Genomic DNA, 72,089 nt, shown 5'->3' with positions numbered 1-72,089 from the left:
GAATACTTTAACATGTTTAATAAAAATGTAAGCAAAATTTATGAAACCAGCTGTGTGTAGTCATTTCATGATGCTGAAGATGTGTATAGATTTTGAAAACATTGGGTCAAGTAATTTCTTTGAATCATACCAGTACCTACATACAACACTTTCACAAACTTCTCTGTTGAAAAAGAACACAATTCTAACAAAATCAGGAGTTAAGTAACTTGTCCTGTGAGGACACCTCAGGCCACCAAAGACATACATGTGTGAAGTTTAAAAGTGTTTTATATCAAGTAGTTTTTGAGAAACCTTCCTACATGCATAACTTTAACCAAAAATTCTGTGTTAGAAAGCAGAATAAAAGTTACATTCAAGTAACTTGTCCTGTGGTCTTATATCATAATGTTAAAGGTATATGTGAAGACATGCCAAGTTTGAAGCCAATACCTTGAATGGTTAATAAGTTAATGCTCATGACACGAAATATGACGGACAGATCTGACATCTGAGCTCAATTCTGCTCAATTGAGCTGCATTCTGTCTTTAAAAATTTAAGTTTAAACCTGTAATTTTAGTTAAATTGTAATTTTAAGAGATTTCAAATATGTAACTTTACAGACAGGAAATTTTTTAAATCTATGGATTGTACATATATTTACCAGGTCCCAGAAAAGGCACAAATTAGCTATATACATGTAGCTATATCTGGCTATATATAGCTAGAAATAGCTATAAAACCTATAAATGTTGTAGAATATCAAATATAAAACTGTTATTATCCCATCCAAATGGTTTATGAAACAAAAAAGAATCACAAAGAACAGAGATCTATGCAGTTTCAATACATGTAGTGAGTTTATGTGATAAGTCGATCATTACTAAATCATTCATAGTAAGTAAGTTATATTAAAGTAAGTAAATTCTTTATTTATAGAGGGTGGCTCATTTAGCTGATGCTAATCTTCCATGAGGCCCTCTTAAGAAGAAAACACATAAATATACAGAATACAAGAGGGCCAAGATGGCCCTAGGTCGCTCACCTAAGAAACACACCATAACAGTGTAAAACATGTTTGACCTAGTGATTTCATGGAAACAAATATTCTGACCAACTTTCATTAAGATTGGACCAAAAAATTGGTCTCTTGAGATTAAACAAGCATTTTCTTAGATATGACCTAGTGACCTAGTTTTTGACCCTAGATGACCCATGTTCAAATTAGATTTTATCAAGGCAATCATTCTGACCAAAATTCATGAAGATCAACTGAAAAATACAGCCTCAGTCACATACACAAGTTTTTTCTTTGATTTGACCAAGTGACCTAGTTTCTGATCCCAGATAACCCATATTCAAAGTCGACCTAGATTTCATTAAGGCAATCATCCTGACCAAATTTCATAAAAATCAACTGAAAAATAGTCTCTATCGCATACACAAGATTTTTCTTTAATTTGACCTAGTGACCTAGTTTTTGACCCTAGATGACCCATGTTCAAACTGGAACTAGATTTTATCAAGGCAATCATTCTGACCAAATTTCATAAAAATCAACTGAAAAACACAGCCTCTATCGCATACACAAGGTTTCTCTTTGATTTGACCTAGTGACCTAGTTTTTGACCCTAGATGACCCATTTTCGAACTCGACCTAGATTTCATCAAGGTAATCACTCTGACCAAAATTCATGAAGATCAATTGAAAAATACAGCCTCTATCGCATACACAAGGTTTTTCCTTGATTTGACCTAGTGACCTAGTTTTTGACCCCAGATGATCCTTTTTCAAACTCGGCCTAGATTTCATTAAGGTTATCATTCTGACCAAAATTCATGAAGATCACTTGAAAAATACAGCCTCTATCGCATACACAAGGTTTTTCCTTGATTTGACCTAGTGACCTAGTTTTTGACCCCAGATGACCCATTTTCGAACTCGCCTAGATTTCATCAAGGTTATCATTCTAACAAAATTTCATGAAGTTCAATTGAAAAATACAGCCTCTATCGCATACACAAGGTTTTTCCTTGATTTGACCTAGTGACCTAGTTTTTGACCCCAGATGACCCATTTTCAAAATCGGCCTACTATTCATCAAGGTAATCATTCTGACCAAATTTCATGAAGATCAGTTGAAAAATACAGCCTCTATCGCATACACAAGCTAAATGTTGACGGACGACAGACGCCGGACATCGAGCGATCAGAAAAACTCACCTGAGCAGTGCTCAGGTGAGCTAATAATGCATAATAAACATGAGTACATTGAAAATGCAAAGGCATGCGCATATAAAATTTAAACAGATACATATCAGAAAGCAAACAAGAGGGCCATGATGGCCCTATATCGCTCACCTGTTATCATTGCACTTGGGGACAAGAAGGCCCTCAGAAAAAATATCTAAGTCAAAAGGACAGGAACAACAAGGGGAAGAAATTTAACCAAAAACAAAGAAAAATTCTTACAAGGTATAGATATGTCAAAATACACCTAAAAATTGGAAGTACCATCCATGTTGTACCACAGAAAAGTGGTCTCGATTTTTCCCTACGTCCAATAATAAAAAAGTTACTAAAAATAAGCTATTTATAGTAAAGTAAAAGGGAAGTAATTAAAAAAAAATATTGTAAGTGAACAAAAGAAGGATCTGCCAAATACATCTGTTGACATAAATGAAATTTCAGATCAGTATCTTCATTAGTTATGGAGATATACCCATTTTAATTTAAAATAAACGGAGGTAATTTGACAAAAAATCAGTCCATAGTTATCTACCCTGATTGTCTCAGTCCAACTAATAAACAATAATGAAATTTCAAATAAGTCCTATAAGTACTTACTGATATAAATCCATTTTGATTACAATCAGGGGAGGTAATCAGATATAAAACAACTCTGGAACCTACGACTGGATCTGATTTGTCATGGAATCCAAGATTTATTGAGGTTGAAGATATTTTGGAAGTTTGTATCAAATAAAACCAAAAATGAAGTCTCTATATGGCTGCAAAAGCCAGAATAGCCAATTTTGGACCTTTATGGGGCCATAACTCTGGAACCCATGAAGGAATCTGGCCAGTTCAAGAAAAGAAGCAAGATCTTGTGGTGATACAAGTTGTGTGCAAGTTTGGTTAAAATCAAATCATAAATGAAGCTTCTATTGTGCAGACAAGGTCAAAATAGCTAATTTTGGCACTTTCAGGGGCCATAACTCTGGAACCCATTATGGGATCTGGCCGGTTCAAGAAAGGAACCAAGATCTTATGGTGACACAAGTTTTGTGTGAGTTTGATTAAATTCAAATCATAAATGAAGCTGCTATTGTGCAGACAAGGTCAAAATAGCTAATTCTGGCCCTTTCAGGGGCCATAACTCTGGAACCCATAATGGAATCCGGACAGTTCAAGAAAGGAACCAAGATCTTATGGTGATACAAGTTGTGTGCAAGTTTGGTAAAATTCAAATTATAAATAAAGCTGCTATTGTGCAGACAAGGTCAAAATAGATAATTTTGGCCCTTTCAGGGGCCATAACTCTGGAACCCATAAAGGAATCTGGCCAGTTCAAGAAAGGAACCAAGATCTTATGGTGATACAAGTTGTGTGCAAGTTTGGTAAAAATCAAATCATAAATAAAGCTGCTATTGTGCAGACAAGGTCAAAATAGCTAATTTTGGCCCTTTCAGGGGCCATAACTCTGGAACCCATAAAGGGATCTAGCCAGTTCAAGAAAGGAACCAAGACCTTATGGTGATACAAGTTGTGTGCAAGTTTGGTTAAAATAAAATCATAAACGAAACCACTATCGTGCAGACACGAAATTGTTGACGCACGGACGGACGCACGGATGGACGGACGGACGCACAGACGACGGACGAAGGGTGATCACAAAAGCTCACCTTGTCACTATGTGACAGGTGAGCTAAAAAGAAATATTTTATGTAATTTTCATCCAGTTTAGACATGATGATTTAAAGCATTGTAATGAACGAGCAGATTTAACTTCTAAAGGTAAACAGTTCCAAATAATCGGACCAGAATATATGCAATGATGATTCTCACAAGTGTCAAATTCTTCAATGACTTATCCCAAAATATTGTTGCATTTATTGAAAATGTGACTGGCATTGCAAAGATCTTAGTTTATTTGATTACTGTCTTTGAATATCTTACTAACCATTAATTGGGACATGATTATGACCATTTTCCATTTGATTTTGACATATTTTGCATTAGGCATAAAAAAAATGTTTATTTCCAATATGATATCCCGACCTATCCTGAATTTTTTGCCTGACACTAAATGTTTTTACGGCTTTGGAGAATATTTTTTCAACTTAAAAGTTGCAAAACCGCACTTATTATGCTTTAAACATGGTCAGTGATCAAGTTACTGATGCTCTCATTTGTATTAATTTTTTAACATAAAAAAAAATCCCCCAAAAAATTTTCTGACCTTATTTTTTTGAGCATGTTACCAGAAACAAAAATTCTTTTACGCCTAATAAGAAAAAATAAATATGTCCCTATATTTTATCAGTTAAAAATATGGGTAGGATCTGAGTTGGGATGTGTAATAATTAAATCACGAGTGCTTTGCAAAAGTGATTTAACAATTTGCATCCAAATGACAGCCCATATTTTAATAATAAACTGATAAAATTATTGGGACATATATATTATTTCGATTCTAACCATGGAAATACTTTGCATTTTATAGCACAATATTTTCACTTTATATGTCATTCAGTGAGTTGTATGCTCTTATAAACATATCCCAACGACTGAAAAGCGTTGCATAGCAGAATTTTCCTATATCCTTTAATTTTTAATTAAAGTATAGAGTAGTAACAACTGTGAAAATGTTCTTTTCAATAACATCTAAGGTCTGATATAAAAGAAATCAGAAGTAAAAACTTTATTCAAAGTTAATGAAGTCTATTCAGTTTCTAAATATAGTACACCTCACTTATGACAGCACTTGAATACACAAAAATGGTGAAATACACACCAGCACATTGCAGCACAGAAACTTCGTAAACATTAGAGTTTGAACGATTGGAAAATGGATTGTAAGTTATTTACTGTCATAGTAGCTGTCATCTGTAGTGCCTGCATTAACTGCACTGGAGAAATTGTAAGATACACGGCCAGAATGAGATACATGACACTGAATATTGAATATACAACTAATTGGTGGGCAGTATAGTATAATAGATATCAGTTAGTAATTTTTTTTCTCAGAAAAATTTAATTTTATGTATTTTACATAAGCTACCATCAAACTAAACCGATGCATACAGTTTGTTTTATATTGTGACAGGTCAATCTGTAACGGTGGGCTGCTGGAAATGTCAGAAATCAAAAAGCAGCCACTCAGCGACAGTAAGCTTGTTCAATTAGCTACTACCATTTAGTGCTGTAAAAATGAGTATATAAATGGCAAACAAATAAAAGCAGAGTAGAATATCTATATATTACCATTATAGGGTGAAATAGAACAGCTATATTTAATCATAGATTCATGTATGCCTGCTTCTCGTCATTTCGAGCTTTCTCACTGATTCGAGCTCTTATGTTTTAGTAAAATTCAACTCATGTAACATCAAGAGAAATCAAATAAGGCATGACAAACAAAAAATACGAAATGCCCAGCACACAAAAAAATCTATACTTTCACAGATGAACTTTTAGAAGTTGTAAATCTGATTAAAATATGAAAGATTAATAAACGTCCAACTATTGCTCCTATCCGATTTCGTTTACAACAAGTTGGTGTTTCATGTATTTATGTCCATTCGTTACCTGGTCGTTGTTTTTCTGTAATTAGACCAAGAGGGGATGGTTTACTTTCATTCTTTCCTCCACTGTCATTACTTTTTGATGAACTCATTATGATAAATGAAAGAAAATGATAAAAACAGGTTGCACGATTTGTTTACAGGTTACCGTGCATTATATATTTAACGAATGGCAGCTCTGCCGTTGCCGTCTCGATGGAGGAAGTGGCCAGAATTCAATGTGTTCTTACTTTTAATCAACATGTAATGCCAAAATTTATAGTAAGAGTAGTGTAATTTCAATAATAAATGATAATGATCATTAAAGGTAAAAAGGCCCCCTCATTGGGCCATCTCAGTTTAACGTAGGCAGACAATTTCTTCAAAAGTAAAACATTTGGGAAAAAAACGCCAAAAATCTAACAATATTTAAACACTTAACTGAAATGAAGCTCAAATTGACAGGCAAATATTTATCAATTTATCATTTTTTTTATAGTGTGTGAAGTTTTAATCCATTTTCACAAGTGGTTACAGAGATACCGTGATACATACTTGTGAAAACTTAAACAAATCGGGACACCGACGCGGCTTCAGATGCCGACATGGGTGAATCCATTCAATAGCTCTACCAAATCTTTCAATAGTTCAGCTAAAAGCAATGCTATTTATGGCTTTTATAACAATGAATAATCAAAAATTTTCAAATACTTACATTTGTAAATGTCTTTTTGCAGCGTCTTCCATTACCCCAAGAAGATGTGCTGTAACACCAAAAAGAAAAAGCTCTCTTCAACAACAGTCAAGAGGAGCAAGGTAATTATATTCATTAAATATCAATAATTTGATTGATTACAGTTAACATGTGAAAGACTTGGAAAACTGGGAAAAGACCTTTTCCTATCAAACTTAGAAAAATACATTGTAATTCAAAACATAATAATTTCACATTTTTGGAAAAAGGCATTTTTACAGAAAAAGGGCCTGTTTGTTGGGTTTACAGCCATTCTTAGTATCTTGATTATAAACATAATAGCGTGTAGATAAATCAGATGACATCTGTTTGTATATCAATGTATAACATTCTCATTGAAATTATTATGATAAAAATTATGCTGAACTATGTTCATAAACTGAAAGTGGGATGAGACTCACTTTGGGCAATGAATTCGTCATATGAGGGAGCCATCCAGCTGACTTACGGAAGGGCGGTGGTTTTACCCAAGTGCTCCCCTGTAATGAAATTAAGCCCTGAGGGGCTCCTGGAGTGTTCCTATTTATAATGACTTTCCAGCTTTTCATGGTGGAGGAAGACCCCTGAGGTGCCACTATTAGGCCATTATGACCCATAATTGTGTCGGTGTGACATGAAACTTAACGATGTGACATGAAACAAAAGCAAATCATAAACTGTCCCTTATGCAGCAATTGGAAGTCATGCTTGACATCATAATGTTTCTCACTATTTTTATTCATTGAATACTCCATATTGAATGGAAATAGCATTTTTATATAGACTATGTCCTGGGTAACTCTTTCTGCGACAAATGAAATTGACGTAGTGCACTGTGTGCAACAAAAACACTCAAAATTAGATAAAAAGTGCTTTCTATTTATTAATTTGCAAGACTCCTAAACAATAATAGACTAATAGTCTTAAATTGGGATAACACCCCACCCCACCCCCCTCACCTGAATAAATAAAGGCAGACAACTGTTGTTTTTTTCCACGCCAGATTACAATATTGGTAACAAAATGTCATTGGGCAAAACAACCCTTAATAATATGTTGGTTTATCTGAATAAAGGGGACAGTAAAAGTATTATTAATGCCCCCTTCCCTACCTAACTGTACTGATTTTGTTAAATTACAAAATGGTAATTATCCATCTATAATCAGAGTAAAGTGAACATTTGGAGCTTGATTAGAGTAATGTATCTAAAGCCATTCCATCTAGCTTACAAACAAAATGTTTAAAAAGTGGAAAAGTGGGAATATATGCCAGACTTTAAAAAAATCTACTTGATGTTACCTCTTGATGCTAAAGATGTGTACAGAATCTGAAAACAAACATAAGTTTGCTCTGTTAGTTCTCAAGAATCTTGCAAGCCTTAAACAAAAACACAAAATTACTATGTTTAAAAGCACCATAATTTTAATGAAGTAAAACTATAACCATAAGTTAACGTGTCTGTGAGGACATTGAGGTCATCTCATGATGCTGAAGATATTTGTAAAGTTTGACAGCAAGCAGACATTTAGTTTGTTGTTTAGTATGTTTTTAAAAGGTAGTGTTCTATGTCCGTGTAGCTTAAGTTTTTCCAGCTCCATTGAGGGTGTAGCTTTGTCATTATATCTTCTGAAAGAGCATGATACCTTTCATAATATTGTATTACTTTTCAAATTGTTTCAGAGTAAAACAGATTCTGTAGAAAAAGATCTTAAAGATTATGTAAATATTAATTAAAAGAATTAGTTCATAAGGTGAAGACAACAAATTATAGCATCCTTTTGCAATAATCATTATACTGGTAGTTTATAATGGTATATAGCCTGATGTAGAAAGCCCATGAAAGGCTTCCTTCAAATGCCTAACATTTATAGTTCTATCAGGCTTGAAATTAAGTTGGTTACTAGAGTCTTGGTCTAGATGTTTGGTTACTAAAATAGAACTCCATAGCTACTCTTTAGCTGCTGCCTTCATCATAGGTTGTAATGTAAGGTTCAATAGTTTAATTGCATGTACTCTACATAAATAGTTTTTGAAATAAGAAGCCTCAACTTTTTGTGCACACTGTGTTCTACAGACATATTCTAGTTAAAAACAGCTTGTGACCCCAACCTCTCACACCAAGTCACAAGATATATTATGACTGAAATATTTACATGCTGTTTCATTCAGATATCTTTCTTTTCAGGTAGCCAGAAATTGGTAACAGCGATGATAGGTGGTGCAACATCTCCCTTTTCACACGCTAGAAGGAAGGGTATTAAGATTTTCACCGAAAGTGAAATAAGACGCGCCAAAGGTTTTGATAAATTTAGGTTACATTTCCTGAATGAGATAAGTGAAAGAATTGCAAAAGATGGCCTGAAGAAAACTGAAATTGTAGGGACAGCAGACTTTGAGTGGCGCTTATGAAAGTGTGAGCTTCTAAGCAACAGCGCTAAAGATGCCAGTAGCCCATCTCTGTTACGTAATCTTAACAGGATGGAAGCAGCCTACAAGAAGGTCAATGCTAGTGCATTGGTTGTGCAAGAAACACTAAGAAGAATATCCTGGCTGACCAAATTGAAAAGGAAGAATTATGTCCGTAAATGACTGAACTTCAGAAAAGCCAGGATGCTGTTGTAAAAGCATTGCAGAGAGTAGAAGCAAAGTTAAAGAAGCAAGAATCATCATCAAGTGAAAGTGATGGTGAATGTGATGTGACTGTAGATGAAATGGAAGAAGCAGAAAGGGCGGAGAAAAGGAAAAGAGACATTTTTGACTTTGACGAGTAAGATCAATAGCAGCAGATATTTATTCAGTGAGGAAGTGGACTAAAGAAAGATGTGACTGATACTAGAAAATTGTCATGAATGTTGTTACTTTAAAGTTTATATAATCAAAATCATACAGTTTTTTTTTACCAGTAACTGTATAATTATTATTATAATAATAAAAGTAGAATATTTCTTAACTGTCAGTTTTTATTAATTGAGATAATAATATCATTTAAGTTGTTGTAATTGTAGTTGCACAAAGTCCACGGGGGTATCTGTCCACATAAAACTTGCTCATACGCTTCGACTGATTAACAGTATCAATGTTGCTAAACAAGCATGAAGATCTTTGATTTTTTTTTCATTTTTCTGACCCAATCCTGCAGCATACGTCCTTCCAATGTGTTGACAAGATTCTGTAAGTAGTATATCAGCTGACTGTGTCTGCCTTTGTCAAATTGAGACTTGAAAGGGTATTTTTAACAGATGTAATTGAATAATAAGTGTCTTTTAAAATACGATCTGAAAAATACCTTTTATAACAATGTTCATAACTTACCTTTTTTGTCTGTTTTAAGCTTGATACTGTTGAAAAACAACCGATACTGAATACAGTGATGATAAACAAATCGTAATCTGGCAACAATTTGTCAGTCTGCCTGTCAAATGTTTTCTTCTTAGAAAACCAGTTTTAGTTGAACTATAACTAAGCTGTAAATACACGGATTTTAAGCAATATATCGGGCATGAAGAATGATAGGATGATATTTCTACATTTAGCATTTATTCCTCATTAAAAACATCTGCACAACTATCTAGGTGCAAATTTTGGTGTTGATCCATTAGGCATGTTGACAGGATAATACTATTTGCATTTTTATTATTCTTGGCAAGCCCTCATTGTATATTGTCGTTTGAGTTAGCAGGTGTATTTCTGCACTTCTTGTAGAGAGGAGCTCATGGAAATAGTCAATAATATCTGTGTGTAAAAAAACCCTTGTCATTCTTATAATTGTTTTATGGTTCGCACAATTTTACTTGCACTATTTTCAAAGTAAACGTTGAGAGGTGATACATGTCAAATACTGTTAAAAACTCTTTGTTATATGTAGATTTCTATATCTGTTTATTCTAATAGTGAATTCATTGTTTATACTATGAAATGACTGAATAAATCTCAAGTCTTCTTATTCTGTAATATACTGAACAGCAAAAGAAACTATCCAGTTTTATAACTGGGGTATTTCTTATTAAAAAACTTTAATTTATAAATCACTTGTGTTTTTCATATCACATTACACTTGAAGAACTTAACGTGTAAATTAAAAAAAAAATCAATCAACCGTGAAGTCAGTAGTCCCACAATAGCCGTTTTGCACGAAATTCACGTGCGCCTGTAATTAACATTTTTTTTTGTGAAATTTTATTGTCATTGGAAATATTGATAATTGACTAACTCGAAAAACAGCATAAAGTTTAAAAAATATTGTTGGTTGCACCGCAATACTGAATCAAATTTAGCACGAGAGCCCAATTGGGATGTTACAATGCAACTGACGCGCAGGACTTCACGGTTGATTGATTTTTAAAAATTTATCACGTAAAGATCTTCAAGTGTAGTTTTGGTATGAAGAAACAATTCAAATTTGAAAAATTATTTTTTTGTTGCAAAATATACCAGTTATACACCTGGATAGTTTCTTTTGCTGTTCAGTATATATTAGTAAGTTTCCTAACCCCAATTATTCAGACCAAACTAGAACAATTAGATTAACAAAAATAGCTCCACTAAAACTGGTAGCAAGTCAATTGTTCAGTTTTGTAACTTGACAAAAGATAAATTATTCAATTTACTGTATTGACTAGCAGTAGGTGATTTCTTATTGTCTGGTTAATTACACATCTTATTGAAGTAAAATTGTGATGTAACATTTTTATTTTAACTTGCAGTTAAAATATATTATGAACACAAAGTTAGTTCTGAAGTCAGTCATATCATGCCAATCATGCAGAAAGAAAAATATGCATTTCAGTTGTTACATCACAGTTCTGATTTACAGTTACTAAGACTTGCCTCCTACATTTACATATATTAATAACACACTGACTAGTTTTCAGAACTCGTTTTTTAACCTCCTTTTTTCAATTGTCAATTTCCCAAAAACAATCCTCTAGGATAAACTGTTTCCAGATCCCTCCCCGCTCCCAACGCTTTCCGGACAAGACTATGTAATGCATTTTTCCAAAAAGTACCCCCGCGGCATCATGACTATTGAAGGCATTTTTGCCTGGAAGCACCCCCCCCCCACCCCGGGACAAGCCGTTTCCAGATCCCCGCCCCCACCTCCCGCATTGGACAGACCCCCTGGAAAAGACGGCATTTTGCCTGAAAAGACCCCTTTGAGAAACTGCCCCCCCCCCCGCCCCCCGCGCCACACTTCGGACAGACCCACCTGGACAACATTATGGCAAGCATTTTTGCCCAAAATGCCCTTGAAAAAACCGTTTCCAGACCGCCCTGGACAAGACTATGGACATCCCCCTTGGAAGACCCTACCCCCAAAAAGACCCCCTTGGACAAACCTTTTACCAGTCACCCTCCCTAGGACAGGTCTCTCACCCCCTTGGACAAACCGTTCCTAGGACCGCTCGGACAGACCCCACTGGACAAGACTATGGAATACATTTTTGCCCCAAAAGACAGATATACCATCAATGATAGGGAGGGACAAACAAATCTCTCTCTCGCTCTCTCTCTCTCTCTCTCTCTCTCTCTCTCCCAGGTCACAGTAGCATAAATTACAAAGGCTTTCAATATCGTTTGAGGTCCTCATTTACGTTGAGCCCTATACACGGATTAGTTTTGAGAAAGCTCAAAGTAATCAGCCGGTACCCAATACGTTTTCATATGCAACGTATAGAAAAACATTTGCTCTGTAAAAATGTGATTTTCTCCGAATTGATACCATCACCCTGCCCTAACCTATGCACCGAATCGACAATGTAACCCCTCAAAATGTAGATCAGAATATTCACTTTACAGATATACCTTCAATGATATGGAGGGACAAATACCTAAGTCACTGTAGCCCAGGATTAAAACAGGCTTGTAATGCGATTTTCCTTCCTGCTTTCAGTCATATACGGATGCGTTTTGTGAAAGCTGAAAAGAAATTAACTAGTGACATATATATAGCTTAGGTCACAGTAGCCTGAATTACAAAGGCTTTTAATATCGTTGGAGGTCCTTATTTACGTTGAGCCCTATACATGGATAAGTTTTATGAAAGCTCAAAGTAATCAGCCGGTGCGTTTTTTAGGGAGGGACAAACACATTAGTCACTGTAGCCTAGGATTAAAACATGCTTGTAATGCGACTTTCCTTCCTGCGTTAAGTCGTCAAAGGATCCGTTTTGCAAAAGCTGAAAAAAATAACTTGTGACATATATCTTAGATCACGTTAACCGGAATAACTGAGGCTTTAAATATCGTGTGAGTTCCTCATTTACGTTGAGCCATATACGGATAAATTTTGTGAAAGCTCATAGTAATCAGCCGGTACCAAATACGTTTTCATATGGAACGTATAGAAAACATTTGCTCTGTAAAATTTTTAATTTTACTCCGAATTGATACCGTCACCCTACCCAAACCAATGCATCGAATCACCAAAGTTACCCCTCCAATTTTAAAGCACAGTATTTACTTTATAGATATACCATCATGATAGAGGGACAAACACATAGGTCCCTTCAGCCCCGGGATTACAGCAGGCTTGTAATTCGATTTTTCCTTTTTACGTTGAGTCTATACGGATGCGTTTTATGGAAGCTGAAAAGAAATTAACTAATGACATATGTATATCTTAGGTCACAGTTGCCTGAATTACTATGCGAATTTCATATACGGGTGCGTTTTTTGAAAGCTGGAAAGAGCATTTAGTGACGTATATCTTATTTCACACTAGCATGAACTAGTAGCGAAAGGGTTTTAATAGGTTCCGAATCAGCAATGTAACCCCTCAAGTTTTACATCACAGCATTTACTTTAAAAATATCACTTCAATGAAACGGAGGGACAAACAAATATTTCAGAATATATCTAAAGATTTAAACAGGCGGCTGATAGTGCGAATTGTGTACCTGCGTTGATTCGTATACGTATGCGTTTTAGGAAAGCTGATAAAAGTTAACTAGTGACTTAAGTCTTATGTCACAAATGCATGAATTATAAAAGTCTTTGCATATCGTGTGAGACCCTAATTCACACTGAGCCCTCTACGGATAAGATTTGTGAAAGCTCAAAGTCACTCGGTACCATGGAACGTATAGAAAACAATTGCCCGTTAAAAATTTGATTGTAAATGCATAATTTTACTCCGAATTGATACCGTCACCCTGTCCTTTCCAATGCACCGAATCGGCAATGTAACCCCTCAAATTGTTGATCATAATCTTTACTTTAAGATATACATTCAATGATAGGGAATAACAAACACATAAGTCACAGTATACCTGGATTAGAAAAGGTTTATTGCGACTTTCGTTCCTGTGTTGAGTCGTTTACTGATGTGCTTTGTGAAAGCTGAAAACAAAATAATGAGTGACATATCTTTGGTCACAGTAGCACTAAGTACTAAGGACTTTAATATCCTTTGAGTTCCTTATTTACGTAAAGCCGTATACGGATAAGTTTTGCAAAAGCTTAAAGTAGTCACCCGGTACCATATATTTTTTAATTTGCAACGCATAGAATACATTTGAGCGAGTGTCTCTCTGTTAACACAAGATTTCTTTTCTATCAATTTACTCCCGAAAAATGACAGGAACAACAGTTTTATGCTAGAAATTTCGTTCATTTGAGGTCACGTCGACATATTATAGGTGCCGAAAAAGGATGCTACTATATACATATGTGTATGATACATTTAATCTATTTCATGTGAAAGACGTGTAACACTTAATTTACACACAATGAATTAATTATTAGGCAGACAGAATAACTCACTAGACATCTACAGTGCACATTCCTAAGTTATTTCGCGAGACGTGTTACTTCCCGTATTTTAATGTTGTTAGCATAGTTAGACGTTAGCGACATCGACCTTCGACGTGATTTGGCGCCGTACCCTGTCTCACATATATCCCCACAATACGAATTGGTTACACGTTGCGTGTATAATTCAATCGGTCTACACTCTCATGAAATTCCTCCGCAGGTGCATATACTTTTCGTATTGTTTCGATATATCAAATAAATATCTCATTTCTTAAAAACAAAATGAAACAAGCTATATATATGTTCAATGCATGCCAAAACCGTTGCGAATTACAGTAGTAACATGGATTCTGTTAATACCCTAGTTAGCCTTCGTTGTTGTGACATGTGTAGTAATAAAAGAAATAATATTTTGTTACTGTTACTGCAATAATAACACCAAACATGCTGTTCGTATTCCAGTGCGATCACGCTGGTCCGTAGCTATTACTTGAATTTAGCTTAAAATTGTCTATAGATGTTACTATTAAAAGCTTTGATATTTTTCAGCTTTGTTGTTCCTACTGACATTTCATTTATTCGCAATGTTTAACCACTGTAACTACTAGCAGCTGTAGCAGTTAACTGCTGTAACTGCTGCAACTGCTAACTGCCAAATTCATACCGGTTTGTAAAACTTGCAATCGACATAAAATAATTATATAAACTAAGTGTTCAAATTATTCCGATTCGTTTACATCATGGACGCCAGAGGAAGTGATCACTTTTCCCTATACATGTATGTATATAGTGGAAATTGAAAATATTTTGGTCAGAAACAGCTGGTCCAATATTAAAGTAATTTTACACAAATGTTTCTTTTACGAAGATTTTTAAGATTTTTTTCTGATTTGTCACTTTTTCCTACAAGTACACAGTGGAAATTTTAAAAATGTCCTTGTTAGAAACTGTTGGCCTGATTTTTAAATAATTTTACATAAACGTAGATCGTACATATTTATCGTATTTGTTAAAAAGCTTGGCCACCAGGTATTATGGTCTCTTTATGAATGTACAATCTAGTCGAGACTTTGAAATCTTCTTGAATGATATTGTCTCTTAGTACTCCATGTAATAATTCCCCCTAAAGTCTTTCCCCAGCACATGCACGCGTGCACACACACACACGCACATGCATTAGTTGAAACTTTTTAAATTTTCTTGTAAGAAAGCCCTGGCACTCTTTCAAAAATAACTTCACAGACAGGTTCCATTAATAACCAAAACTGTTAAAGAGAGCGGTGTAACTCATGCGAGTGATCTAGGACCATCATGACACTCTTGTTAGAAACAGAACATAATGGTTTCTATAGTATTTTTATGAAATCTTACTTTAAAACAGCGAGTTAATATGGTTGAAGAGGATGTCTAAAAATGTAATTTGCTGGTTTAATTAATAATATAAATTATGAATTTAGCAATACGAGGCAAAAATAAAGCTATGTCAACTGGTAATTGAGACTTTGTCAGATTTAGCAAGAAAAGATAATAAAATACAAGAAGGCTATTGTGGCCTCAGGTTGCTTACCTGAGTTACGTTGCTTGCTTGAACGTTTTTTATGGATGGTAATGTACGGGAAATGTCTAATAAAATTATTCTAACATAAATTTGTACTATATAAATATGGACAGGTAATGTGTGTGTATGTGTGTGTGTGTGTGTGTGCGTGCGTGCGTGCGTGTGTGCGTGTGCGTGTGTGTGTGTGTGTTCGTGCGTGCGTGCGTGCGTGTTCGCGTGTGTTGGGGGTGTAAGGGGAGGTAGGTATGGCAGTAGGGGAGAGAACGTTGGAGGAATAATGGCATAAAATACTAACAGTTTCCACTATAAAGAAAACTGCGGCAACACTCCATGGCGGGCCTGTTTTTGACGAAAAATAATTTGTATAATTTTCATAAAGGGTCACCTAAGTACCATTTTTGTAAAAATATTTAAAACTGGGCAAGCAGTTTCATACAAAAAGATTTTTTAAAAGTTTCAACTATAAACATAATAATAATAAAAAGAAAGAAAATGACCACACCCCTGATGACCATGTTTTTTCTACGAATCAGAACAATTGGTGAGGCTTACATATGGACCATTTCTGTGAAATTATCTTAAAATCGGATTTGCGGTTTAGGAGATGTCTTTTCTAGATTTTTGTATTTTTAGCCCTGGAGGCACCAAGCGGAACCATTTGGATAATTTTGGAAGACCACCATCCAAAGAAATATTCAGGCCAAGTTTCAACTTCAGCAACACGGGTTTAGAGATGTAGTTTGGAGAAGTGTGGATGGATGGACGACGACCCCAGACGGAGTAACCTCACCCCGAGCACTTTGTAATCAGGGGAGCTAATGACAAGTAATTTAAATATTTAAGCGTGTTGAATATAACGGTATCACTTTTGGCCAAGATAGGTTTATTTAACACAATTTAATAAAAAAAATATCTTTAATAACACGCCCCCCCCCCCCCCCCCCCCCCCCACCCACACACACCTACACACAATTTAATGAATAAACCTTTAACTGTTTACTGCATTAACTACTCAGATATTTAAAAATATCCGGTTACAGGATATATGGACTGACAACTAATGTTTAAAATATCTCTCAAGAAGGAAGTTATGATAACAATGGACTAGCTTACCAGTTATACGGACCTCACGAGTGACAGTGATTTTAAAGTGATAAGTGGAAAAAGATATATTGTAAGCGGGCTTAAGAAGTATGTATGTTAATTTTATATTAATGAAAATGTATAATGATGATAAAATGTTAAATAGTTTGCTTTGAATCACCATCTAAAAATAAGTGTGTGCAAAATTTCAGCTATATACATACATAATAAATGCTTTCACCGGGTAAAGTATATACATGCTCTTCCGATGATGGTTCCATGGGTTCTAAAGGTTATATTTAGTAACGTGTAAAACTGGGTCGTTTTACTGATTTTTGATACTAGACCCTGAAGTTTCTCGACCCTTTACTTTTTTTAAACTAATGTTTATGATAAAAAAGGTGAAAAATATCCTAAAATAAATATATAGGCTACTGCGAACTTTATCCTGCAAGTGACAAAATATACACGAGGGTGTTCAGCGGAGTCATAATTGTTTTGATGAATTAATTTTTTTTTAAGAATTTTTATCACTGCAAATTTTACGGATCGAAACCGAAAGAAGGGTTTTGTTGTGTGGGCAGACCGCGACTTACTTGCACTTGATTAAGAACTATTCAACCTCATTTCCTTTCTATTTTTCGTAAATTTATTATGGAACTTTTATAAAAAAAAGTAGGCAGGAAAAAGTGATGTTTCATAAAGGTACATAAATCAGATCTGAATTGTTTTTGTTTTTTTTATCTGAAACATAGGATTTGAAAAAGTGACCTTTAACCTCGAGGCAAATCTATAACACGCATCGCGTATGGCATAATAGCAGAGCTACCGGCGCCGCGAAGCGGCGCCGACAGCGTCGCATTACGGTTAGACGTGTGAAAAAGAAAATGAATAAAACTGTGTACAGACAAATGAATGGGTACCAATATTGGACAGGGAACCAGATTAAGTAATTAATCAGTAAGACGTCAATAGACGCTTGCTGTTTACAGTTGACAAAAGCGTTTCGCTTACTGCTTTGAACGTTGAATAAAAATGTAAATGAGCGCCTGATAATAAGAATTTAGTGCTAAATACATTTTCTACGAAGAAAGAAAGGTAAAATACAATATTTTCAATGTGAAACGATTTTCGTCACGCTGCCGCAACTGAATTTATTATATATACTTATATTTGTGGTGATAACGTCATACTTCCACACTGGTGCAGTGGTTAGCGAGGTCGCGTTGAAATTGAAAGGTCGGGAGCTCGATCCTCACCAGAAGCGTCTTTTTTTTTTTTTTAATTTCTTTTTTATTTCAGGTTTTTTTTATTTTATTTATTATGGGTTTTGAAAGTATTGTAAAAACAATAAAGTCATTCATGTGATATTTAACAAGTGTTTTGTTAGTGATGTCAGGTTCCAATGTAGTACTGTCTGTAGCCTACAGTAGTCAGTAGATAAAACTTTTTAAAAAAAAAGGTTTTTGGATCAAAATTTACAGGCATTGAACTGTGAAAAGCACAAAATGCTCTTCTCCCTGTTAACATATATTTCATCCACAAGCTTAAAAATCACTAACCAGAGTTTATTACTAGGAAAAAAACTATTGACTATGAATTATCAATAAACATCGAAAAGGCTCCTACTAGTAACTACCATTCCTAATCTGTACCAGTTGTGCTAAAAGATTAACCATAAAAATGTTAACTTCGCAGTTCAGTAAATAAAACAGAAGTTTTCGAGAATTTCGGCAAAAAAGTGATTTTCTCTGGGTAAAATTCTCATCATTTACATGTACAAAGCTAGTCTTTTGGTTTTTAACCACTTCTGTGCCAAGGGCCGATTTTGGGCCGATGTTGTTTACTACGTTAAGTGCCAAGGGCCGATTTGGGCCGATCTAAACTGAACATTTACCCCGTTTATTTGATGTCAGTGTTATTATTTTCCAAGCAGATATACATACTATTGTCTCTATGGAAATGAAAACATAACAATCTTACTGGCATATTATGGCGTCATTTTCGAGTTGACGTCACTTTAAAGACGTTAACATATCAAAAGTTCCCGCCGAAATAATAAATACCTATCGTTGGTTTGGGTGTTGTACGACTGACCGAAGAAACGTGATAAAATGACTACAACGCCTGTTTTGCGAGAAGAAATATTCAATTGAAATGTTTTTTATTCAGTAAATCGAAATACATTGAACAAATTACTAAATATTATGATGATAGTACTTGTTCAGCCTAGCAAACTATTTAAAAACTAAGATATTTCCTAATAAAAAGTCGAACAAAGTTCTATTGAATCAAACTAGAGGCATTAATATTTTACTAAAAAAGTCCGTTTCACGCTCTGTGTAAGGAACTTCCCAAAGTGTCGTGCACTGCCTTTGAAATGTCTCGACAGTTTAACAAACTTGAAACCTATCCTTTTCATAAAATTGTGATGAATATTTTACAGATATAGAAATAATCGTGATCCTGAAATAAAGTAATACTTTGCAAGGTTTTGTTGTTAAGGTGCCTTCAGCTTGGGTAATGTTTACATTAATCTGAATCTAGAATATTTTTACAGTTAGACCCTATTAAATTGTGTTTAGAGGTCTCAGAGTTATTAAGGTCACTGACTTCGAATCACTTGTCCTTCACCGTCGCTGGTTCGTTAGGGTGTTGAATTATTATATGTGAGGAAGCATCCGGCTGGCAAACGGAAGGTCAATGGTTCTACAGAGTCGCCACATGACATACAATTATGTCAATCTAACTTTAAAAACCAAACAACATTTTATTGCATTTTTAATATAATATGATTATACTTCATATCTTGAAGGAGACTGAATCAATATTCAAGTAATTTGAACTGTATAAATAAGTGTGCGACTGTTCAAGACATTCCTCGTACGGTACCGACGTGATAAAAATACACTAGACTTCCAATGAAGTATGTAAATAATACTAAATATATATAAATGTGTGTGTTATAATTAGTTAATTAAGATATTATAATCATTGCCGATGTTGAAAAAAAATGAATGCAAACGACGCATACAACGCGCACTCAAGTACAGACAAACAAATAAAAATATAGTTTTACCTATAATATTTGAAACGATGTCGATATGAAAACAAAAGAACTTTTAAACTATGATGTGTTTAGGTATTGAATACTGTTAGGATAATTAGGACATTTTCAATTTTTTTTTTAATGAACGACGGAACACAGTTTCTACATTCATCTTTATCGTACAATGTATTGTTTTTTTTTTTTGTTGTTTTTTTTTGTGATTAATTTCCCTTTCATGGCTCTTTTTGAAATATAGAAAAGTAACGTTCACATTTTTTTCAATGATTATTCACAGTTGCACACGTGTTTCCATAGTAGAGGGAAAGCCGAGTTAAGAGTAAAAAGTAGATCTTTAGGCTCACATTATAGTTACATTGTAACAGCTCAATACGTGAACTTTTATTTCTAAAATTAGAGAAGTCACACATGTTATGCGCAACGCAATGCCTTTTCTTGCATGCTGGACAGAATTTTCCCGTGTTTTTGTCGGTGCTGGAAAAAAACTTCTTGCATACTAGACAGGTTTGCCGGTGCTGGAAAAACTCGTCATACACTTCGGGGTAAGTTCAAATCGAAGCTCTAGGGTAGAGTAAAGACTGACTCTGTACACGATAATCCGCTTGAACGGTATAAGTTAGTACACCATCGTACCTTCCCTGTTGAAGACCTGAACTCCGCAAACTCCATGGCGAGGTAGGGTTTACTGGTTCCTTGCTTTTATCACAGCGCTTAATGTGCAGGGAAAAAAGTTTTACATATTTCCACGGCCCAATTTTTGATTGGTCAGTTACTTTACTGTTGGGGGTAAGTATCATTTACACAACAGCCTACCCTTCCCTAGAGCTCCGATGTGAACTTACCCTCTGGGTTTAAGATGACTCACATACTGTATTTATGAATGAATGCGTAAATTCATACGCTACTATGATGGAATAGTACTTAAAAGGAAATCATTCGTTATATTTAATTGAAGAATACGGTATGCAGGAAGAAGAATCTACCATTAATTGGTGTGGATTAAAACATATGGCTCTCAGAGCCTCGATACCGCCTAAACAGTTACCCGAGATCCATATATTTTCATTCGCATCTTCAACCGGGCCTCATTACCGCAAAACAGTTACCCGAGAGTTACATATTTCCATCCGCACTTTCAACCATTGAAAAAAAAATGATGAAAATGCTCGATTGTTTAATGAGAAATAGAAGGACACATTTTTCGATAATAAATATCTCATCCGGTATATCGAATGTTACCGCCTAGAGGGATCGATCCCGATTTTTGTCGTTTCGCGCAGGATCGATTCCCTATCAATTTAAAGGTAGATTTTGGAATAAAAAACAGCACTGCCTATATTTGTACTGATGTGCAAGACGCAAAAGTTATGTCACAAGGAAAAAGCGTATTCTTCCAAAAGTCCGAAGTCAGACGCTCTGTGCACGTGTTGGAAGTATAAATTTTTTAATTCGAAAGTATATATCACATTCGGTATATCGCATGTTACTGTAGAGGGATCGATCCCGACTTCGAAGCGACGAAAATCGGTAGGATCGATTCCCTATAAAATTGGCTAAAACTCTCTCGATTATCATTTATTGTAACATGACAGCGTTTAAGCTCTTCTTTTTCAGGTTTATGTAAAGAAATCGTAATAAAATAATTAAAAGAAATAATACCATATCCACTTTTAAAGACAAGTACAATGAAATGTATTTACTTTATATTATGCTCGCCGGGAAGCTCTATATTCATATTCAGGAGCTCGGATCCTGGGCGAGACATATCACGGCTCCCCGTGGTGATCGGCTGAAAATCGGGGGATACTGGTAAAGAAACAGCGTATGTAACTAAAATGCTGGTGAAAAAAATATCGGTTAATCCATAAAAACATCAACATAGTTTTTATTAATTTAAAACCATATGTAACTAAATCGCTTCTGAAAAATAGCATTGAATAAAGTCGTTAAATAGTTCTATTTCAGTTCTATGTATGTTGAAAGTAACTACCGTTGTTGATATTTTTTATTTAGTTAAGAATGTCTAATATTATGTTTACAATGATTGTAATGGAGCTGTTGTTGCAAATTACAATAATTACATATTCAGAGGCATAACTATAATTGTCTTCAATATGTTGTATGTCATTAAGGGGCTTGCCTAAAAGCTCTCTAAAGCGGTAGTCAGTCAATGTGATGTAAAACAGAATAAATTAGCTGCACGTATTTTTATGTCAAACTTGAAATACTAATGATTTGTGACGTTTCATATCCAGTATGTATACAATAATGAACGTTTGCTATCTGTTCGTCTTGAGGCTGTCCCTTTGAGGCAAAAGAAAAATGAAAACAAAATTGAATCGGTTAAAATTGCTTTGAAGAAGAACGCTCAAATATTTTCAAATCATGCACAGCTCATAAGGAGATTGAAGGGGTAATTAATTATCTTGCTCAAAGTTCTAAACATCCACAAAGCAGCGGATATATTTTGAATGAGTTTCAGGAGTATTCGTAATAGGAAAGATCAAGTGTGGCAATTTGTCTATGTAAATCATAACGCTGCCACAGCGGTTATCAATTTTAAAGTATTAGGCCCATAATAGAGTACCTCCTTTTTGAAGAGTACAATTTCTACCATAAACCTACTTTGACTGCAATTTTCAGGGGGGCGTAGGTTCAAGCCCCACTGGGACCAAATATTTTTTTCCTTATTTTCCTTTTTTTCTTGTAAGTTTTTACTTGTAAGACTTGTTATTGATTTATTGTACAAAAGTGGAAAAAATTCATTTGATAAGCGATTTCTTGCTGTTCAAAGTGAATTTACCTCTGAAACAGAAGGGGTAGAGTTAGACATCTTTAAAAATACTGAGTTACATGCGGTAAAAGTTCTCTATTTTGCCTTCATTCTTTAGATTACATATTGTGGAAGAAATGTAGGTAGGTTTTACTTCTGCCCAAAGGTTATTTTTGAATGAAGTGAGCAAAATTCAAAACAGACCCGCAGGATTCGACCTTAATTTTTCAATGTTGAAGTTAGAATTCTGTCTCACTAAATCCGTTTACTCGAGGCACACTAGAAATAATGATACTGACATTTTATAATTGTTTACCAATAGTTTGATGTTTCTTTCATAAAAAATAATGGTATAATGAATTCTCTGCAAACGTTTTGGATAAAGGCCACCACTTTGAAATTTGTCTCTACTTGAGCTTGAGGAAATACCATAAATTACACAAAATTTATAAAAAACGGCACGGTAAAAGTTATTAAAAATTTGCAATTAAGTGCGAAGCACGGTCAACTGTAAGAATATACCCAGCAAATGCCATTTTTTAAACATTACTATTAGGGTCCTAATACCTTAAAATTTGTTTGTCATATATCGAACGTAAAATACGATGTACTGCAAACGAGAAGTCCTTGTTATTTTTTTTCTTATCCGCCAAATATACAGACGAAATATATACATTTTTTTCACAGCGTAAAAATATCTTGTTTCACGGGTTATCCAACAGTTCTCGGCATTCGCGCATGTTCTGTCTTCTGTAAATTGTCATATGTAACATCATAAGAAAGTGCTTTCATAGTTTTATGTCCTCGGATGTTTCACAAAAGAGAAAAATTGTCTGTCCTTATCCCTAATTAGGAGTGATCAGAATATGCAAGTTGAAGCTGACAGTTATATATGTGATTTACCCAAGAACGAACCCACGACCCGAGAAACATGTATTGCCTAAGTATTAATTTTAGCGCTAAACATATAGAATTATTAAATGTTTTTCAGTGATTTATCGAAATGTTAGAGTGAAATATATCTGGTATTTTCACACTGAAAAATATTAAATATTGAAGATATTTTTCACTTGTAAGAAACTATAAAATGGGTAAAGTTAGTCAAAACATGAAATAGAAAGAAAATTTGTTTGTTTTTACATGTAATATCAAAATATCTTTCACTCATGGACGCCATATCTTACATTTTCACCCGTGGGTAAACCACTCAGGAAAATATTGTATCCGGTGTTCACTCGTGAAAGATACTCTAATCTTACACAAACAAATAACCTGTATATGATCGGATTTAAGAAAATTTCATTTACTGACAAAAAACCCTAATTATATACCCAGTTTAAAACAATTCAATTAAGGCATCAATTAGCATGAACATAACCGCTGACGTCAGGATTCTCTAACGGTTTTCGACGTCATCGACGTCACTTTGGCATCTTTTGAATTTTACGTTGGCAGCGAAAGGGTTAAACAAGCTTTGTACATGTAAATGATTTTAATTCTCCCATACCAGAGGTCTATCATAGCAGTATTTTGCCCTAAGGAGGAACCACACTATAACTTTTTTTCAGAGCCCACGTTATTGACTGGTACCAACAAAAACTGGAAGATATTTCTGATTTAGATCTGTGTATATTTATACGTTTAATGCATCAGTGACGTTTCCATGACGTCGCAAACATGACCACTTCGCGCACTTTTGACGTCAGATATACGGGAACAAAATCTGCCTTGAAATTATTGTACCGGCAATATTTTTTAACGTAAACCCATAAATTATACATGAAATGAAAGCTGACATGAAACTCCAGACGGTGATTTACTCGGAATTGCTCTACGTTTTCGCGTAATAAAATGAGAGCCAAAAAACGAGTTTTCTTTTTACTTAAATTTTCCACAAAAAATAGCTTCGCTCTGCATTAAAAAAAAAATCCATCCGTAAGTTTTTTTACCAAAATTGAATATGTTTTACACTAATACGTCCTGTAAATATGTAGTAAAAACCAGAAAGTTTTACCGTGCCGTTTTGTGGCTATAAGAACTTTTTAAGCATCACTACAGTAACAGTTTTCGACGCTGAAAAAAAATGACGTGAATGTGAAGATATGGCCCTTAACTCATTCTGTCCTAAAGTGTTATCTCCACTTCTACCCTGGTGATATTTATCTTTCAGCCACCTAGGAAGCTGATAAGCCAATCTGCCCCTGAATACCTAGAGGTGTTTTGAGAGATAACATTGATTTTGTAGTTTTTTTGCTTGGGATATTAATAATAATAATAATAATAATAACTTTATTTTCTGAAGGTGACATACTACGTGTCCAAATACAGATATTTTACAACTTATTTCCAGTATGGCCTTCAACTGATATACATTCACACATACACACAATCATACAGTCAATTTATAATTTAACATTTATACAAAAAAACACATATCTGAATTACATAAATTTTCTCGACAAACACGTCTCAAATTAAAGAAGTTTTAAATAAACGTAATGTAACAATAACTATGTTTTAAAAGAATTACCATGCGTCACAAAGATTATACATGACAATTAAGATACATACAAAAAAGAAAGTCTGTCCCATAAGATAATAAATAGTTCCAGATTTGAATAATAAGATAGTATGAATATTATTATTATTGGAAACGAATACAGTAACATCAATTCAACAAAATTCTTGTAATTACAAGTAATTAATTGCTAAAAACTATTGTAACAAGAGAAAATTCTTTAAATTATGCTTGAAAGTAGTTATATTATTATTATGAAGTTTAATGTAAGAAGGAAGTGAATTCCATATGTGTGCAGCTTTGTAGCTAAATGTTTGTTTCAGGTAGTTCGTTTTAGGTTTAACAATAGAAAGATCCATGTTTTCGATTGAGCGCAGACTGTAATGATCATTATGAACAAAATGTAGTAAATCTGAAATGTATATAGGACAATCTCCTCTTTTACTTTTGTATACTAATAATGAAATATGGTATTTGCACCTGTTCTCAAAAGATAGAAGTTTTGAATTTCTTAATACTTCATCAAAGTTGCTACACTTTGATTTTGTAATTATTTTTATAGCGCGTCTCTGCAAAGATGTAATTTTATCAGTGTCCGATTTGTGACAAAGTCCCCAGACATTGCAACAATACTCCATGGTTGACATAATATATGCATTGTAATACAATAGTTTCATCTCATCTGTTAAGAAAAATGCAATTCTTCTAAGTAGAGCAATTTTTGAGTTTAGTTTTTTGGCCACGGTACTAACGTGGGATTGCCAAGACAAAGTTTCATCGATATATACACCTAGAACTTTCTGACACTTCACATTTTCAATGACCGAACCGTCTAAAATTAACTCAAGTTTTTTAGTATGTTTTATTTTGACTCTAGTGCTCAATACCATACATTTTGTTTTTTATTATTATTAATTAATGACATATCACATCAAATATGTGTTAATAGGTATGGAATTTGCACTCTTTGTAAGTAAATTGAAGTAGCTACACAGCAAAGCTAATTTCATGCAGCTGTGTAAGATTTTGTTTGGGCTAAACAACATTTATAAAATGCTAAATTTTATCATGCACAGATTTAAACAACAAATAAGTACAATTCTTAAAAATCATTTTAAATACATATTATTGTCATTTTCTAACACTGATTTTAATCAGTTATATGCACTAAGGCAATCAAAACGCATCAAAATAAAGTTATTTCTCATAAAAGTAGTGTATGTATTTGATATGAAGATGTAATAAAATGAAAATAAGTAAATATTTCAACTATTTTAGACAGAAACTACTAGCCTGAAAATGAGATTATTTTGGACTAATTTTTAGAAAACATGTACTTTATGAAAATTTGAATTTTGAAACAATTTTGTAGAGTTTCTATAGTGTCAAATTGATTGAGTTATTATTAACAGTTTATTCTATAGATCAAGAGACAGTTTTGAAGTTTAACAACAAATAAATAAATATTAAATAGATACCCACGAAGATGATTTTACTTTTTCGTACACACATGAGCATTGTCATATCGCATAGGTAAAAATGAAAGGTCTGGTGTGCATGAGTGCAAGATAGTTTAATCTTATATGTAAAAGAAAATATTTTAGTTCTTTTCCTTTCAATGTGCATCGTCACTTGACAAAGTTCACGCGGTATGAAAATATAAAATAATTTTATGAGATTTTCTTGCATTTTGATCGGTATGATGACTGCACGTTATTTTTGTGCAGTAATTATGTACGTCTGTCTTTACTGAAGTGTGTTTTATAACAATCCCCAATTGTTTAATATTTTTTTTTTTCCGCAATCAAATGTTTAGATCCGTACTTATAAAGAATATACTCAACGCCTTTTCTAGCTCCGTAACTGGGGTTTGTTTTTTATTTCCGCTAAATTTTGACAGATTTGAATGAAATGTTGGCACAATATTTAATGATTATTTTATTTTATGTTTTTCGGTGGTTTATCGAAATATAACGGTGAATTATATCCTGATAAACTCACTGGCCACTCAGCGAAAATTATCAAATCTGATACCCGGATTAACGTCAAAAAGTTTACCGAGCGTACTGAAAGCCGGAAACAATATGACGATGACGTCGTTAAAATGACGTCATCTTTGCGATGCTTCCTGATAAAATTTCCCGCAAATTTCGACATTTTATTGAAACAAACACAACAAAAGTAGAGTTTTAGACATAAAATAAACAGAAAAATTGTTGGTATCGATGTAATATCACGGTAATTTCACTCGTGAACACCAAAAGTTGTTATTTTCACTCGTGGCTGCGCCACTCGTGAAAATATCACTTTTGGTGCCCACTCGGTGAAATTATAACGTAATTTTTAGCTCGACTATTCGAAGAATAGTCTAGCTATTCTACTCACCCTGGCGTCGGCGTCGGCGTCGGCGTCGGCGTCACACCTTGGTTAAGTTTTTGCATGCAAGTACACACAGCTATCATTTAAAGGCATATAGCTTTGAAACTTATTTATTCTTTTTCTAGGTCAATTAGGCTACCAACCTCACTGGGTCAAGTTCCATAACTCTAACATGTATTTTGAGCAAATTATGCCCCCTTTTGGACTTAGAAAATTCTGGTTAAAGTTTTACATGCAAGTTACTATCTCCAAAACTAATGCAGATATTGAATTGAAACTTCACATGTGTCTTCGGGATTATAAAACTAGTTGATAGCACCAAGTCCCATAACTCTGACCTTCATTTTAGCCAAATTATGCCCCCTTTTGGACTTAGAAAATTTTGGTTAAAGTTTTGCGTGCAAGTACATACAGCTATTACTAAAAGGCATATAGATTTGAAACTTATTTTTTCTTTTTCTAGATCAATTACCTACCTCACTGGTCAAGTCCTATAACTCTGACATGTATTTTAGCCAAATTATGCCCCCTTTTAGACTTAGAAAATCCTGGTTAAAGTTTTACATGCAAGTTACTATCTCCAAAACTAATGCAGATATTAAATTGAAACTTCACATGTGTCTTCGGGGTTATAAAACTAGTTGACAGAATCAAGTCCCATAACTCTGACCTTCATTTTAGCCAAATTATGCCCCCTTTTGGACTTAGAAAATTTTGGTTAAAGTTTTGCGTGCAAGTACATACAGCTATTACTAAAAGGCATATAGATTTGAAACTTATTTTTTCTTTTTCTAGATCAATTACCTACCTCACTGGGTCAAGTCCTGTAGCTCTGACATGTATTTTAGCCAAATTATGCCCCCTTTTGGACTTAGAAAATCCTGGTTAAAGTTTTACATGCAAGTTACTATCTCCAAAACTAATGCAGATATTAAATTGAAACTTCACATGTGTCTTCGGGGTTATAAAACTAGTTGATAGAATCAAGTCCCATAACTCTGACATGTATTTTAGCCAAATTATGCCCCCTTTTGGACTTAGAAAATTCTGGTTAAAGTTTTGCGTGAAAGTACAAACAGCTATTACTAAAAGGCATATAGATTTGAAACTTATTTATTCTTTTTCTAGGTCAGTTACCAACCTCACTGGGTCAAGTTCCATAACTCTTAACATGTATTTTGAGCAAATTATGCCCCCTTTTGGACTTAGAAAATTCTGGTTAAAGTTTTACATGCAAGTTACTATCTCCAAAACTAATGCAGATATGGAATTGAAACTTAACATGTTTCTTCGGGGTTATAAAACTAGTTGATAGCATCAAGTCCCATAACTCTAATATGCATTTTGGTCAAATTATGTTTCCGTTTCGGAACTTAAAACTCTTTTGATATTTAACATTTTGGGTAATAATTTCCTGCTTCTGTGACAATATTTCGAATAGTCGAGCTTGGCTGTCTTACGGACAGCTCTTGTTTTATTAAAACTGAATATGTTTTACATTAGTATGTTTTCTGAAAAACTGTCAAATTTTAGAAAGTTCTGCGGTGTCGTTTTTAGGTAAATAGCTGTTATGCGTTGATACTAGGTCAACAAGTTTACGTTTTCTCGACGTCACCGTTTCAAATTGTTTTTGAAGAATTGACAAGTTACGCAACGTTCAGATAAACGTGAAATTACATTAGTTATCCCATTTTTTTGTTAGTAATTGTGGTAGCTTTTATGGAATGTGTAATCACACAGACGGTAACACTTATCATTAGTTAACATACTGCCAGATCCGAATATCTACCGTTCAGACCCGAAATACGGAAATATTATGTTTCTGCGAGGATAAGTACTAATTAAAGAATAGGCTGAGACTATGGCATTCGTTTATAGTGATAAGAATAATTATCACATCAGTGGAAACACTAGTGTAAATTTCCTTTCAGTGACCTCATTATCTGCGTGGTCATATTCGAAGTTATGCAAGGTAATAAACATGTATTATTTGAAACTTCTAACATATACAAAATTATTGCTAATACATTTTCCGCAAAAGAGAGTTATAGACCTGAGCCTATTTAACAACGCAAATAGTTAACATATTTTATATACTTTGTATAAAGCGTACCATATTTATATAGTAATTTTACAGAAATGACCAAATTTGTCTATAATAGCATAAAATATTACACATTTGTTCAGAGCAAATTGGCCGATCGCGATCACGTGCTTGGTGTGGTCAAAAAGACATGTAGACTCAGATAATAGCGCTAAGTTCTGCACGGATTTCTCGACGTATATTTTACGATTTTTATCGCTTCTTTATTACTAGGTATACAATATATTACTCTAGATATCTTAATGAAAGTTACATTCATTTGTAGAACTATTCAAGAACTATTTCATAAAGGTATAGCGCAAGACTCAAACCCGACCCCAAGGGTCGTCCGGGCTCGAACATGGGTGCCATCGATATCGTAACATACCTGCTGCGGCGGGATAAGAATTACCACCTGACGTCGAAGAACATTATCTAACCTTATCATAAACCCACTCGCATACAGTCAGTTGAAATCATGCAGGGAAACATGATTAACTTGGGTGTAAACTGAAATATACATTGAAATTTTCACTTCGAAATATTCATAATTTTAACACAGCTACTGCGTTTAATAGATATTTGAACATTAAATTCCCATAAATAGAAATGCATCATTAACACTGAATATTTACATCAGCATCACATAAATTTACACCCGTTTTTGTGTGAATATCAGTGGTTTATTTTGATGTATAATCTATCTCTAAACATGTACACAAATGTTGTGTGTCACGCGCTGAGAGAGTTAAGTTGTAATATTTATATCCATCTTTGAATGATTATTTAAGTTACAAACATGCGTTTATTTACATATACTTTTTTGTATTTTATGAAACATGCTTTGTTGTGTTATTTTTTTATCCATTTGTATCGTATGTAATGTAAGTGTACCAATATTTCAGCCTTCTAAAACTTAACATTTTACGACCATTCATTTATCTGATAAGGGAATCGCATCGTCGGAATCATCATCCGACGGAACTAATATTTCAGAATCAGCATGATAATAAATAAATATTTTCATCATTTTAAGAAAGATCTCTGGCCGACGACATTATTTTACTCTTTTGAAATACAGTATGAACGAAACACAGCGGAGATCGTCTTTTTATTTCCTTTACATTACCGCATAGTTACAGACATTTATTTTAACAAGGGAACTAATTATTAGCACAACTAGTAATTATTACATCAAAGAAATAATAGCCAGTATGCAAAGTAATTTTTCTTTCGTCAAGATTATCAAAAATGAACAAGTACTTATCGCAATCATCATGATCTCGGTGCCGCGACTATACTCGTCAATCGCCGTCCTGCAGAGTCCTGATAACGCGCGTATAGTCGCATATCGACGCTACAGGGGTAGAAAATATAACGCCTATAGTCGCATTTCAGCCCCAGGGAGTTAAAAAGCAAAAACTTTACGAGAATACACTTTATTTTTGTGAAGAAATATTTTACATCAACTAAGGCTCTTAAGTAACACGTTTTGGCGAATATCAATTATTTCTATGGAAATAAATAGTTTAAGGTACGTTTTGTCCGTCAGTACGATCTGTAGACTTGCTATAGGGATCGTATAACGCTAATCTTGGTCGCATTTTTTTCGAAAAATTCATCAATTTCTTTTTATTATAAAATGCGTTAAGAGTAAGTTATCAAACTGAAATTTCGTTTAAAAAGTAGTTGGAAATTTTGTCTAATCGAATATGAAAAACAATTGTCTTCTCCGATGAGCACGCCGTCGGGAACATTTGCTGAACTTTGCCATTTTTGGCTTAGAATATTTGCCGTAAAATAAGGAAAACGTGCTTATAAAATATTTACTTTGGCGAAATAACTGCAAATTAAAACTTGTTTTGACAGAAAATGACAAAATTTGAAAGTTTGTGACAAAAAAGACAACATCTTTTCGTCCGTCTGTACGTAATTTAGGATAAAAGCTGTATTTCCGTACTTTTCCGTACGGTAAAAGGCAGAGTTTTTCATTAACTTCACATAATTGTAGAATGTTCCAAACACAAGATATTTTATGAAATAACTTTTATAAATTATATCTAAACATTGTCTGAGCAGATATGTAATTTGTATATTTTTATCGCCGACGGTTTCGTCGGAGGACCGTCTCAAAATGTATCATTTTTCGTGAAGATATGCATACTTCTTTCATATATTAAATAGAGGGGCTGGCCTTGTCAGAGGAGTCATATCTTCATAACCTGATGTCCGATTTTAATAAATGATACCTTGTTGCGAAGGGCAAGCAAGTACCTAGAGAAAACAGGCCACGTCAGGTTCGAACCCGGTCGACTAGGGGTCAAGGTCATAAGTCAAATTCCGGTAATATTCTCAAAATATGAACTTTTCAGAGCAGTCAAGGCAGTCCTAAAAAATTCAAGCACTACCATCACTGAGTCCAATGACGCCATTGGAGCAATTCTCACGGCTCCCCGGGACGGGCGAGCTTAGTCTTGGCCAGCACCCTACTGCAAATAACAAGTTTGGTCATTTTCTGATACCTGTCCTGAGCTCTGATGGCATCATATGGACTTGTAAGTAGATTAAATGTAAAGCTAAGACATCTACAAACATATTCATATATGGTATAGGTAGGTACCTGGGCTGTAGAGACTCGAACAAGGGTCAAAATCTTACATAGTGTCATTATCAGCTGAAATTCATAAGTATGAATTTAATACAATACTATTCCTCCATGTATTACCTCCCCTGACACATATGGCTCACCCAGGTTTTCGAACATGGTCTTAATCCGTAGCCAGGACCCATACCTAGTCGACCATGTATTAAAAGGGTACAAGTTCAGGTCAAAAGGGACCCAACTGGGTTGAAAACCTTCCAGACATGGTCAAAAAAGCCACTTCGAACCTACTTCGTAGCCGTGACATGGCCTTATACCTAATAATAAATATATTACAGTTAATTGTAATTGTGTAAATAAAAACTGGCGGCACTTTAGCTACCTACCCTATGTTTTTAGCATGTTACCAGAAACAAACTTTTTTTGCCTAACCTTAAGGGCCATATCTCCACATTCACGTCATTTTTTTCAGCGTCGAAAAATGTTACTGTAGTGATGTTTAAAAAGTTCTTATAGCCACAAAACGGCACGGTAAAACTTTCTGTTTTTTTACTATATATTTACAGGACGTATTAATGTAAAACATATTCTATTTTGGCAAAAAAAATACGGATGGATATTTTTTAACGCTGAGCAAAGCTATGTTTGTGAAAAAAAATTAAGTAAAAACAAAACTCGTTTTTTGGCTCTCATTTTATTACGCGAAAACGTAGAGCAATTCCGATTAAATCATCATTAAATAAAAATTTATTATAGTTGATTGTAAACGTGTAAATAAAAACTTGCGGCACTTTAGCTACCTACCCTATTTGTTTAGCATGTTACCAGAAACAAACTTTTTTTGCCTAACCTTAAGGGCCATATCTTCACATTCACGTCATTTTTTTCAGCGTCGAAAACTGTTACTGTAGTGATGCTTAAAATTTCTTATAGCCACAAAACGGCACGGTAAAACTTTCTGGTTTTTACTACCTATTTACAGGACGTATTAGTGTAAAACATATTCAATTTTGGTAAAAAAATTACGGATGGATTTTTTTTTAATGCTGAGCGAAGCTATTTTTTGTGGAAAATTTAAGTAAAAAGAAAACTCGTTTTTTGGCTCTCATTTTATTACGCGAAAACGTAGAGCAATTCCGATTAAATCATCGTCTGGAGTTTCATGTCAGCTTTCATTTCATGTATTATTTATGGGTTTACGTCAAAAAATATTGCCGGTACAATAATTTCAAGGCAGATTTTGTCCCCGTATATCTGACGTCAAAAGTGCGCGAAGTGGTCATGTTTGCGACGTCATAGAAACGTCACTGATACATTAAACGTAAAAATACACACAGATCTAAATCAGAAATATCCTCCAGTTTTTGTTGGTACCAGTCAATAACGTGGGCTCTGAAAAAAAGTTATAGTGTGGTTCCTCCTTAAAGTTGGACACATTATTCTTTCTAAAAAGAACTGTAACTTTCTTTAGATTTAATCTTAATGCATTCTAAGACATTCATTCAGAAATCAGGAATTATCATTAGTTCATGAAAATTTTAATAGATCTTAAAGAACATAAACTTCCTAAAACGGATCCATAATTCCAGGTCATTCCAGCAGCACTCCTTTAATTTTCAAGGGGCACTGGTGATTTTTCAAGGGAGCTCTGCCTTCTAGGTAGCACCTAAGTTCATATTACAACTAAATAGGTAATCAAGCAACACTTCTGGATAAAGGAGGAAAGAAAAAGAATCTCAGTTCTTTCACAGTTAAAGTGGCATTTTATTTTTTTTATGTGAGCCAGTCCCTGCTTTTATTCCATTGTGCCCCTATACTTGACATTTTGGTAGCATTTTCCAGAAGTTCTTTGTATTTATAAAAAGATAAATAAACCTTATCACACATGTGTCCATATCCGCAGTTTAGCTGTCAGTTTTGAAGATGTTACCTGATGTTGTCCTGTCCTGAACACGTATTAAATCATTTTGGCGTAGTAATAATTTTTTTTTCAAATTTCAGGCCCCAAAATTGCACCAGAATCCACCATTTTATACCTATTTTACAACATTTCATGGGCGGGGATACCCCCTGATCCCTCTAGAATCAGGGAAATACCCATCCAGTACCTCAAACTTTAGACAAGGTTTAGACTAAAAATGCACCAGAGGCCACTATTTCATATCTATATTTCAAAAATTACCACGGGGGAGACCCCGCAGACACTCCTAAAGTAAAGGGATTATCCCTCCCGTACCTCAAATTTAGACTAAAAAAGTGAAAGAGGCCACATCGTCCTTAATGCAAAGGTACCAATGCTCTTTTCATATGTCATGGTACTTTGCATAGGACATTTCATATTAATTAAAACATTCCAGGGTGAGACCCCCTAACCCACCCCCTAAACTGATCGGAGTACTTCAGCCCTTACCTCAAAATTTAGACAAAAATGCACCAAAGGGCACCATTTCTATACATATATTTAAAACATTCCCAGCGAGAGACCCCCTTACCCATTTAAAATGATGGGAGTACCCCGTCTTGTATCTCAAAATTTACGCAAAAATGCACAAGATGCCGCTATTTTATAACATTATTAAAAGAAATTCAGACGGAGACCCCTTGTTTCCCCTAACAAGAGGGAAGTGGCCCCCCTTGCGTACTGGAACTAGTCCATTGGTTAGACCTGGGTTTATTCATGTTTTTCTTTCAAATGGCTGACGGAAGATCGATTGTTCTTTCCAGATGCACGTCAAGACCTACCATTATGTCTGAAATGTCACACTGAGCCTTTTACTCCACCATCAAAAGCTTGAAAGTCAGCATATCGTCACCTCAGAAAGGTGCATCTTTATGTCAATGCAACTATCTTTTCCACTCTCACAGTCTTTGCGCGGAGATAACGATATGAGGTAAAATGTGTCAGTGTGATTTAATACCTATCAAAGCAAACACATTTCTTTTGTCTTTGCACCCATTTGTTCAAAATAATACACTGTAAGCCCTCTTTATGGACCGCTGTGATACAAAGTATCACTGATATCTTGGATGTATTAATGTGTATGTTGATGACAGGACACAAGGGCATTTCCGGCAGTTGTTTTTATGCAACCTATCTATTGCGCAGCGGGCCGTCCGTAGGTTCTGTTGTTCGTTTTTGAGGGCAAGGAATGCCTGACAAGAAGTTAAATTTATATGAAAGCCATTCTAAAGCTTTTCATAACGCTGAAAGCATTTTTAAAAACGAACAATTATTGAAAAAGATATGGCAGTTTGAAATTTAAGAAAATGGCTGATCATGGAGGCAGCAAGTTTAGTGTGTTTATGACGTTATTTACTCACAGCTGAATTCTTTATTTAGAAAATTTAAACAACCTTTCAAACAGATTAATTTCATATGTTTCTTAAGCGTAAAAACATGTAAAACATGATAATTTCTTTTATTATAGTTTGAAAAGGTAGAGAACTTATTTTACAGAAATACGTAAATACAGTTCAAATATGTAACTAGAAATTAAATGAATCCACTATTTTTCACGTTGCAATGGAAACAAAATGTTCATGATTTTTGATCAAATATTTAAATGCTCATAGCTTTCTCAATTTTACACCGATTTTCTTTAAATTCTTTACAAAATCCCAGCAGAAGGAAGTAGCATAAAAACAACATTCCTTTCCCTTTAATAGAAAGTTGAATTATTTCAGACGGCATCGAACACTTCGCTTTAATGGAAACAAACTGGTAATGAACATGTTTTAGTCGGTAAAAAGAGAACTGGTCAGTTTCTGTCTAAAAGAAAGACAAATGCAATCAAAAAATGTCTGTTTACAATTAAGAAAAATAAAGTAAAGAAAATGTAGCTTTGGGTAGTGTAGCCAGAAGTGAATATATATATATATATATATATATATATATATATATATATCCATAAGAAACGAAACAATGGTGGCGGATAATAGAGTTATGACCCCTTGCAAAAATGAACCAAAATCGAGAAGTACCTTAATATCGCAAAAAAATATTAGGGATACCCACTTGTTTCTTTCTGGCGTACATGTATATGCAAGTACTTACACAGTAAAAACGAAAAAAAGTTGTTCGTTGAAAAAATTGTGTAGCTATCGTTACATGTTTAGTTCTTCAGAGAATATTTTTTGCATGTAAATTTTGGAACGTATAATAGATTGTAATTATTAGTTACATGTAATTCTATGTACGCCTACTGAGGTGGACATTTAAGAAAATTAAACCAGTTTGTCATGAAATTTATTCAAAGTGGTTCTCCTATCTGAATCTAATTTTAAATGGGTCGTGCACTCATCCTGTCTATAACATTGAAACAGGCATGGTGACCGCTGAAAAAAATGATAGAGTATATATTTGTAAAGTTTAAAAACAGCCAGTTCATAGAAAAAATCTTGGGAATGGCAAGATAAAATAAAGCAATTTGGTATTAATTTAGCCGGGACGTTCACACGTTGATGAATCCCTTGTTCATCATTCATATTAACTTACTTCAGTGCCGAATCAGATGGTAGTATACCTACTACTCGAGAAAAACGGAATAAAATGTCTTGTAAAGTTTACACGTGTGAGCACGTATTTTTTTGGTTACGTCATTTTCTATATATATGATGATGATATTTGATAAACAATTGTTCTCTTTTTGGTTCGGATGGCAAAATCTTTAAGAAATAAAAAACTGGCGAAGAAACATGTATATTTGGAATTGAAAGGAATTAGATAAATTTTGATAACATAATTATATATGATCAAGTTCACCTACATGTTACTAGATCGTACTAAATACATCTCCTTTACATCTATCATATCTTTTTAGCTTATGTTTTAACAAAAATAAATTATTTTCTGATATTCATGTATTATATTAACCTTGCCTTTTGATGTTTTAATACAAACGTTGAACATAAAGCCCTTCCCAATTTTATTAAATGTGTATGTTATTTAGCAGGGTTCTTATGGCAGACGGGCTTTACATTATGTATTATGTAAAATCTCAACTGAAAACGATATGACAAAAGAAGACATATTAGTACGATCAGATAACAAGTATTTGACCTAGATTATATATTATTTGCTCAAGTAAAGTAAACAAAGTTTAACAAAGTTGTACAGTCTAAGCAGACGTATTATGTCACTGTTTTCATTGGTACCTTTTTATCATTATTGTACGCCGCTGAGTAATGTATCAGGAGCCAAATTATGAGCTCTGAAAGTCCCAGGTTCGATCAATTCTTTAGTTTCGGAATATATTTTGAAGAAAACAAAACAATACACAGTTCACACTTTCTTTTATTGGTTACCCTTTCTAAGTTGTTCAAATTTTACAATTCATTAATAACAATTTCTCAATTACAAAACCCAAAAAAATAAGCAAATAAAATTTCCTAATATAACTAGTATCTGGGGGGGGGGGGGGGGGGGGGGGGGGAGAGAGAGAGAGAGAGAGTGGTTCAGGCAGGTCAGGGGAAAGGAGGTAAACTCTTTACCTATCGTTTCGGCGACCAAACACAGAACAAACCCACTGCTATGCAAACCTGCATATTTATTAGCCTAACATTCCCGCCAAAACGAGGGTCATAGTAAAAGTAATGTAAAAGTTATGAAAGTTCTAGAAACCATGTACACAATCAATATGGTAAATTGAAATATTAAAACTATTGACCAACCCTGCCCTGACGACTGCAGCGAAAAAGCAAGAATCGTGAAAAAAATATGAATTAAGCTACAGTCTAATACTGGATAGTTTAAAGGTGCAAACCAATTATTTACAAAATGGTACAATATGCAAGCAAAACTGCAATAAAAAGACCCTCAGATAGGAGGTAAACATAAGTATTTATCACCTAATTACTAATTTCTAAGCTTGTGAAGTCCCAATAGGTACACAACATCATTTAAATAAGATTTAGAAACAGTGACCATCATTATACATGTATATAAAACATTATCACTATATGGCAAGGACCTTTAAGGAGAAAATGTACCGAAAACTGGTTTAAGTAAAAGCAGAATGCACAATTGATTTAAGGTGGCTGTATACCAGTTGAAATAAGAATATACTGACAGGTATGTACTTGAAAACATCATTCCTGCTACAGTAAAATCAAGTACGTCATCGACAAAATGTTATAATGTCACAATTTTGGCCTCATCCTATTGAAACCTGTTAATAATGTTTGACATAATAAATCTATGGAAGCCACTAGGTCAAACTGAATGAGAAAAAAACCCATTGATTTGACCTTTCTTGGCCAATGATGTCCAAGTTTCGAACTTGCTGATCAAAGTAGAAAATCTGCCTTTAAAGGGCTAAATGTTGTTTCTCTCTTTAATTTAGCCTAGTGATAAATATTTCAATCCAAGATGGCCCAGTTCCTGATTTGACCTAAATTATATTATTTAAAGAATCAGCAATTATAGGAACTAGAAAATGGCATCTAGAGTGTTTTTAATGTTTTACTACAATTTCACATGTTAGTCCAGTTTCATTCTTGAACATATTTGAACTACATTCAATTGAAGACAAACATACAAACATTCTAACCAGTTATCAGAATCTTTGGAAAGAACGTGTTATCTCTATAGTATTAACATCATACTATGCAAATATTTATTACTCTCCCAATATTATATGTCCATCAAAATTACACAAAACCTTGTCAACATACGGTTCTCTTTATTCAACATATGACAATTATGAAACAAATGAATTTAGATTAAGCTGTGACACTGAAGTGGGCGATCTACGGCTATCATGACCCTTTTGATCAAGTAAACCACTGATTTTATTCTTCAGCGGCAAAAAATGGCAGGAAACACAGTGAAGATGTCAGACTCAACTTTTCACAACTGGATAAAAACTGGGCTTGCACTTCTATATACTAAAGAAGGCATACAGAATGATGTTGTTCAAGAAATAACCACTTTTCACCAACAGACATATAATGATATCATAAACAACAATGGACTACCGGCAGGCACAAAGTGTACCTCTTGTACAACAAAAAGCATAGTAATATGTAATCCGTCTAACAGACTTTGTAAAAAAATTGGATCGAAATGTCAAACCAAGCATATGCCGTGTCCTAACAGTGTTTGTGACGACTTTAGAGATAGAATTGTAAGAGCTCACAGATTTTCCGATCCGTCTTTCAAGAACAGTGATGCTCAAAAATGGTGTGTTGATTTCTTCGAAGTTATGAAATGTTTCATGCCACCAGATGGATATGACAGCAAATCTACGACAGAGGAGGTTGATTTCAATGGAATCATCAGTGTAGTAATAACCTTCAAAAACTTCCAAAACAAGACTGCAGAAAAGCTTCATGATAAAAATAACAAATTCCTTAAGGTAAGTGCGTTACGATATATTGTGAGTTTTTATTCTTTGGAAATAGAAAGTTTAATCTGCCGACAAGTAATGAAACCACCATTATTTAGAAAATATCCATATAAATTAATATAGGATGTATTTATTTTGTTGAGTTTAACGTGGTACCGACACAATTATAAATCACATGGAGACTATCCAGGTTTGATGGGGGAGGAAGACCCCCAGGTGTCCCTCCGTGCATTATCTCACCACTAGCGGGCTCCTGGGTAGAGGTTCGCATGAAGAATTCAACGTCTCGAGTGAAGCTCGAACCAACATGAATGAGAAGCAAGTGATTTAAAGTCAGCGACAATAACCACTCGGCCATGGAGGACCCCTAATATCATAGAAGGAACATTCAATATCACTGAAATTTATTATGAGTATTTTTAAGTAGGGTCCAGTTGTGCACCTATATAGCCAATTATCTACATATAACCATACCCACAATAGTACGTTGTACAGAACAAACACTAAGTCATTGTTACATTGTTTAAACATCTCTCTACATGCACGTTCATCGACTATACGAATGAAGCAATGAGCTGATTATTGTAGTGAGTTTATATGCGAATATTATTTAGTGTAAAGATTAAGAATCTGTTTTTCTCTTTAACAGGCCAGGGAAATCGGAAGAGTATTTCGACATACATCCAGCTTTGACATAACTGACGGAGATTTCAACAGTTACATAGACACATTATCTGATGTTCTAAAAGACCCAAAGTATTTTGCTACATTAAAAGAGACGCAGGAGGCAGTTGATAAACTGGAACAGGTTTGTATTCAGAATTGTGCTTTTCAAAACGTTATTTAAACTTTAATTATGTTGAAAGGTAAGCAGATGTATAAAAAAACTTAGTGCCAGGTTTACTTTCCCGAAAAACAATATCTATGTCATTCAAAAGACCATGTTTAGCGACAGACACTGCTTCCACGTCATCATTACAAAACCTTGGCGACCAAGTCCTGCGTAGGTCTTACTTTCACATCATGTTTGTTTGTTTGTTTGTTTTGGGTTTAACGCCGTTTTTCAACAGTATTTCAGTCATGTAACGGCGGGCAGTTAACCTAACCAGTGTTCCTGGATTCTGTACCAGTACAAACCTGTTCTCCGCAAGTAACTGCCAACTTCCCCGCATGAATCAGAGGTGGAGGACTAATGATTTCAGACACAGTGTCGTTTATCAAATAGTATCATAAGTGTTATAATTCATACATAAATATTTCATGAATTATCCTCCCTTGTTGCCTAAAATTTCAGGTTAACATTTTAATTCATTTTCATTACATCTATGTTATTACTAAATGAATTTGATTCAAATTTGATTAGTTGATCCACATCAGAACCACATCATATGACACATTTTTGTTGCAAGGGCCATTACTCTTGTATTATTATTTGTGACGTCGTCTTTGAAAACCAGGCCAGATGCGGCATGACGTAATATCGAGAAACGACGTTTAAAATTGCGCCAAGTTTACGAGCGCAGCTTTCTTACACATGTTTTAATTAGCAAAAGTTTGACCGTTAAAGTACGACTGCTTGTTACATGATTGATAATAGCCTACTACAGAAAGAATATTTAGACATCAGACCTGTAAAAAAATAGTGGTATTCAAAATCAGTTGTTTCCTCTGCGCTCTGTTTCCGGTTTTGGATTTTATCAGGGAAGCATGTGAAGTTTACTTTTGTTTAACTACCTTTTGTTCAACGATGATGGGATCTGAGACTTGTAATACTGTTTACTGATTTGGTAAGTACCGTTTATAAACAGTAGTTATACTGTCGCGAACGAGTTCACTTCCATGGGGGGTAGGTGGTCTACGAATGTGCACATCGCAAACTATATATCAAAATGTTTGTAAGAGTCTTTAGTTTCCAAAACCAGTTGATGCCAGAATGCAAATGGTGGGCAAAGTGCTTAAATTCAAGATGACCGCCAATATGGCCGCCGAAAATTAAAAATCATACTATACATATTGATTGGACAATATATTTCAAATTTAAAGGCATCGTCCTAGTCTTATACTAGTTTCTGTTGCAGAATAGATTAAAACATAGTATATTTCATCTTTAACTAAATTGAAATAAATTCTTACAAAATATGATGGATTTTGCATGCAAAATGATCAGAAAAATTGTTGTTTACATACATTCTTTTAATAATTCTATCACTTTTAATTACTTGATTATATTTTACAAGTTTTATGCTTTATGATGTTCAGAATTTCATAAACTATATCATAAGTATTTGACATGACAGCTTTTAATTAAATTATTATCTGTTAATCCAGCAGTCAAGGGCTAAGTAAACAGCTTAGTGGGTGGGGTAAATCTATGTACACTTACATAAAATATGTGTAATACTTTAAAATTCATATTAAGTAAAGGTGCAGGCTTTTATGCGCCCGGCATCTACTGATGCGGGAGTCATATAGTGATTGTCCTGTCGGTCCGTCCTTTCATCCGCCGTTCGTTCGTTCGTTCGTCCGTCCGTCCGTACGAGGTTAACCAAATCGGACCGTTTCGTCTAGCATCAATACCCTAACTAGAATGACTTGATACTAATGCAGATGTAACCTGTGACCATTCCTCATCTTCAGACATCACCTGACCTCAGTTTGACCTTGACCTTGAACTTGACCTCGTTTTGGACTTAGGTTGCTTTGTATCGCCACCGGGGGCATCAAGAGTTTATTGAACGCAGCTCCTTGTTTAATGTGCAAATTGTTTGTTGTTTTTTTATTGACGGAAAACAATACGTGAAAAGAACTATTACATGAATAAAATGTGTCATATATACCGACATAAGTAAAACTAAGTTACATAATTGGTGTGGGTAATCAGTAAATTATGAAAATACATGTATATCAGATATAGGCATTGTACCTAATTTAAAGAATATTTAAAAAATGGAATAAAAAAGTAAATATTGTCATATATTATGTCATTGCATGATACAACAACTTTTATTTTCAATGTTCTCTCATCAGAAATGGAATAATGCTCAAAAGATGATCATCAACAAATAGTCCTACCTTTGTAAAGGGAAGGTAACTGTGTAACAAAATATTGGTTATTTAAGACAGTACTTATTATCTCCCTTACCAATTATATATATAATATCATTTTCACATTATGACACGGTTCGATCTTTAAGTATACATATGTTTGCTAAAAGTAACTAAAACAGGCTGAAATGTAAATTCGAAGATTAAAACAGCATCTAATAGAATATTTCTTTAGCAGTTACATAAAATACTAATTTAAACTTATTAACTGTTTGCTAGTCATTTATTTGTAAAAAGAGAATGTAAAAATGATTAATATACAACATACGTAATAATGTCTTCGACATTTTATGTTCAGTTGTAAGCTTGTGAGATATGATATCAGTAAAATATGGAATACTGCTCTACAATGACATCTTTTTAAGATTTGAATAAATAACCTTTAGAATGTTATTAAATTCTAAAAAAATATCAAAAAAAACATACATTGAACACATATTGATTGATACAAACTGACACAATATGATTTAAGTAATCTACATGTAAGTCATGGTTTTGAAACAGCAACATCTTAATTTCATTTATTTGTTATTAAACAGCAAGGCTGCTGCCAGAAATTATATAGACATATCCATGTTCACGTGCACCAACATATTAACGCACGGGTGGACAGGTATTATATTTTAAACGTGCACGCACATTCTAGCTGCACTATATATACTCGTTTACTTATACATTAATAAGTGTACGCGTAAATTTATATCTACACACGCGTATAATTTAACGCGCGCATGCGAAATTATATGTGCTTGTATATATATACGCGTGTGCATATACATGTTCCATAATAGGCGTTTAATTTTATGCATGCACGCTTTATTCTGAGTGCTTGTATACTTACAAATATGCATGCACATATGAACTACACATACATTTTTATTGATGTTTTGACGTTGTGTGAATGAAATAAAGCCAAAAAATAAACCAGTGTAATGCAGTTCTGAGGTTACCGTCGTTTTACTTCGGATTTACTTGGTCGCTCGTAGATATTCTAGCATAAAACTGCTGTTCTAGTCACTTTTCGGAGATGTCTTAAGAAGTGAGAAAACATGTGTTAACAGATAGATTCACGTGCTGTTATAAAACAGTCTAATATATGCACGTTCCGTGGTAAAGCGCTAAGGTATTACGGCCCATAACGGATTTATAATTCAATGGAAATAACGTCAGCGTGAAGAAACAACAGATATCCCTGCGCATTTCATTGAAATTAAATGACGTTGAGGTAGAGTTTATATATTAATTCTGCATTCGTTTATGTGCTTTATGCTTAAATAGTTTTAACTCATGTCCATTTCGTGTAATAACATACATGTATTTAGAACTCCTCGGGATTCTGCATATGTTGTAACACGAAAAACATGCGTTATCCCTACAAAGAAACAAGAAATTTTATGTTTCAGCATAACAAATCTTGCATGTGATAAAATTCTTTCTATAGAGCCTTTCATTTTATTATTTTATTCAAATTGTGTAATTAAGGGTGCTATAGTTACCTGAATACACGTTTTACACTTAAAATGACATTAACCAATACTTGTCGCAGTGATTTAGACTGAACGCCAAACACCATGTCTTTATTGTAGGTATGGGTTCGAATGTGTACGTACTAACTGAGTTATAATTGCTTATACTCTAAAATCATCATGGGTTCGAACCTACACGATATGCACTGTGCAGTCTTAACAGATTTTCTAAAGTGAATCATCAGCCGAGAGGATCCGACTACCAGACCAATCTTAGTATATGAACTCGCCCAAAAGGTCATTTTTGAAGGTGAAAGTGTATTTTACTCCAGTAGAAAATCTTTAAGCGTCAACGATTTGTTTTATTTAGCGAGCCTAAAAAAGAATTAAATCTATAACACTTCCGCTTTTAGACACAATGTCTTTAATCAATTCGTAGTGGAGAAGATAGTGCGGATGGCGCCTCGCCCGAGGACCGATTTCACGACCACGCGATCTGTAGATTTGCGCTGGCTACATTCTTTTGCATAACTCTTCCCTAGGGAAAAATTCATACAGAAAACATTTCCTATTGGAATGCATTCCCATGGGAAACGCTTCCCTTGGGAACAGTTTCCTATAGGAAAGTATTCCCATGGGAAACTTTTCCCAAGGGAACAATTTCCTATGGGATTCCCAAAGGAATTCTTTCCCATGGGAAAACTAAATTATCTTTTATTTAAACAAATAAACTAGCCAGTGCCATAAAAGTATTTTTATAAAACAGCTATGATGTTTTTCTAATAGTTTATATGAAAATAAAAAATAAGGTTTTCCCATAGGAAATTCCGATGGGAAAGATTTCCCAAATGTTTCCCATGGGAAAACACCGTCCCATGGGAAAGCAATTTTCCCATGGGAAATGGCTGTTTCCCATAGGAAATCGGCCATTTCCCATGGGAAACAGAATATTATAATAGCAATATTTATTAAAATAATAAGATTAGAATGATGAAAGTTGTTGGCTGCTATATGGTAGATATGGGCTATCATTCAGTACGATTTTTAAGTCCAAAGCTTTTGCAGAAGTACTTGACGTTTTTGCCAATTATTGTCCGTGGCAAATTATTGGCGGCCATTATTTAAGAAAGCATATGTTTTCTCATACTTTGTAGTATGAGGTAATTATAGCAGAACAAACTGTAGCAAAGCCTTAAATTGAAGAAGGTCTTTGAGAACATATGCAGGAAGCTATCTAGGCACTTTTTAATGGGGTATCTTTGTATACGTCAACTACGCACAACTCATACATAAACTGTATTTGCGATTTAAAGTTTACTTGTAAGACGTAAGTAGTTTCTATAAAAATAAAATGCTTACTTATATCTATAGAAATGAGTTCATCTTTGGGATCGCAATAATATTCAGAGGGGCCAAGCCCCCGTCTCTCGTATGTCTGATCCAGCAATGCATACATCTTCGAACCTTACGGGTGGCACGAGGGATCATTCCCCTTATCCAAATACAAATGAAATGAGTTCATCTTTGGTATCGCATCATGCGAATATTCAGAGGGGCCAAGCCCCCGCCTCCCGTATGTCTGATCCAGCAATGCATACATCTTCGAACATTACGGGTGGCACGAGGGATCATTCCCCTTATCCAAATACAAATGAAAAGAGTTCATCTTTGGTATCGCATCAGGCGAATATTCAGAGGGGCCGAGCCGCCGCCTCCCGTATGTCTGAACCGACGTGTCAAGCAGCATCGAATCTCTACGCTGGCAAAGTGTGCCAGACTCCTGCTGCATATAAACCAGTTCTGACTGTGGCATCAAGAGGTACTGGGGGACAAGTACCTCCGCTGGTACAAATGCGCCCACATCGGTTTCCGTGCCAAGTATTATTATTAGTGGCACCGGAGGACAAGTACCTCCACATGGTACAAATACGCCCGCATCCGTGTCTTAGTAGTGGTACCGGGAGGCAAGTACCTCCGCCTGGTACGAATACGCCCTCATCAGCTTTTGTGTCAAATTATCTTTTGGGTGGTTCTGGGGAATGTGCTCCGCAGCAGGGTACAATTGTACCAGCATCCAAGTATATGCCGATTTATCCTATGGATGGGAGTGGGGTACTTGACCCTCATCATGGTACAGCTGTACCAGTTTTGGGTACAGTACAACAATCTAAGGCTGAAATATGGAATAGGCTGTGTCCGCCCGACATAAAACAGTCCACTTTGGTACAACCACCCAATTATAGGGGAGGAACAGGGCTGCAGGGCCCTACAACTGGTTCAAATGTGCCAGGAACTGTGCCCGCACTACATCCTACAGGTGGCACTTGGGATCAACCCCGTCCACTTGACGGGGGCAAGGATGCTATTGCTAGACCACCCTACCATATGGACAGCACAGGCGATCATCCCCCTCCTATTGACACAAATGTACCCGCAACAGTTTCTGCACCCAAACCCACAAGCTGCATTTGGAATAATATCCGTCCACCTGACCAGAACGCTCTGGTTCGACCACCCTACCCTGTGGTTGACACCGGGGTTCAGGCCCCTAGAATTAGTACAGATATGGCTCCTGTACCACATCTCACCGGTGGAACAAACGGTGGTTCGATCCTTTCCACATGGAGCTAGTGACCATGTTGTTGCACAAACACCCTACTGTATGAGTGGCACACTTAGTACAAATATACAAGCTCCCTCTCGCGTACCGCAACCCAGGGGTAGTCATTTGTGTCAACCCCTGACACGCGGAATGGGTATCGTTGGGGTTCAATCCATTCCAACCAGTAAAGCTGGGTCCGGTCTGGTCTCAATCCCAAATATTATAGTTGATGCATTGCCATCTTACCATACGACTACGTCCTTTGCGCAAATGCCCGTTAATGTATCTTTAGTGGCCTCGACACCATACACTATGGTTGCTTCAATGCCAGCTGATGCCGTGGGTACTCCCATGATCCGCACCCCAGCTTATGCAAATATGCATGCTACGGCACCGTTCCAAATGCCTGCCACAAGGGCACAGATCTTACCTAGGGTAAATGAGTCGATTGCGGCTCAGATCATGTACCCTTGGGGAGGTTCCGGTCTGTTATATTCGGATTCAAGAGATACAACCCCTTATGAACATCAAGTGAGTGCTGTGGCTCAAGCCAATTTACCAACCAATGGTTCCATCTTGAACCATGAAACCTGGGCCCCCAGGGGCTATTGGGGACTCAACAGCAGGCGCCTCATGTGCTCCCCAGTAATTCTGGTTTGCAAGACTATAATAGCTCGGGTGTGCGGTTTATGAACCAAAATTGGGTTGCCCTCGCACAACCTTCTGCAAGACCCTAAGAAAATTCCAAAAGAGACTTTAAGCTGCCAAAACTGCCACCATATGATGGCACCTCAAGTTGGCGAACCTTCCGTCATAAGTTTGAAACATATGCACGTTATAATAAGTGAGGGAAGAACAGAGCAAATTTCATATAGAATTGAACCTTTCCGGGAAGGAAGGGGAGTTCTTCTCAAACTCAATCAGACGTAGGCCTAACATCTCCTATGCAGAACTAATTATAAAATTGGAACGGAATTTTGGGGATTTAACACCCCCACCCACCCTCATCCCCTCTCCCCTCCCCACACACACACTGAAAGATATCTAGTCCAACTTCAGTCTGCTACACAACGCCCGGATGAGAGCCTTGACGATTGGTCAGATAGGGTGTTAGAATTGGCCACTGAGGCATTTCCATCCGTTGACCAGGAATTGATAGAATCACAGGCTGTAACCCGTTTTTGTTATGGAATGCGGGACGTAAGTGCAGCTGAACATATGGTCCATCTCAAACTAAATTCGGTACGCTTGTGCTTAGAACGTGCTAAGGAATTTCAACAGTGCCATAATGCATTACAGGACAATATGTCTCCGCATAAGGAATGTCCAAATATTAGGGCTACTAGGAAGTCAATTCCGAGATGTTCAGAGAGGCTTGCCTCCAGTACAGACTCAGATAGTTCAAGTCCGACTATTAGTTCTAAAGTCGCTCCAGGCCCAACGCAACATGCCCTCTCAGAGTTACTAAACAGTATGATTAAAGTCCAGGAGACCGCTAGCAAAAGCCAACTTAAATACCAAGAAAACGCTACTAAGCAGCAGACAGATTTGTAGAAAGCTATGTCTGAACTTACCGCCAAAGTTGAACAATCATTGTCTCCCTCTCCGTATAATCCTGGAAGAAATAAGTCTCGGGAAAACTGTCCGGGTTGATCAGGTAGTCCTAGTCGGAATGGGGGAGGCTGCTTTAATTGTGGGGGAAGTCATTGGCTGAAGAATTGTATTTTGCCTAGATCTCCAGGGAGATGCTTTAATTGTCAGGGAGATCACCTGAGAAGAGATTGCCCTGAACTGAAGGAGCAGAGTGATTCTCCGTCTGACCGGAGGGTCACTTTCCAAGAGTAAGCAATATTTCAAATAAGGTAGGGTGTCCTCCGTGATGATCACGGTAGGAGTCTTAGTTTTTATATTTATATTTGGATGTACACAGGGGGAGTACCCTTGTAAATTTTACATGATGTTGGTGAAATTTTACAACCGATCAATTCAGAATATATAAGACAGGGGAGGTTACACTTGTAATTGTAAATAATGTACATGAATTGCCTATTTTATGATTGGTCAGTTTAGGATGTAAAACAAAGGGGAGATTACCCTTGTAAATTTTATATGATGTAAGATATTAAACCAGGGAGGTTACCATTTTGTGTAGTGTATGTTCTCAAGGATCTATTTCTCCCTGCATTTACCACATGGTTGGCAGGGAATGTCCAGGCCATTTTGAGTATCCACCAGGTCGACGACTGGAAATAATTAATTCCCGATAGTTTGTTAATGCTGGAGTTGAATGCTCAGTATTTTGTCCTATGAGGGTTTTCAGATTTGGCAGCCCACAGGGCATTTTGTCCCATGAGATTTTCAGATTTGGCAGCCCACATTTGTTGGTCATTTTGTCAATGGGGTTTCATGATTTGGCAGCCCACATTTGTTGGGCATTTTGTCCTATGGGGTTTTCAGATTTGGCGGCCCACATTTGTTGGGCATTTTGTCCTATGGGGTTTCCAGATTTGGCAGCCCACATTTGTTGTGCATTTTGTCCCATGGGGTTTTCAGATTTGGCGGCCAACATTTTTTGGGCATTTTGTACATGGGGTTTTCCGATTTGGCAGCCCACATTTGTTGGGCATTTTGTCCTATGGGGTTTTCAGATTTGGCGGCCCACATTTGTTGGGCAGTTTGTCCCGTGGTGTTTCCAGATTTGGCAGCCCACATTTGTTGGACATGACTGCCCACACAGTGGCAGAAATTAATGGAACGTGCACTACGGGTGTTTTGGCCCTCACAGCCAAAAAAACTCGGGCCCTGTATTTCCAATAGAAGAGCGGACAGTTTCGTTATTTCCTGTAACTTTGATGTAAGGGAAAGTTTCCCTTGATCTAAGTAATTAAATTAAGCAGTGTTTATTCACTGTGTATTTGGTGTAGGGGAAAGATTCATTTATTAGATATTTGTATATGAATAGTTACATTTATAACCTATATCTGGTATGGATATATATACCTATATTCTGTTTCGTTTATTCTATAAATATCAAAAAGAAAATACAGTTTACTCTATAAATCACAATACAATTAAATAATCAACATATGTACGACAGTTATAACGCAAAGAATCAACAAGCTATAGCATATTCTTCAAAGGTGTTGCTGCCATAGCAAAAACATTGCGGCAGCCATCTTGGCGGCCTTTTTTTTAAATAAACTTGATACGTTTCGTCTAAATATATATTTCGTACTTTATACATTGTTTTGATAATGAAACTGTAGTAGGATGTATACAAAACTGAAGATGATTATCAATTTATTTTTTATTTTACCTGTTATTAGATATACATTGTGTTCTATATTGAATTACCCCACCCACTTATAAATATATATATTATAAATAATTTGAATGTATCCTTTAACAAAATAATAATATTATTACAATTTATTATCACTTGTTCAACACGGGATTGCATTGTGTAAGGAACAACAGTAAATAGAGGAATACAAACAAAGTATATTGACCGTATGTTCAAGAAAATAGTATTCATCACATTTAAGTCCATATAAAATTGGTATAAAATGTGTCAGAAAGTTGTATTTCATATCGATAAATGCATATAATTTTGCAGATTTATAACTTTAACATTTTTATAATAACTCCAAATTAATTTACAACAGTACAATGCTTTTACTTTGCAATTTTATGCATTGGGTATCATTTTCATGTATCAGCGGCCATGTTGGCGGCCATCTTGAATTTGAGAACTTTGCCCAGTGACTAGAAACTGGCATCAGGCAGTTCTGAAAACTACATATTCTGACGAACATTTTGATATGCAGAAGTTGATGTGCACATTCATAGACCACCTACTACCAGTTTTAAGGTACTTATTTGGCCATATTTGCAGCATGATTAATGAAGATTCTCTAATATATTTGAAACTTTCACTGAAATAAGTCGGTCTTTTACCCGGAAGTGAATCCAAAACATACCGAGGGAAATTTATGAAATTTATCTTGTGGCCACTAAAAACAAATGATTTCACTATACCTGTGTATTTAATATAAAATGGCCAGTTGGGTTATTACAAAGATTATTTAAGTCAGGCAGCTTCTTACTTGAGGTGACCAGGATTCATCAAATTAGTTCATTGTCCATAGTAAGCATTATTATGGAAAAATACAATATACATGTAGCAATGATAATTAATAAATTTGATGCAGACTTATAGATGCCTGACTGTGTCACATCAGTTCTCGAAAAGACCCCTATCAAGTAGTAGCCAAGGTATTTTAAAAGGAAATATGCAGATGCCCGGTAACTGGACGCCTACCTTCCATTCTAGCTGTCCGGCAACAATACGACTAGCCTCTCCGCGAATGTTTTTCTAGCTGTTTTGTGATCTTTTTATATATGAATACTGTATGGAAATAAAATTATTGTATCATTTTTTTGGCATAGGTTTGAATATTCACCTGTAAGGTGTATACAATATTTTAGAATTGATTACCGGACACCTAGAAAACCCCTATAGGATTGAAATTTGGATAGGCTAGGCGTTCTGTTACCGGTTGGCTAGAACACCGGCTAGGTTTCTGGTTACCGGATGTCTAGACACTTCCATTTATAAAATGGTAACTGTTTTTGCTGTGGGTCTCATAAGTCATGTTATTTCTGTCTGGTGACTACTCTCTTTCCATTATTATTGCTTCAGAATGTTTTGTAACAGGATGTTTTTTTTTTTGGATAGTGGGAATTTATGCCATATAATGAAAATCTTTTTGATTTTGAAATGTTTAGCCTTGCTGTATGTAAAACAATTTATGATCCTTTAAAAATAGATTCATAGTATAATAACTTTTATAGTATTTTGTGGTAAGTTAATTAAACCTTTCACAATCACATTATTAATTTAGTATTCATGAAGTTTTTGATTTTTTGTAATGTTTAAAGTACATGTAATGTATCTTCTTTCAGATAATATTTCTTGTTCCTTTGATGGTTCGTTCCACTATACAGCTGGTTCATATACTCCACAACAGCCAGGAAATTGATCTGTTTACTTTAAGATCCCAAGAAAATGTAATATATTTTGGATGTGCTTTGAGGAATCAGGAAAGTAACATGCAGCTTATGGCTCTTATTAAAAGTTTATTGCAATATATTATTTATTTATACCTTTGTCTAGGTTTTGTTGGAGCCAATTTAAAATAAATCTACTTCTACACTAATGATTTGTACAATGTGTGTACATGTACTATGACTATTAAATGGCTTAAACTGACAAAACTGGCATTATTGAAATTTAATTTCAACAATCTGGTTTTGAGGAGGATCAGTTGGTGTAAAGTCTTCATTACATTGGCTATTAGCCTGAGAGAAGTCCATGGCACTCAATAAGTACACGGATAATTTGAATGCTTAGCATAACATGTACATGTGTATAAGTTGATATCTCATTAACTTGTAGAATATAGTTCTAAATAATAGGAATTTTAATTAAGTATTCGAAGTAAATCAATTAATTGTAATTTAGTTTAATTGTAATGTGATTATTTTCAAATTTGATTAACCCATTCTTGACTTAGATATTGTGATGTGATTGAATTTGTTTTACCAGTTTTATTGCACCAAGAATATAGATTATGTAGTATAGGTAGTTTGTATAACGCAACTATTTTGAGGTTTCTTCAATTTATTGGACAGTACCAGTATAGTACGTGTAGAGAAAAACCTACAACATAAAACAGTAAAATCATGATCATAGAAAATACGAATTACAATAAAACAATAGGAGATGTGAAAAATGCAGATTTCACAAAAATAATCTCTCGCGGTAAATAAGTTATCATTGCATTTAAAAAGAACAAATACTAAAGAAAATATCTTACCAGAATCGACTAGCAAAGGTACACTTATGACATAGTAAATTGTCCAAAGGTAAGGACATTAAATTACTACAGTATAACAATAGTTCTAGAGTAACTTGCGTTCACTCGGACAATGATTCTCAAGAATGAAGAATAGAGGGCCGTGCAATTGTTAGTTCGCGCCAAAAGTTGTTATTTGTGCATGAAGATAACTGACCAATGAAAACGTCTTCTATCTACAAAACAAGTTCAAATGCATACTGAACATGATAATACAAACACGGAGTACGATACAATATGATACAACGAAACACAGAGTACAAACATGATACAACGGAATACGGAGTACTGATCATCGATATACGACCTGACTATAAATAAATGACTGAATCCATTTATCAGTTTAAATAAAGTGAAACTTGACTTTACTACAATTAGAATAAAGACTGTAAAGGTTCCTGAGATACATGAAGATAACAGATACTTTTACCAAAGACTTTTAAATCTTTTTTCAGGAAGGCAAGTGTTTCCTCTTTTTTATGAAGCAACTCAGTTGGTTAAGGGGCAGACAACTTGTGATCATGGTACATCACTACATGTATTGGTATTCCATTTTCACAATGCTGCTAGCTAGAATAGAAATAACATCTTGCTGTGGTACGGTCTGTGGAGACTTTTACTAGGTAACAACCATTTTTGATAGCTGTTAAAACAGTGTATACTTTTAACCCTTAGGCTGCATGAGGCAGCTATGTCTGTCTTCGCTACCAGTGCAGATCAAGATCAACATACACATCTGTGCAGTCTTTGATACTTAGCTAATTTTCTATGAGAACCCCCTATAAGCTATAAAAGGTACTGTCTCTATTTAAAGATTGATTAGTAAATTTTGCAATTTTAGCAGATTAAGGATTAACTCAATAAATGTTTTTTTAGAACATCCTATTTGCAGTAATCAAAATTTACAAACAAAGTACATTTTATATACTGACAGCACGCTGTTGTCAGTCTGTTTGTTAATATTTTAGAGCACTGGTTGTAAGAAATTACAGAAACATCTATTATCAAATAGTGATAACTCTGCTTTTATTAAATAAAGAGACTCCTAGGTTAATTATTTAAAATAATATGTTTTACTTATTTGTTACAGGATATCACAGATCGATTGAATATTCAACAATGATCACAGACCATGCAATGTTTGAATCTGACTTGCACTTTTGAATTTAGAAGAATCTGTGGAGGAGGATGAATGCTGAGACCTTTAATAATACATGATATTGCTGACACAGTGTGTCAGTCATCAAAGAAAGGTCATAACACTGCACAGTTGGTCAACAATGATTTAAATCCTGTCACATTCTACCAGTGGAGAAATATCTTTTCACACTATTTTAAACTTTTGAAGAAGACCACTTTATCATGTCTGCAGAAACACCTGGATTGTTAGTGTTAAACGTGACAGTCCAGTTAACTTACTAAAATCTACTCCTCCTTGCCAAACGAACATTATTGACATGGAATGACACAAGCCTGACAATGGTACCTGTATGAACTCATAAGAGAATAGTATTTGTCTGAAAAGTCAAAGGATTCTGTTTGTCCCAAACCACTTCAACTGAAAACTGAAATTGTGATTGGCGAGGATTTTTCTGAGAACTGAAAAAAGGAAGTGAATGTAAAAGATAGAAATTGTTGTTGAATTCAAACGTTTTAATATACAACACTTGAGCCTGTTTTGCTGTTCATATAGATGTGTTTAGCTGTTAAGGGTAAACAACAAGTAAAGGTTGTAGTTTCAGTTACCTACATTAAAGTATTGGCTGGAAATAAATATTTACTTTTCACCAGAGCTTGTAGCAGTGTAACCTTCATCAAAAGTTAAGCTGCTGTGATAATTATTAAAGTATTTTTAGAAAAAGGAATTTAGTATGTATGTTGCCATGGTAACATAATTCAAATTATATTTCATTGAAATTATGGATTTGTATTTCAATGAGGGATCGACAGTATATAATGTAATGGTAAAAGAATGTTCACTTTCTTGTATTGTCAGTTATAAGTAGCCAGTGAAAAAACAGATTATGAGGAAAGGGATGACTGAAATGTTTATTCTTACTTCGCCATGGTAACACAATTTTCCTAGAAAATATGGGAACATTTTAATTGCTGTACTTTCTAGCATTCTACTTTAAAATAAGCATAAACAATAAAAAAATCACTGGCAATATATGTTTCATTTATTTCAAAATAGTTATTTATTACCAGCAGGTAAAAGGCAAGTTATGAAGAAACAATGACAGAAATGTCTTATTCTTATAGTTATTACTCATATTACAAACACTGTCATAAAACAAAACATTTTATTTTTTTAACACGAAATTTTGAGATAATGTTTTTGAATACATACCACTTTATAATATTCAAGTTATCTGAAACACTTTTCCAAATTTAGCTCTTTTTAAAGTACTATTGTAGAAAACAGAATCAAATGCATATGTTGCCATGGTAACATAATTTAATAATGTTTTTATAGAAAAGAAAATGTGAAGTATTTTAGCCAGCTAGATCTTTGCACTCTAAGTGAATATCTAAATATTCTTTGTAAAAGAAGATTAGATTCTTTTTTTTTTAAATAGCCAGTGATTACCAATAAGTGAAAACACAAACTGAAGAAACAACGACTGAAATAGTTTATTCTTGTGGTTATTACACGTGTTACGAAATCTGTCATAAAAACAAACATTTTATATCTTTTCACATATAATTTTCAAATTTTACTTTCGAATACATATACTTCATTATATTCAATTTACAAGAAACATTATTTTAAATTAAGCTTTTATTTTTAAGTACTATTGTAGAAAAAGCAATTTATTGCATATGTTGCCCTGGTAACGCAATTTGAATAATGCTTTTATAGAAAATATGAAAGATTTAAATTAGCTGTATTTTCTGTTTTAAGTAAGCATCACAAAAATAAAATTTCATAGTAATAGAAGGTTCTTTTTCTCCAAAGTAGTCATTTAGCATCAGCATGTAAAAGACAAGTTATGAAGAAACACTGACAAATCTATCTTATTCTTATGGTTATTACCCATGTTACAAAAACTGTCATAAAACCAAATATTCTTAATATTTTCGTGGGAAATTTTCAGTTTATTTTTGTAAATACATATGCCTTAAAATATTTTACTTTTTAAAATCCTTTTTTCAAGCTAACATGTTTTTTTTAAAGTTTTATCAAAGAAAAGGGATTTTAATATATTTGTTGCCATGGTAACACAATTTTAGAAATATTTCCATAGAAATTGTAGATTTTAATTGATTATCATTATGTGTATCAAGAAGGGATCTTACTTATATCATGCAATTGTAACAAAAGATAAAAAAAAATTCAGAATTGTTAGCCATTACCAGTATGTGAGAAATAAACTAGAAAGAAAGGAAAACTGAAATATACTGGTTTTATTTTTAATATCTATGTTACAAAATCTGTCATAAAATTGACAATTTTGAAGATTTTCATCTGAAATTTTCAGGATTTATTTCTGAATGAATATACTTTCTAAATATGCAAAAACCTGAAAATGTCAAAATTCCTCATCTGAACCCATTTTCTCAGTCATGGTCACATTTCATGAATAATGCCCATTTTTACTTAGAATTTCATGTATTTTTGATACACTTTCAATATATTTTTGTTAGTACTTAATGGATTGAATTCAAACTTTAAATAATTCTTCCACATTCCCATCCTCATCAAATGCAAATCTTTGACAATCGTGATAAAATTGTTTTTTATTCAAATGTTCTTTTTCAACAATTACATAAATATTCTGAGTAGTTATATTAAATAATACTGAAATAAAAAAGAATTTTTAAAAAAGAACCACAGAAACTGTTTTGTAGGGGGAAATGTAACATTTGGAAATATTTTTAGAAAGAACGAGGTGGAACATTAACAATGATGAAAAAAGTATCAAAATCGGTATACAAAAAAAAAAAGATATAGCCATTTGAATACCACCTATATACTGAAATGGCAGCCATTTTGGGCACAGTGACAACACCATTCTTTCCTTATATGGGCATAACAATTTATGGTAAATCAGCGAATAACAACGAAGACAATTATATTTTGCGGGCCATAATCTAAAATGAACTTACGTTTGTATGTAAAGGTGCACAACGTTTAAGTTCCCTGTATAATTGTATTTAACATAATTTGCCGATGTTACGTGTCAGTAGCTACGAACAGTTTTTTAATAAGAAGTACGCGATTTTGGAGTAGTATTTTTACATTGAGACTTTTGAAAGAAATGCGTATGTACAAAATTATTGAAATACACCCGTAAACAAGTAAAGAAAAGGCTTGTGACTATGTTAAAATGAAGATTTTGGTAACATGGAGAAACGTGTCATTGTTTAGAAAAAGATAATTTATTGAACACTTTTAAAGCACATATGACTCACTACAATATTTTTCTTGTCAATTACAGCTTAGATCAGACAGTTTGACAATAGTGAAAAAGGACGCATACAAATTACTTGAAGAGGCAATAGATTCAATTAAGGAACACACTGATCGATTCAAAGAATGTCTAAGAGAGGAGACGGCCAGTTCGCTTACATCAATTGAAACAGCAAGAATTGAGGCAGAAACAAGTTTGAGTGAAAAGGCAGATGATATTGTACAAATAATAAACGAAGCCTACTCTAAAGTTATCCAAGAAAAAGAAGAATTACAAAACAGAAAAGCAGAAAGCGATGTTTCAACTGCAGGGCGCAGTGATCATGAAGATCATCTTGATGAAGACAAAAGTATCATATTAGATAATGATATAAAGATAGAAAATGACGAAACAGCTATGCAACAAGAAGAAAAAAAAACTGAAACAAAAACTCCATTGAAAAATCTCTATAAAGGGTACAATGCCGAACACAAAACAGACAGCCTGGAATCACTCGCTTTACTGCATGGACATTCAGATGAAGTAATAATTGTTGACAATGAATCCGTACTATTTCAAAAACGAGTAAATGCAAATATCAAACATGATTATTCCAGACACAGAATGGTCTTAATGGGACAAAATGAGAGACTCAAACAACAAAGGAAGGGTAAATATCTCTAAAATACGTTGGTATATAATTTCATAAAACACCCATCTAAATATTCCAGTTACAGAAAACAGACTTCAGCCCTATTACATGATATAATGATATAATGATACAAGAATTATTAACATTACTTATTTAGTATGATATATATCTCATATATATTGATTTGTGCATTGTTTATTTTGAAGTTCTTCAGCGAAGACTTATTGAGACCTACGAAGAAAACTATTCAAAATTACAAGTATCACCCTTATTGGAAGAAGAAGATGCGCCATTGCTAGACTTGTATGTCTCCCCTATGATGAAAATACTTGAACATCACAGAGTACAAAGCAAAGAGATTGAAGTACTTTCATACCACGATGTATTTTTCAAGTTCAATAAAGAATGCAAAAATATATATGTTACTGGAGATGCAGGTATCGGAAAAACTGCGTTTTGTCAGCGGATGGTGCTAGCCTGGTGTGTTGCCCATTCTCAATCCAAACCTCATACTGCGTTATGTTCCTGCTTTTCTAAAGGAAATCTACAGGAAAAAGATTCTTTTTTCTCTAACACGGATTTAGTGGTTTTAAAATCGTTTGACTTTTTGTTTTACGTTTCTCTTCGCGAGACGAATTTATGTCACATAGAAGATATCATCATTCAGCAAGTCAGCTGTATTAGTAACAAAACTTTTCTCGTAAACATACTTGATACAAAAAAATGTCTTATAGTTATAGATGGTTTAGATGAGTGGAATCACTCTCTGGTGCAAGCATCCTGTCCGCCGGGTCAAAAAGTACCACAAAGGCAGACTTACAAAAAATGTACATTTCTAACTACATCAAGAACGTCTAAACTTGATATCATTCGGCTGAGAACCAGTGAAATTGACCATCAGGTTGCAATAAAAGGTATTGGTAAAAATGATCATGAAAAACTCGTTAATGCCGTTGTGAAGCATTTGAATTGCATGTACAACACAAGAAGAGATCCAAAAGAGATTATTAATTTTTTAGGAAAGAATGATCTTGAAGATTTATCTGAAATTCCTATTGTTGTTACGCAGCTGATCTGCCAATGGTGTGAGGAAGTGTCATCGAATACATGTAAATCAGTTGTGTATGGTAAAACAGTTAAAATGTTGTTCATCAGAAGCAAAACATTAAACAGTCAACAAAAAGAAATGCTCTCTGTTGAAACAACTACGTTTCCAGATGAGTGGAAAAAAGTACCACTTTTACAACATTTAGCAGAGTTTGCGTATTCGACATTATTTTCTGATGATGTGAATACATCGGGTCTAGTGTTTGGTTATGAGCAATTGGAGCAAAATCTGCATGGTTTAACCAGTGAGGACATGGAAATGCTGTGTAATGTAGGCATTGTCTCAAGGAATAAAGTGCCCGCAACGTTATCACAACGAAAGATCAAACTTCACTTTTTACACAGTAGTTTCCATGAATTCATGTCTGCTGTTCATATTGCAATGAATTATCGTGAATCAACTGGTTTACCTGCCACGGTAACAAACTACTTTTCAAAGGTATCAGACTTTCTCGAGCTATCAAATGTTCTTGTTTTCCTAGCAAGTCTTTGTCCTAAAGGGTTACAAACTCTAAATAAACAACTTTTGGATATACTTAGTAAGGACGAACGGTTTGTTGAATATAGGCAGTTGCATTTCCATGGATTCATGTCATACAAAACTAATATCAGGTATAATAGGTACAGAGAATGCAATTCAAATTTAAAAGCCCTTCAGACTCTTTGGTTAACATGTTCAAGAGAAAGTGATCGAGCTGGTTACGACAGTACTACATATCAGCTGACAGATCTCTATATTGACGACGAAACTCAAAAAACTGATGTCGAAAAACTCATTCAGGCCAGTACAGATACACTTTTGTCTGTTTCAACATGCTGTGGCATCAATGGTCCTTCCTCTGTTGACAGTCTTGCTAAGCTGCACATAAAACAAGAAGAAGCTGTCAGCCTTCTTCCCCGGTACACTCATTTAAAATGTCTGGTTTTAAGTGATTGCAAATTGGAAGAATTCTCACTAAATAATCTAACACAACTCCGGTCATTGCATTTATTCACTGTCATGCTGCAACATGATGATCTCAGCAGTATATATGAACAACTTGCAGTTAAAGCAGTTAAAACAGATCTGATACAAATTTCTTTAGTTCGTGTAAAATGTAATAAACATGGCTTTAAAGGTTGCAGTTTGGGAACTAAAACGGAACATAGATCTGAACGACATACAAAACTAGTAACGCTTGACCTGAGGCGTGTGCCTTTTATTATTGCGAATCTGGATACTAGCCAGCTTGAATCATGCAATATTGAAACAGACGTAGATATTCCAACAAAACTAACCAGTTGTCTTGAAGGTGCTCTGAAGTTACAGTATTTAACATTTGACTTAAGCAATAGTGATTTGGATGCCAATAGATCTCTAACATTTGGTGAAGCTTTGTTAAATGTATTGCCGAAACTCGTGGATTTAAAATACCTAAAATTAGTTAATGTGGACACTGGAGATAATGAATTTAAATTGTGTCCTAGAATAAGGGCTTTGGAACAAGTAAAGCTATGGTTGGTTACACTTACGTTACAATCACTGCGAAATTTTATAGACACATTGCTGAGAAGTAACGTCATGAATGTGGAACTGCTCTCATGCAAAATAAACCTCAAGAGAGGATCGTGTGGGAAAAGTGAAATACAAGAAATTGTAGGAAAAGTCAGAGCAGATATGAGATTTATGGTAACAAAGTGTAGCAAACAGAATGACCAATTATTAACATTAGAATTCGGATCTGTGAAAAACGAGTATTCGACAAATCTGTAGACATTTTCCTTTCCGATGGAAAAAAGAATGGGTGTTTATTCAGTTAATAATTAAGGGAGATAACTTGATGACTGATAATTTAGATGAAATAATAGAAACCAAGCTAATAACACCTCGGGCTTGTGGTGTATTTATTAAATCCTATTCATGCTGAGTTTCATTCACCAAAGAGCATAAAACTGCCAGAGCTTTACTGTACTTGGCTGATTTGGTATAACTTGTGTTGATATTTGAACATTTTGTTCAATGTAACATTCATATCGTTATTATTTGATACTGTAGTCTTTGGTGGATTGTAATCATGTGTTTTGAAAAGTTATGTTTTTATGAGAGTTTATGTTTAGAATTCCACCGGTAACCTTTTTTTCTAGTCAGTTAGAACACTATTATACATTTAATTCAATCTAACTTTCTAATAAACATATTTTCTTGCAAAGACACATAAAGTCATAATTTTAGATTGTAAAGGCTTCCGTAAGCCTTTCCAGTACAAGTTTGGTAGAAAATTATGTATACATCCAATTCTTAAATGGTAAAATGTGGTCATGATGTAATCGGCGAGGGGCATGCGACTTTACCCTATCGTGAAATAAGCACCCTCCTTTAACCCCAATCAAATCAATATCGGTCCGTTATTAGCTAGATATTGGTCTTCTAGTTAGAGCAGGCCAAGTTTCTTTCCCACGATCAATTTTTGTTACTTCCGAAGCTTTTGAAATGCTCAGTATCGCTTCTTCCTGACACCACTGCATGGTTTAACTTATCCATCGTTTTCATCGTAAACGTCGTATATACAGCGGATACGCTTAGTTTATGGTTTATTGTAAGTTTCATTACAGCTGTTCCTGATGGTTTTGTTAATACCCTGCATAACGAAGTAAAAAATCTGCTTATTTTTATTCAACTTAACTGACATGTGGAGGTTGTTTAGAACTAGAACGTTTACTGTCAACTTCACTTTCGGTCACCTAAAACCATTCCATTGATTTCACCTGTTTAATGTTAGAGTAGTGTAACAAGTTACTGCATGGCATAGTTTGATGATGCAGGGGCACAATATGCCAAAATTAGTGATATACGCCATCTAAAACTACGAATATGAAGGTGTGCGTTCTCTTTAGCTATTCAGTCAGTAGTTACTGAATTCTTCAATTTGAGGGCCATTTTAATTTAATATTTTCGACTCCATTATACATGTTTGGTAACCATATAGTTTACGATCAGTCATATATCAGTCATTCCTTGAGGAAACCTGTATAAGTGACAGTACTGGGAAATCATAGTTTTTCTTGTGTTCAAGCAGAAATTAGAAACGAGACAGTGTTATTTAGTTATCTAAGCAAAATCATCCGAAATAATAGAACCACACATGCACCATAAGAAAACAGAGGTTTATAGATAACAGGCCAATTTTGGACATAAAATACACAGTTAAGTTAAATTTCATTAAAATGCTATCAAGCTTTTTCTAAATATTCAAAATGTTTGATGCTAAGTTACTGATTATACATAAATTTTCGCATAAATGTGAAATAAAAAATTCACGACATGCACGACGACGTCATGCTATTTACACAGCGTTCTTTATGTCATGTCTCTAAATGCGCCGAGTGACTTTCTTAAAAACATTGTTATTCTTAACTCTCACCCCGCTAAATTTCTACAATTAACTTGTCCATTTTTCAATTTGGTAAGCACCATTAACTGTTAAAAGGGTCGGACTAAAAAGATAACACTGAATGGCGAACTGTGCAGATCAAACAAATTTCTATGCAAAAACTCAAATGTTAAAGTTCAAGCAACAGCTGGAAATTTATTATTGTCTGTACGTATTCATCTGACGCTCATGAATACTCCGTATGTTTCCGTAAATTTAGTTTTAATGTCCGAACAAAAAGTGATGGTCTAAGAATTATTGAAAATCAAGTCAGTATATACTTCTTATGTTTGTGTAATTGACACTATTTTGTATGTGCAGATAGCCATGCGGATAGGAAACCTGTTACTTAATAGTAATTTGCGTTCCGAAAGTAAAATCACTTTTTTGTCTTTCTGTTTTTCAGAGAACACAGTGCAAAAATATAAACGTTGTATTTAAAAAACAGACCACTCTAATCCCGAGATGTTTTCCTAAATATCTATTGTTCATATCGTTTTTCAAAGTCCTAAATATAATTTTCTACCCTACTATAGAATTTCAAAGATTGTCTGGTTAACTTAGCACAGCAGTTTTCGAATAGACAATCTGGTCCTTTAACGTACACGGTGTATACATGTAGCACCGATACACGCGAATTAAGCCGACATTCTTGGGAAGAACCAGTACTAGCCTCTTACTTTAGCTGGAGGCACGTGAGAGCATCTCAGAAATTTCCAATTCCTGGACTGGGATTCGAACGTCGGACCTTTGGATTGACAGCCAATATATTGTTCATGAAAATATATTAATACAATTTACTGAAGTGTTCTTAAGTTACGAAAGAACGGATGTAAACAAAACTGAACAAAGTATCTAGAAAGAGGTAGGAAAGTAACCTAGAAGGGAAAAAAAGAATAATGTATATTTTAACAACTGCTTAAATGATAAAAAATAAATATTCATTAGTGTAGGGATAACACACCGAAGGTCGAGGTCACAAACATATCCCAAGGGCTTCTGCAGACGTTAATACACAAAACAAACGTGTATTGTCGCTATTCATGCATACAAACATTACACGACGATTTAAAAGCACACCCTGAAGGTTTTTAAGCGATTTTTTTTATCTCTCGTTATTACAAACATAAAATTATTAATTACTGTTCATATCATTTCACAATTTGGTGGACTCGATCACAGTTTCAAGAATAATAACCTTACATTCGAGTTCTATTGAGTACGGACTCTGTTGGAGTATGGATGAGTACGAACGTAGTGTCAAGCTTCCAAACGGTTTACATGTATATAAATTCTTCGAGAAATTAGATAAAAGCATACCGACTAATACTTACCAAAATCATAAATATGATTCCTAAAAACAAAGAATCGCACAGGTAAACACGTGATTCTTTAACATTTACGGTTGTCTACAAAATTTTACTCGACGCCGAGTTCTAAAAGGGGAATAAACAAGAGAAGAAACGAGCACAAACATTGTTGGGGGCAGCGCATTTGGCGTTAGTTACTGATACAGTTAAACATTCTATGGTTTAGATTGTATCTTTAATGCTTCAAGAAGAGGTTTTTATGAAAGAAACAAAACGCAGACACCAGATAACAATCTGCGCAGAAATACATATACGTCCCTGGGAAAGCATTTCAAAAATAAAAATCGGGTTTTAACAGCACGTGAGTTGCCTTGTTTGCACACGGTTTTTCTCCCGTTAATACATGTACTGTTATGGTAAATGTTTGTTTGAAAAACATACATGTGCAGTGTAAAAGTATAACAAAAGTTGTAACATCTTTTCTTTATTTTGATTTACGATTATGAAATAATTCCTTTTTAGCTGGATGCAATAAATGTATGTTTTGCCCGAATGACTTAAATGTAAAACCTTCTCTGATCTGTCAGATACATCTTTTTCGTGTTTTTTGCGCATATGAGCTCACGGATTGTTTCTTTTTTCTTCTTTTTTCTTTTCTTTTTTGATATTAAAAGAATATAAAAATGAAATGAAAAGAATGTATCACTGGTTCTATATATGGATAGAAATATATGGTGCTCGGGTAATTGTTTTTCTTAAATTCTATAGAGCCTCGTTAACATATAAACACTTCTCCTTCTCTTGGGAGCGTACACGTCGCGGACAGGGCATATGGCATCGACGGATGTAAACCATAATTATATTGGGGTGTAGTCGTTGATGTCCCGACTAATAACCGAGGGAGTGGCCCTGAAAAGGACTTGGAACAAAGAGGATGAGCCATACAGACTGTCGACGAATCTGCATGGGGGAGTCTTAACTGTACTTTGGTCCTTTATCGCACATAAGCTTCGGCCACCATAATTCTAGCGACTTGTGTGGTACTGACAGGACTCCTGTATGGCTGTACGATGAGCGCTGTGGCAGACACCTTCGAGGGACACCATGAGAGGCATGGATGTGTTAACCAGAAGAATATCTACCTGTATAATTCACTGATGACATGCAGAAAAGACCCCAAGCTTCTTGAGCCCTACGCTCAACTTTGGGGCGAGATGGGATGGGCATCGACACCAGCAACGAAGGACCAGCCAGTACCATGCGGCGACCAACCGTTATTGTTAGGGAGAGCTTGCCGTCTTGGACTTATTTGGCTTATGCTCGGCGGAAATTGAGTAGAGGTAAATTTTCTTTACCGCTTTGGCTTCTAAAATTATTTCTAACAGCATGCCTGGTGACATGCCGGGGTCCATACCTTTACATAGCGTAATGGCGTAATGCTTTGACGAAATGCACCCTTATTAAACATAAACACAGACTGACTGACTGACTGACTGACTACTATCTAAACAGTTACCGTCGAGCCTGGTATGTCAATTTGCACCTAGGATCAGTGAAATAGAATATACCGTTAGGAAAATGAACGTACAAGTATAAATGACAACACGTTCGTTCAATTTCAACACTTTTTTCCGGCATTTCATATTAACGAACATGTTAGCAGATGAAAGTGTCCCAATTGAATTGATAGTATTTATAATGGAGAGTGAAAAGAAAACCTATTTCCACACTAAAAAATGTACGTTCATTTTATTTCGAGGATTAAAATATAGAAAATGTAACTAAAATGATGCTTATGTAGTATAAAGCTAGGCCACAGACGACTTTAAATGGGTAATACGGCTTGGTAAGTAAGAAAAACATAACTGTCTACCTGACATTTACTCGATACTGCGTTGCAAAGGGATTTTTCGCAGATTTTTTTTCAGAGAAAAATCCACACAATCTTATGAAAATATGCATAGATTATCTTAAGAAGTTGAGCTAGCCCGTTATGTATGAAGTGTTTCAATCATTACTTGATCACAGTAAAAATTGCATATGATTACGAGTCAAGAGGTCCGGTAACGCTACCTCCAATCCAGCTTAGCATATGAAACGATCCATAGAGTAGCTACACAAAACTAAAATATACCAACTAAAGGTTAAGATTAGGTGTATTGATGCTTTAAAATATTAACTGTGTTATACCTATGGCAGTAAATGTATGGAAAAGAGACGATATACGTCTAAAGTATACTCATCTTCTGTACATAAATGACACATAGAAACTTGATACGCAAGTTGATAACATCATTGTTGCTAACGGGAGGCTTATTACAAATAGAAGCAATTTGAACTACTTTGTTACTATTAGACAAATTTAATGGTTCCAGTAAAGGACAATTAGTTTCGTAAAAGGGACAGTTTCGTATTGTGGCCCGGATAAGATTTTTAAATAAATGAAAAGATGTATTTGAAACACGTTGGTTGATTTATAACAGTGCTGTTTTGGTTGTTATTTCATATTAAAGAACATGTTAGAAACATTTTTATCTGCCGTGGCTTTCGAGTACCCTAAATACAGATAAAGAACATTAGACATTTGCATGTATAACGGTTCATGTATTTAATATGTTTCCCGTCGTACAAACGACTAAATTGGACAATCTTAGCATCAGTTGCATACCAACCACTCACCCAAAACAGCTTTTTTTCCCTATCCCCCACCCACCTCTCGTAGATAACATGGACGTTTTTGGATTGTCCTGTTTCCAACGGTTTCGATAGTTAAATCGAAAAAGCCGTTTGTACTTGGGCATCAGGGACCATGCCGGTATGAGTTGCAAGCTAAATATTGGCTTCGTGACTTTTGAAACCCGCATTTTGTCCTCGCAAGTCATGCTAGGATGGTCCTAGACGACTAAGCACTAACCTATTTTGAAAGAATGACCCCGAAACGGGTAGCAACTTGACCCTTAAAAGTCGGCCTTTCGCTCGAAGGCGGGACCCTTGTAAAAATCGAGTTTCAAGTTGTTTTGGGGACCCAATTCTTCCTCACAATTTTTTGTTAGGATGGTTGTAGACGACCAAGCACCCATCAATAACCCCTGAAACGTTCATCAACTGGACCTTTAAAATCGGCATTTCGCTTCAAATTGGGACCCGTGAAAAATTCGAGTTAAGGGTGACTTTTTGGACCCGGATTTTTGCCTCGCAATTTATGCTAGGATGGTCCTAGATGACCAACCATTGACCTTCTTTGAAAAATAACCCAAGAAACGGGCAGCAACTGGACTATTCAAATTCGGCATTTCGCTCTAGGTCGGGACCAGTGAAAAAATCGACATTTGATTTTTGTGACCAGCATATATTTTTTCGCAATTCCTGCCAGGAGTAATTTTAGTGACCCGGATTCTTTCCTCTTAATTCATTCTAGGGTCTTCCTAGACTTCCAAGTACTGACTGACTTGGAAAAAGTATACAACATGGGCAGCAACTCGGCCTTAAAAATTGGCATTTCGCTCCAGGTTCGTGACAGTGAAAAATTCGAGGTTGTGGGATGATTTTTAGGACTCAGATATTAGCTTGCTAAAACGGCAAGCAAATGACATAAAAATGGATGATTGCGGGCACCAAAGATGTCGAACGTATTAACGATTCACAGGGATTTAATACCGGCTCTGGTGTGAGACCTTTTTTGACATAAATGTAGTAGAATTATTGAAAAACTGTAGAAAATGCAAAATATGCTAAGACGGCAAGCCTGCTAATACGGCATGTCATTTTTTAAAAAAAGATATCTTATTGCACAAACTTAAGCGGTATTCAACTTTATTAGCCGTGGTTACAATAGATAGAGATGTCTTTGCCCGTCCATCCGTCTACCCATCCGTTAGTCCTTTACATTTTTGCCTGGTGCATGTCTCTAAAACGTCCTGAAGATTTTCCATCAAACATGGTTCATATGTTCATGTCACCATGGCTGTATGAAGAACTCATGTCCCAGTTATATCCTGTCCCTGCCGTATGCTACCAAAGTCAAGCTAGGTCGCTTTGAAAGTTGATATTTAAATTCGTGTGCAGTCCTTATCTTCTAAACGCCATGCCGACTTGTCATCAACTTTGGGTCTGATATTCATCTCGTCAAAATACTGTGCAAAACATGTGTTCCAGTTTGATGATTCAAGATCACGAGTTCATATCGAAGGGTTTGACTTATTTCTTGTTTGGATCATAAGCCCTAACCCTTTATAGGATTTTCACAATACTTGGACAAAATGTTCACCTGATCAAGATCATGCCAAGGTCACAAGATTAGATTTGATAGATAACACACATATGTAATTCATACGATGCTTTGTTCAATTTCAACATCATTTTCAAACGCATGGTTCAAAGATCATTAGCATCTTACTGAAGTACTCCCAGTCCACCACATATACAATTTCTTTCACAATAGTCAGTTTTCTATAAATAATACTCGCAATATCGCACAGCGGTTGTGTATGCAAGAGAATTTTTTAATTCCTTTCTCCGAGAGAAACTTGTGACGCATGAGACAAATGACGTGACCTTGCTATGTGCAAATTTATACGAGGCGCACAAGGGAAACATTACTTAGATGTGAAAAACATGGTCAGTCTATAGAAGATAGTAAATTATGTCAAGCTAGAATTATACATTTTTTGAAATATATATTTAAACAATACTGTGAAATACTTTTTATTCGCGTATGACGAATTTTCGTGTATTTCGCGTTAGGACCGATGCCCGAATTTAGGACCGCGCTATTATTATTTTTTTTATTATATTTTGCCCTTTCTGAAATTGAAAATACACGAATTTCAGCCCGTGCGAAACAATTTTCATGCCAGCGAATTTAAATGATTTCACAGTACTTGTCTATGATTTTATCAACCTTTATCTGTTTTGTTTCATTTCTTTTAATTTTGCTGTTTGTATGGCAGCATCTCCTTTTAAGCCCGTGGCTTACTCTTAATCTGAAGGTTGTTGATTTTGATATCTTTTTTAAATATTTGGTATGAAGTCCAGAGAGCAGTCATAGAGCGTAGACGTATTAGTTATTTATAACCTCCGATTTCAATTATAAAAAAAGTCCCCGACCTATCATTTTATCCATCCGAGCAGTGATGTCTAAAACCAGGTATGAATATGTTTGTTTGCTCTCAAGAGGCCACATTTTTGGTCCAATCGGAATGAAAGTTAGTCAGAATATATGTCCCTATAAAATCATTAGTTCAAACATGTTTACACTGTTATAGTGTGTTTTTCAGGTGAGCGACATGGCCCTCTTGTTACAAAATTACGCCCCTTTTCGGACTTAGCAGATTTTGGTTCAGTTTTTATATTTAATTTGGTATCTCAGTACCCACTGTTGGTACTAAATTGAAACTTAACATACTTGTTCACAGTGATGATTGGCATTCATTGCAGAGATTCATTAACTCTGTTTTGCTGTTTTTACAAAACATTTCCCCCTTTTTTGACTTAAAATATTTTGGTTAAGGTTTTGTATGTAAGCTGGCATCTCAGTACCCTTTGACTGGAATGGATTAAAAACTTCACACACTTTTCACTGGGATGATCTGGCATGCGCTGCACAATTTGCATAACTCTATTTTGCATTTTTACAAAATTATGCCCCTTCTTGGACTTACCAACTTTTGTTAAAGTTTTTGTATGTAAGCTGTTATCTCAGTATCCACTATTGGGAATGGATTGAAACTTCATACAATTGTCCATTGTCATCAGCTGATATGCATTGAATAGGCTAACCCTGTGTTACAATTTTACAAAATCATGCCCCTCTTTGGACTTTCATATTCATTCAACTGACAAGGCTATTGAATAATCAAACGTTGCTGCCCGCCGACAGCTCTTATACATGTTTTCATAGAGAAAATAGAATAGCCCATTTGACAGAACATTTAGATAAGAATTTTATTCAACGTCTATTGTCAAAAGCAAATACTGCAGAGATTATAGAAAAGTAGGAATGAAGTGTATATATTACTTTAGTGTAATGTACCAAACCTGAACCTGAAAGACATAAAATAAATTATAGCTGATGAAGGTTTTAATATATACGCCGAAACTTAAACCGAGATAAAAAAGGAAACCGAAACAAAACCATGCACGTTAGGAGCCTAAATCGGTTGAAGATGATTAAAAGGGACACTTTTCCTTGTTCAGGCAAAATGTATGTCAAATAATCATCAAAGTTCCTTGTCGTGCAATTCTTCGAGAATTTGCCTGTCTGTGTATAAGTGTATAATATGCTTAATATATTTTTTTTCTTGTTTTGGCGGAAAAAACTGCACGTGTCTTATATTGTGCTCCACCGGTTCATTAAGTTACAAAATTACATGTTTCCGTCATAGTTTCATGTCAACAGAAACGATTCTGATTTTATCATAGAACGTAATGTTGTATTATTCTGTAAGTAAACCGAATGAAAATGCACGATTCTGGGCGTGAATGAATTTCCTTTCTGTACGACGGTGGCTAGCTATTCACATTTTGATTATGTGTTAAACTTCAAAAAAGGAAATTAAGTTGAATCACAAAAAGACTGTTAATCACGATCCTTTCACTTATTCTGGCGGACGAAAAATCAATTGCCTTCTGAACAATGTTTAATATATTCCTGTACATCTCGTACTCTTACCAGCTTATATGATATGTACAGCAGAACAGAACTCTGGTAACCCAAAGGAAAAACTTCTTGTCCAAAACCACAGCAGGGCTTTGATATTTGGCATCTAAATAATTCATAGAATAGTCTTCTGCCAAGTTAGTTCAAATTATAAACTATCCCCCTAGGGTCGAATATGGCCCCGCCTTGTGGTCATATGGTTTACATAGACTTATATAGGAACACTTTGAAAATCTTCTTGTCCAAAACCAGAGGGCATAGGGCTTTGATATCTGCTATGTAGCATCATCTATTGATCCTTTACCAAGATTTTTTAGTTTATCCATCAGTTGAAAAGAGGCCCCACCCAGGGTGTCCAAAGTCTTACATAGAGTTATGTAAAAAAAAATCAAAAGTCTTATTGTCTGAAAGTTCAAGGCCTTTGATATTTGGTATGTATCGTTGTTTACTTCATTCCTAACAAGATTGTTTTAATTATGCCTCTAGGTTGAAAAGAGGTCCCGCCCTTACCTACTTTTTGTTTTTTAAGATACAGCCTTGAAATTTTGGTGACGTGTACATTTTTGCACACTGATTTTAAAACTGACTTTCAGTGACCAAGAATGTGACTTACTGAGCTATTTTCTTAATATTTTAGCAACAGTTTGACATTTGACACATGTAGTTCATATTACTCAAGTGAGAGATCCAGGGTCATTATGACCTTCTTGTTAAATATTTACATATATCTAAGTATCACTGGCGCAAATACTTTAGGTAGTAGACATCTAATCTTTTTTAATATTGAAATAATTTTTTTTTACTTGCCCTTTTAGTTCAGATTGATGTGACTTGATTAAAAGGGAATATCCTGACGGACTAAGAATATAGAAGTTTAGTTTCCGCTTTTATTCATTAAATCCATAAAAATACTTCCAGCCGCGACTCGGCGATGGGTAATATATAATTAGGTTATATCAACCGAAGTAAAGTTACATTTCATTAAATGACAGAAAAAAATAATATAAGAAGAGTGCCCATGTGTTATTAATTATCAAAACATTCGCACGCGCATTTATTTCTTTTTAAGAAATCTCCTTTTTTGCATAAATTCCCCAAAGTATTAACTTGATACGATTATGTAAATTCAAAAACAAACGCAGTCTTGTCAAATATTAACTCGGGCATTTTAATTTTGAATTGACCCCTATAGTTTATTGCGCTACGGGCGCCGCCATTTTGGAAAGCTAATCAGATAGATATCAGTCGGAAAAAATATCGGAACTAAACCTGATCTTCTGTAAAAGATATTTAAAAATACCGACCCCTACCCCATTGTATATCTTACATCAATTTTAGGTAGATGCTTGCCAAAAATAAGGGTGAAATTATTAGCCATTTTCTAATTATAATTATTTAGCATGTTTTTTTGGCATAAAGAAATGTGCGAAGAAGACGGATACTACAAAAAACGCTTGTTCATATACATTCTTAAGTTCAATAATATTATTCTTATTGGTTATTCAGAAATAAACAATACAAACAACAAGAGCACTACAATGCGGAGCAATAAACGCCCGAACGTATGAACCTTGACCATTAAGTGTGACTTGACCTTAAAGCGAGCCATCCGGAACATGCGCTCTGCACATCGCCTTGATGCGGTAAACATTTTTGTCAAATTTCTTTAAAATCCTTCTAGGGGTATAAGTGTTACGGACACGAAATTGCAAACGGACGGACAGACAGACGGACAGACGTGCACCGGCGTCATAACATAATACTGCCCTTCGGGCGTATAATGTCGAGATGGGACATTTTTGTTGT

At 34.8% G+C, this 72,089-nt stretch overlaps 3 protein-coding genes across 4 annotated transcripts in view; 2 read left to right on the top strand and 1 right to left on the bottom strand.

The window, feature by feature from the left end:
- Positions 1 to 5,932, bottom strand: part of LOC128554551 (von Willebrand factor A domain-containing protein 5A-like) — a gene marked incomplete at its 3' end in the record, with an annotated part of 6,747 nt that extends 815 nt beyond the window's left edge. The window contains exon 1 of the mRNA XM_053535821.1: positions 5,793 to 5,932. Coding sequence (XP_053391796.1) covers positions 5,793 to 5,880 — 88 coding nt within the window. The remainder of the gene's footprint in view (positions 1 to 5,792) is intronic.
- Positions 5,933 to 16,892: 10,960 nt separating this feature from the next.
- Positions 16,893 to 62,070, top strand: LOC128554552 (uncharacterized). The gene is made up of 5 exons (XM_053535822.1): positions 16,893 to 17,001; positions 39,116 to 39,670; positions 40,311 to 40,469; positions 57,195 to 57,816; positions 58,005 to 62,070. Exons 2-5 carry the CDS (start codon positions 39,125 to 39,127, stop codon positions 60,656 to 60,658), a joined length of 3,981 nt encoding a protein of 1,326 aa, XP_053391797.1. The 5' UTR covers positions 16,893 to 17,001; positions 39,116 to 39,124; the 3' UTR covers positions 60,659 to 62,070.
- On the top strand, positions 44,878 to 57,162 carry LOC128554553 (uncharacterized). 2 transcript variants are annotated; one of them, XM_053535824.1, is made up of 3 exons: positions 44,878 to 51,941; positions 53,212 to 53,375; positions 53,843 to 57,162. In XM_053535824.1, the coding sequence occupies exon 1, from the start codon at positions 45,664 to 45,666 to the stop codon at positions 46,861 to 46,863; it is 1,200 nt and encodes a 399-aa protein (XP_053391799.1). In that variant the 5' UTR covers positions 44,878 to 45,663; the 3' UTR covers positions 46,864 to 51,941; positions 53,212 to 53,375; positions 53,843 to 57,162. The 2 variants fall into 2 exon arrangements, with proteins under 2 accessions (XP_053391799.1, XP_053391798.1); XM_053535823.1 differs by having other exon boundaries at positions 44,878 to 53,375.
- Positions 62,071 to 72,089: the final 10,019 nt, after the last annotated feature.

Source organism: Mercenaria mercenaria, unplaced genomic scaffold (genome assembly GCF_021730395.1).
Source record: "Mercenaria mercenaria strain notata unplaced genomic scaffold, MADL_Memer_1 contig_522, whole genome shotgun sequence".
Classification (NCBI taxonomy): domain Eukaryota; kingdom Metazoa; phylum Mollusca; class Bivalvia; order Venerida; family Veneridae; genus Mercenaria; species Mercenaria mercenaria.
This window is presented reverse-complemented; position numbering and strand designations above follow the sequence as displayed.

Bases quoted from the DNA above. Each gene is read 5' to 3' on its own strand.
- LOC128554552 (XM_053535822.1), top strand. From the start codon at position 39,125: ATGGCAGGAAACACAGTGAAGATGTCAGACTCAACTTTTCACAACTGG. The intron at 40,470-57,194 runs GTTTGTATTCAG...TGTCAATTACAG, and splicing joins CAGTTGATAAACTGGAACAG to CTTAGATCAGACAGTTTGAC. The intron at 57,817-58,004 runs GTAAATATCTCT...TTTATTTTGAAG, and splicing joins ACTCAAACAACAAAGGAAGG to TTCTTCAGCGAAGACTTATT.
- LOC128554553 (XM_053535824.1), top strand. From the start codon at position 45,664: ATGTCTGATCCAGCAATGCATACATCTTCGAACCTTACGGGTGGCACG.